The sequence below is a fragment of the Meleagris gallopavo genome, chromosome 13 (assembly GCF_905368555.1).
Source record: "Meleagris gallopavo chromosome 13, MGAL_WU_HG_1.1, whole genome shotgun sequence".
NCBI lineage: Eukaryota > Metazoa > Chordata > Aves > Galliformes > Phasianidae > Meleagris > Meleagris gallopavo.
In genome coordinates, this window is record NC_139416.1 from 16755226 (window position 1) to 16824398 (window position 69173).

General features: G+C 47.8%; 4 protein-coding genes across 14 annotated transcripts; 1 reads left to right on the forward strand and 3 right to left on the reverse strand.

The window, feature by feature from the left end:
* Positions 1-12727: 12727 nt before the first annotated feature.
* On the reverse strand, positions 12728-14728 carry FOXL1 (forkhead box L1). Its single transcript, XM_010727232.2, has one exon. The coding sequence runs from the start codon at positions 14726-14728 to the stop codon at positions 13817-13819; it is 912 nt and encodes a 303-aa protein (XP_010725534.2). The 3' UTR covers positions 12728-13816.
* FOXC2 (forkhead box C2) lies at positions 14701-23500 on the reverse strand. 2 transcript variants are annotated; one of them, XM_085234996.1, is made up of 2 exons: positions 21507-23500; positions 14701-14857 (listed from the first exon to the last, which is right to left on the reverse strand). In XM_085234996.1, exons 1-2 carry the CDS (start codon positions 22848-22850, stop codon positions 14828-14830), a joined length of 1374 nt encoding a protein of 457 aa, XP_085091122.1. In that variant the 5' UTR covers positions 22851-23500; the 3' UTR covers positions 14701-14827. The 2 variants fall into 2 exon arrangements, with proteins under 2 accessions (XP_085091122.1, XP_003209925.3); XM_003209877.5 differs by lacking the exon at positions 14701-14857 and having other exon boundaries at positions 20333-23494.
* A 5459-nt stretch (positions 23501-28959) lies between these two features.
* MTHFSD (methenyltetrahydrofolate synthetase domain containing) lies at positions 28960-53680 on the forward strand. Of its 9 annotated transcripts, none has more exons than XM_085234809.1 (10): positions 28960-29035; positions 29181-29284; positions 30876-30989; positions 31579-31692; positions 33928-34018; positions 34302-34414; positions 34714-34839; positions 42545-45335; positions 48121-48322; positions 51622-53680. In XM_085234809.1, exons 1-8 carry the CDS (start codon positions 29008-29010, stop codon positions 43058-43060), a joined length of 1206 nt encoding a protein of 401 aa, XP_085090935.1. In that variant the 5' UTR covers positions 28960-29007; the 3' UTR covers positions 43061-45335; positions 48121-48322; positions 51622-53680. The 9 variants fall into 9 exon arrangements, with proteins under 9 accessions (XP_085090935.1, XP_010716526.1, XP_085090939.1 ...); XM_010718224.4 differs by having other exon boundaries at positions 42545-42744; positions 45186-48322; XM_085234813.1 differs by having other exon boundaries at positions 42545-42744.
* On the reverse strand, positions 53248-57991 carry FOXF1 (forkhead box F1). Of its 2 annotated transcripts, XM_085234808.1 has the most exons (3): positions 57746-57991; positions 56279-57279; positions 53248-54784 (listed from the first exon to the last, which is right to left on the reverse strand). In XM_085234808.1, exons 2-3 carry the CDS (start codon positions 57267-57269, stop codon positions 54624-54626), a joined length of 1152 nt encoding a protein of 383 aa, XP_085090934.1. In that variant the 5' UTR covers positions 57270-57279; positions 57746-57991; the 3' UTR covers positions 53248-54623. The 2 variants fall into 2 exon arrangements, with proteins under 2 accessions (XP_085090934.1, XP_085090933.1); XM_085234807.1 differs by lacking the exon at positions 57746-57991 and having other exon boundaries at positions 56279-57460.
* Positions 57992-69173: the final 11182 nt, after the last annotated feature.

The window sequence follows — 69173 nt, forward strand, 5'->3', positions numbered from 1 at the left end:
CTCCAAGTAGAGCCCAGAGCACCAACAGTTCACCCTTCACCAGGAACAGATGCAGAAGATAATGGGAACATACCTTCAAACCAGATAAACCAGTTCTCAATATTTATCTTCTGTGATGTGCCAGTTTCATTTTTGCTCAGTGAATGGCTTGTTCTCCCTGCAAAACCCACTCACCAGTGAGAAGATTGATTAGATGTAGGAAAAGAGAACATCCCCAGAGCTGGTATCTCATTAGCAGCTGCCCTATCAGAAATGGAAGGAAGTCAGGGGATGATTTCTTGCTGTCAGATCCTTCTCATAGTGCTGAAGAGTGGGAAAAAAAACAGGGAAAGTTTAAGATAGGGTTGATTTGTTTAGGAAAAAGATCAAATGAAAGCAAGTGACTGTGCCTGGGGAGAACTCGCTTTGACAATCCATATATTTTTTCCTCTCTGAGAACTGTGTGAAAATAAAAGCTTTCCCCCCAACACCATTCTCAGCACAATCTGCACCTTTTGAAGAACAGACCAAAAACTTCTCCAGTAGTGGGTAATCTGTTTTCCATGGCAGATCTTGCCACATCTGAAAGCAGAACTGGGGGTCCCGTGATCTGAGCTGTGCTATGCATGAATGCTGAGATGCGTTCACATAAAAGTTTATGGCTGCACCATCGTGCTCTGCCCATGGGAGAGTTTATCTGTGCAGAGTGAGGTTACAGCTACACCAGGAAGTAAATCCTCCAACGCAGGCACTGCTGGTATGCCATGAGATAGCAGCTGGGGGAATTCATTGCCCACCTCTGATTTCCTCTCTGGTGTACTGCTTTCCTGGAAGCAGAGCGTTTTGTAGCATTTTATGTCCTGCTGCATGAAGGCAGGGAGGAGGAGAGGTGGCCACTGTCCCTTCTGCTTCTGATGGAACATCCTGAGCCCGAAGACCAAAGATCCAAGGGACCAAAGGGATCCGAAGCTGATTTATCTGCTCTCACTTTTGCAGGCAGCAGATCAGCCGGGACCCGGGCAGCCCAGTGCTGACTCTGTGTTACCTCTTGTCGCCAAGAGAGGGATCCTTTCGCCTGTCCCTGGAGGCTGGATGACATTTCTTTCAAAATTAAGCAAACAAAGCCGTGTGAGTTGAGTGAAAGTGCAATTACGCAACGCTTTGAAGCGTCTCGCTAATCCCCCCTGATCCCTCGGGACGTGGGGTGAGGGTTTGCAGTGCGATGGCCTCATCCCCACACAGAGGGATGGGGGTACTTCTCCTACATATTTCTGCTGGCTGGTGGGCAAGCACAGTGTGGGAATGGAACCTTGGCACAGTGCTGTGCATGTGGGCAAAAAGCAGCCCAGAATCCTCACCCGAACAGAGAGCCCTTCGCTTCTGCCAGGAGAAACTCCAACAGAGATAACCCTGATGATGTAGAAGCAAACAGTGTGGTATTTGTCGTGGAGCAATCTGACCTCCTGGGGATGAAACTAGAGAGAACTATAAGGTGAGAATTAGAGAATCATATGATCATTAAATCACCAAGGTTGGAAAAGACCTCCGAGATCATTCAGAGAACTAATGGCTGTTATGTTGTGCCAGGGAAGGATCGGGTTGGATATTAGGAAATAAATGATTCTCAGAATGATCAGTGTTGGCACAGCTGCCCAGGGATGTGGAGGAGTCACCATCTCTGGAGGTGTTCCAGAACCATGGAGATGTGTCACAGAGGGACATGCTCAGTGGGCATGGTGGGGTGGACTGGGATTGGACTTGGGGATCTGAGAGACCTTTTCCAGCACTAATGATTCTGTAAGATAGTCTCTGTACTGCTTTAATGTTCCCACCCTGCCTCCAGCACCTTGGCAGAGCGCTTGGCCCCCAGTCTATTTACACAGTGCTTAATGCTGTTGATGTCAACGTGGAGATGTGTTAATAACCCAATTAAACCATTCACCCAGCTATGTCAAATCCAACTGTTTGAGGAAGGCTTGTGTGTTTTGCTTTGTAATTCTTGCATCACGTTACAGCATGCAGAAATGAGTCTTTGCGGCTGACACCTCACCCCAGCCATCAGCAGCAGGACCTCATGCAATACAAAGCAGCAAAGTGCTAACATAAGAGCTGTCTTCCAAGGAACCCTGACAGAGCCAGAAACACCTCCCACATTTGCTGACTGCTTCTTCCCCATCACCAGGATAGACAAAAGGGCACAAGAACATCCTTCCATCATCAGCCATCACCACCAGGATGTAAGTGAGGACATCTGTATGTGTCCAGGTATATCCATGTACGTGACAGATCTATGCCCATATATCAGCGTCTGAATCAACCAGTATTTGAATATAGTGCTTTATGTTTCCTTTAGATCTAACTTGCTTCCTTCTCTACTGATCAAAATCTGCAAGCTCTGAGCGTCCTCAGTGTTTTCCCCTTTACTTTCAATTTAATGAAATCTTTTCCTAGGGCAAAGAAAATGAAAACTGTGTTACACGGTCCCAACAGAGGAAGACATCTCCCTGCCAGACAGTTCTTAAGCATGGTCTTAATTCCAGGCATGCTTAACTACAACTGATATCCACGGAGCTGAAAAACACATCAATAAGGCTGAACAATTCACTTAAGGGCCATCCTGAACAGGGACTGACTTAAGCATGTGCTTAAATATTTTCTTGAATCTAAGCCTATATTAGTGGAAAAGTCATTGTTCTGTACCAGATTTTTATATGTCTGTGACTTTAGGATAGTTTTAGTATTCTCCATAGATCGCTCCTTTGGATGGATTCCTCCACTCATCATTAATATTTGGCGTCAACTGTCTTTCTTTCTCATCCATTCCCAGAGACAAGGAAAAATTTTCCCTTCTTTCCACAGATGCATTTATGCTCCCCATGGAAATTCTTCTTCGTGATATATGAACTATTTTCAGAGAAGTTTAGCAAAGCCTAAATCACAAAGGGGAAGAAAACCTCCTCGGCTTGAGTTCATAAGGGGAAAAGTTGGGATTGCAATGACCTGTGGTGTGAATTTTTTCTCGAGTTTAATTGTTATTTCCATCCAAATCCCTTACATCCTCAGCCATAAATAAGGCTCCTGAAAAAAAATCCTTAATTTTTGTCCCCGTATCTGCCTCCCCTAAAATTAGGAGGGAATATTTAGGATCTGTCAAGATAACAGAGCGTCCTTTCTGGTGGCCGAATGAAAGAAAGGATATAACTTTGGGAGAAAGCAACATGCTTTTCTTCAACGTAGGATTTCCTCCACAGAGACATCATCACAGGCTGTCAGAAGCTGGGCAACTCTCCAAAGGTTAGAGACGGGGCCAAAACTTATAATTTCTGCTTTACAGAGGGCCATTTCTGTCTCTGAGATTTTAAATACTGTCTCACCGCAGCTGTGAAATTCAGAGTTTGCAGATTGTAGCAAGCACAAGTTAGCTCACCAGCCTGGAATATTTCATATCTGGGGTTGTGGAGACTATTTCTAGTAAACTAATTGGAAATGAGTTTTAAAGCCTGGACGTCAGGATGTACACAGTCATATCCCATGTGATGACTTGCGAGTGCCATGGGAAAGCTCAGCCCCACCGCCCTCCACGTGGACCTCCCCATGGAGCACCCACACCAAACCACCTCCATCCCTCTTCCCAAATAACCTCCCCATGCCCTCTCCCTGAGTGTGGTCCTCCCCACCAGGGCTGCACCTCCATGTCGGAGGAGCTGAGTCACCTAATTGTCATTGGACTGGACACTGGAGCCTTTGTGCAAGGGGATGTGCAGGAAGACGTGTGGTCTTGGTAGGTCTCATGTGACGTTTCTGTGGTGCAGAAGGTCACCTCCCGACTGTTCCCTTGGGGCCCAACTCCTCTGCCTGCTGTGGTGCTGAAGCTGGATGAAGAGGAGCCAGGCTACCCTTGGGCCACCCAGGAGACCCACACGATCTGGTTGTTGGCATGGGGACAAGGTTTGGTGACTTCAGCTTTAATGCCAGGGCAAGCACATGTCATAGAATCACAGAATCATTTGAGTTGAAAGGGCCCTTAAAGGCCATATAGTCAACTTCCCCCTGTTGAACAGAGACACCTACAGCTCCATCAGGTGTTCCAAGTCCTGTCCAGCCTGACCTTGAATGTCTCCAGGGATGAACATCAATCACATCTTTGGGCAACTTCAGTCCCTCTTTAGATACTGAAAGGCCACTGTTAGGTCTTCCTGGAGTCTTCTCCAGGTTGAACAGCCCAAATGCCCTAAGAGCAGAGGGCACTGTCAGAAAGTACAACCCTTGCCATACATATTTCACACCATTGGAGAGCCTTATACACAACTGTGACCTTCCTTTCACAATCCCAGCACTTTTTAATCAATGCAATGCTACATTAGGACTGGGAAAAGTCTGTGCAGGCCAACCTGGCTCCCCACAGCCATCCTTTGGGCCAATAACGAGCTGCTGGTCTTACCCTTGCTGAGGCAACATGAGTTGGAATTTATGGGATGACAAATGCTGCTGTAAGTGCCGCACACACACACAAATGCACACACGGAAATCCCCAGTCCATCGGCTCACAGATCCTTCCCAACCTTAGGAAATAAGTGGGGATGGATTTTTCCCTTAGATATCGTTACGGGGAGAGAGTGTGGGAGGCGAATGCAGAACCTTGGCGCTAATCCAACAAAGTAAGTGTCGGGATAAGTTTTCTTTCAGGGATTTCAACCCATTCGTGTAGTTTCTTAATGATCCAAAATCTTCAAGGAGTTGCCTTTTAGCCCCAGCTCCCTTTCAATATTTGTCAAGTGTGTCAAAGTTGGTACTTCATGTTTCCTGTGTACCTTAATGCTCTCAAGGAGAAACTTTGGTTTTAGATGCTTGAAAGCTATCTTTTCCCTGTTGATTTATTTTATTACTGGAAGGAAAGATGATCATTTTTAAAGCAAGCAGCAAGAATCTATGAGTGTGAGAGTGGAAGCAGCCTGTCTCTTTTGGAGACTCAGTGCTCACGTCCTAGCATGGAAATCCTAATGAATAACTGGAGAAGAGCATGGAGTTGCTGTTAGTTGTCATTATAGCCAGATGGACAAGCAAGTTTTGGTGCAGAAGCGTTTCTCCAAGGTTCAACAATGGAAATCATATATGGATGTGAAAGGAGTCGGCCTAGGGGATTTTATAGGTACAGCTCGGGTCCTGCTCTGGCCATGAGCTCTCTGTTCAGACACAAACCTTATCACACAGAGGTATTTCCGAATGCTTTGCCACGTCATTGTTTTTCATACTCCAAACAAAATTATTTTCTTTATTTTATCTAAACTGCAGCTACAGTTTGGTCCAGCTCTGTTTTCCTAACATCTGACCTGCTGTTTCCTACTGATGCTCGAGGCAGAAGTATCCCTGTAATAAACCACAAGAGAACTGTTTAATCAAGTGTTTCAAGAGACCTATCATGCTGCAAAGGAGTGCAGAGCACCTAGGTGCCTGTTTTAAGCTTTAACTTTGCCTGCTGCTATTGGCTCCCATTAAATCCAGAGTCATCTGGCTTAATTTGGTTTGCCAGGAATTTACTTTAGGATAATTTAGAGTAGAATCAGAGTCACCAGGCTTTTTTTTTTCCCCCTTTTAAGATAGAGGATAATAACAATAATAATAAAGGATCTTTTTTTTTCCATGAAAGCATTTGCAATTTCCTCTATAGCTATCCAAAACAAATAATCAGGAGATTTCCCCATGTTTACAGTGGGGCTTTCTACTGACCTTCCTTGCAAAGCACTTTAGGAGAAATCAATGAAAAATACTCCATAAGAAGCGGACCACAATTGTTATTGTTACTTGGAGTTTATGTAGAGTCTAATCTGAAACCAGACACAACAATTAAGGGCCCCTCTCTGCCCTTTTCATAACAAAGCAATTATATTTAACAGTAGGTACAGTTAAATTGGAATAAATCTGGTTTGTATACAGAGACATTTCATGTTTATTAATGATCATTGTGTCCACATGATTTAGACCAATTCAAATATAAGCTGCAGCAACATATAAAAACTTTTCTTGTTGGCATAACCGGGATGTCAGCATGACTGACATGGCCCTCCAACTTCTTGCATTGCAAATCGTGTCAGCGAAAAGCTGGAAACCTCCATTCAATTTGCAGCAAAGCATATGCTGGACAAAAAGCAAAGGTAACGCTTTCCAATGTTCATAAGAAAAGAGATTTATTGGGGCCATCATCTGATGAACCCATTACGAGTCTTTGCAAATTTCTGATTTTTGGGTGGTCCTGTGTGGATCCAGGAGTTAGATTCAATGATTCTTATGGGTCCATTCCAACTCGGCATATTCTTAGATTCCTTTTCTGTGTTTGGGAAGGAAACTGCTGGGCTATTTCTAACTCGTATCACTTGTGATCCACTTGAGACTCTTTGGACTAAGTCCTCAGAAGAAGGAAAATCATGATATCTTACCTCCTCTGCAACACAACCCAAACAAGAATGACTTATAAGAAAAATAGGAGGAGCTTTGTGGGCAAGCTTAGATAATATTCCATTTAGGCTATAGGGTTATAGGTGTCTGCCAAGCAAGCTGATAGCTGATCTGAAAGAAGAAATCTGCTCCGAATGGATTTCACCTCTCTTAATTCTGTAATGCACAGACCAGGTCTCAGCTGGTCATCCAGCTCCTCCACGTATAATCAAAGGGCGATCCCTCCTACCCTTCATCTTGGCTTATGGTGGTTGGAAGATGTTCTCTGAAGGGGTTTTTCTCTTCTGGAAAATCACTGTGACATTTCTAGGTCAGGTGCTGAGTGGGCTGATGGTTCGTGTTGGCTGTGATGAAATCCATGCTGTTTCAGGGGTCTGTGAGTAAAGACAGATATCTAAAGAGGTCTCTGCAAAGCAGAATCCCAATCTCTATGCTGTGGTGTTTGAGGATGCTGTTATCATGGAAGGATCTGGCTGATCATTGATCCCCAGCAGGATCTCACTCACGGAGCTCTGAGTGAAGCAGGAACAGAATGGAGAAGGATTTCTTTTCCAAACAACGGGAAAAAGCTATGATAGAAATGAAAAATGCTGAAATCTGATGTGGCTTCAAACATGTTCAAAAACAGCTCTGAGTGGTTCTGCAATGACCGGTGTTGGAACAAGGAAGCACATAAAAGCACATAACCTTATACATTCTGCATAACTTCCTTTATCACTATTGCTGAAGGCAACGCTGCACGGCTTAAACACGCAGAACGAGGCACAACAAGGAAGAACAAGGATGTCAAAATCTAACCTCTCACTACTCTGTGTATCCACCTTTAGGGAGGCAGACGTCACCAGCTGCCTACTCAGCTCCTTGCCCAATTGCCTACTCAGCTTCTTGCCATGCTGATGGATGGCTGTAGAGCAGCCAGGACAAGTGGAAGGACAGCCCTATTTCACAGGACGTGAAGAGCTCCTTACAAACTGCAAGATCACAAATCCATCACATGAAGTCTAATAAGGGGGCCGAGCCAGCACAAATACAACAGTTTAACAGTTTATTTTAACCATCCAATGAGAACGAAGCAACTTAAAAGGATTCATGTTGCCAACAGTCCTTTTTGTTTTGTTTTGTTTTGTTTTGCTTTTTTTCTTCCCTTCCTTGCACGGTATTTGTTAGAAATCAGGATTTTCCTTAACTAAATGTCTTGTGGTCTCTTTAGCTTTGTTTCCTAACAGGGTTGTCTTTATGTTAGTTTTCTTTGGCTTCCCAATAGAAGAGTAACAGATTTCTTTTGAAGTTTTTATTGATGAATGAGCTCCTATAAATAACTCTCTGTGGCAGCAGCTTGATCTCAGAGTTTACTCTGGAATAATAGTAGCAATGGGAATGGAGAAAATTTATGGCAGCATGACATGAAATACTTTAATGGGCTTCATACTGTTTAACTTAATCTTTACAGATGTAAAAACAGAAACACAATTATTTTAACAACTATTATTACATATTGCTTTTGTAATGAAAACAGCAACTTAGTAAGCAGTTGAAGATAGGTAATGAAGAATTGAGGGCTCCACCCCTCTGCAGCTTTCATATGTGGAGTTGAGGGAGCCCTTAGGTAGTTGTGAGGATGGATTTGCACGTGGGACTTGATGCTGAGTCAAAACACAAAACCTGAGTTGGGACATTTTGCATCACAGTGTAGGTGATTCAGGTTGGCTAAAGACAGAGAGGTGAAACCCTGTTTTGGGGGGAAAAGATTGGTTTTCTTCTGTTATTTCACCACTAGTAATTTCCTCCTACCTTATGAGAGACAGGTATTCTTTGGGGAATAAGATGGAGAAGAAAGATGGAAATCAGATGGAGCTGTAGATGTCCCCATTCATTGCAGGGGAATTGGACCACATGGCCTTTAAAGATCACTTCCAACTCAAACCATTCTATGGTTCTATGAAATAATGCTCCCAACCCTCTGATACTGACCCCTCAAAAAAAGACAATTTTACTCCTGTCATCTGAAGTCTGTTCACCTGCCCTGTTTATTCATTTCTCTAAGCTGATGTCACATAACTCAAAGATGGCTCAGAAGTGCCTCTTTGCCCCAGGTAAACTCAGGAAGGAGCTGTTGGAAAAAAAGGAAAGGAAAAGCTTAAAATGTCTTCTGTCTAATGGACTGAAGGCTGTGTTTCCCCACATTAGTCTGCTTTGTCTCCTACCTCAAATCCCTCACAGCTCAATTAAATCACAGCAACATAAATTACCCCATCAGACAACTCCTGGTGCTCTGTTTTGCTGTCACAGGATTGCAGACAAGAGCTCACGTGAATTAATATGCTTCTGGTCCCGTGCACCATGCTCAGGTGAACACCCAACAAAGCTGAGCTGCCACCATGGGCAGGTTGGCATCAAAACCAACCAGGATGTCACCAGAGTAGATGTCCACATTCATTGCAGGGCAATTGAACCAGATGACCTCTGTAAGTCCCTTCCAACTCGAATGATTCTACGTTTCTACTCTGTTAATTACTGGACCCTGTTCAAGCACATGGTTTCCTTTGCAGAGGACTGAGATGGCTGAGAGCCAACTGCAGCTCCACTGAGATTTTGGTGCTTTGTAAAGAGCTTGAGTAAATAGTGATTCACGTTAATTCCCTGTGTAATTTTAATAACAAAAGCTGACTGCTGTCAGGGTTGTTTCCTCCTTGAGGGAGCCTGGCTTGAAGTTAAATTACAATGAAAATTATTGTCATTGTATTTTATAAACCATTTTAAGCAGGAAATTTGCATTAGTCATAACGTTTTCCAATCCATGGAAATTACCCATGCAAGAAATAACTTGCAAATTTCTTACTCGATTTCCAAAAATGTGGGAAAGTTTATTTATTTCTCCGTGCATTCCTGATTTGCAATGTGCTCTCTAAAAATGTCGCTAAGATTTAGGCTAACCAAGCTCATGCTAAATTTAGCAACTATATTTTAAATAAACATTCTTTACGCTTTACCGAACTGCCTTTTGAAGTTGGCTTAAAACAAATGGCGTTCACATGAACGTTAACTGTGTTCTACTTTGGACTCAGCGAACATCTGAATAAGTAATAAGGTGTTATTCAGGGTAATCTGAAAATGAGGTTTTAAGAGGTGTAATTCATCCAATTTGGGAAAGATTCCTGTAAGGAATACCGGATCAGATCAGTATTTATTTTTGGAAGAGTCGGTTCTCTTCTCCTTGACCACACAAAACTTTCTTCTGAAGTCTTATGAGACACTGTGAAATCAGCTGTGATTTAGCACGCATCGCATTTGAGGAATCCGGCTCGTTTTAAAGCACTTAATGATTTGTCTGGATAAAGCACTAAAAATATACTGCAGGGAGCAATTATGCAATGTCCAGACTGATGGATTGCATAACCTCTTAGACCTTTTCCATCTGTAACTTCTCTCATTCTGTGATCTTGTCTTCGTAGTCTTGCACTGAAAATCAAATATGCGATCTGTTTAGTGTCCCAGATCCCATCTTCCAGGAGAGCTGGGCTTTGGGGTGTGTGGGGCAATGAACCAACTTAGCACATACCCTTGTTTCTGAGATCAATAACTCGGCACAGTGGACTTAAGAGCAATTAGCTGGAGGGCTGTGGGTTTTTGTTTTTGTTTTTTTTTTTTGCATGAAAGTGGGTTCTCTCTCCTTGGGAAAGGATGAAAGGGGGAGGGATTGGAGAAAAAAAAAAGAAATAGGAATGGTCACCAAGTCTCTTTGGGTTATGGCACCTCGATATCAGCCACTGATGGTCATGTGCTTTGAGTGATGAGTCTCCAACATGGTTTCTGTATGTGTATACATGTTAAATTTATTTTATATATATATGTATATCTGCAATGGAACAAACTTAAGAGAGCCCACACAGAGTGAGTTTACAGACTGGAAGCCCCACTTATGAGAAATGAACTTCCTAATGTGTCTTAATAGACTGCTACACAGAACTGTCAGTTCCCATTGTAAGAAAGCCTCATTCAGAGGCTGTGAGCCCCAATGGGTTAACATGGGCAACACGAAACCTCTCTCAGTTGGGAGAGGTCAATCCTCCCCAGCAGAACGGAAAGGCACATCCATCGCCCACACAAGTACTGTGCTGTTTGTGCTTCATCATGGGCTATTTTCTACTTTTTCTTCACCGTGTCTCAGCCTTGTGTTCGTAGCCAAACCCGAGAGGCTGGGAAAGCAGGAGGGGAAGATTCCAGGGATGAGTTAAGTGCTGGGTGGCAGCTCTGTGTTTGGCAGCCGGGTTTTATTTTTTTGGTTATGGAACAGGTGTGAAACCATTAACACTGAAAACACTGAGTATTTGCAGCTTGTCAAGCCCTCTGTATTTGTATAATGGATTGTTTTGTACTGTGCAGCAGCAAGGCGAGTGTGGCATGCAGAGAAACCAAGGATGCTCACTCCACAAAAATCCCAGGTACTTCTGTATCGATGCACACCCTTACATCTCAGCACCAAAGCACGGCTGTTTTTCATGTAGCATTGCTTCTGTTCTTCTGTATATAAACAGATGACGTGTTGAAGCCTTATGTGGTTAGTCATTCTGCCTGCTGGCAACGTGAGCCTTTCTCTGGTTGTCCATCCCCTGCAAGTTACCCCCATGGCCTGATCCCAACTGATTCCAAGTTGCCACTGAGAAGTATTTATGGGGTGCTGAGTTCATCTGAGTTTGTGTCACCCTTGTCCAGACATTAATTCTGTTAATTTTACAGTCTCCTGATTGATTGAAAACAAAACCAAGCCTTAGCTGCTGCAGCTGGGCTTGGTCCTACACCACTCCAACAAAAGAGACATAAAACCAAATGTCACCAAGAGCAAAGCTTCACAGAAGACAAACTCCTATTGCAAAGATTAAATCTCCAAAAATCACATTTGTGGGGAAAAAAAAAAAAAAGAAAAAAGGGAAAAAAAAGGCATACAAGTCAAGCTGCATTCTGATTTGAGTCTTATTCCTTCAGATTTTACTTTTTTTTTTGTAATAAAGGGCATCGGTGTGGAGACGGTTGGATGGTCGCAATGGCTGCTGATGGTTCCCTCTGTGCACCTGGATCATAGAATGGTTTGAGTTGGAAGGGACCCCTAAAGGCCAGCTGGTCCAACTGTTTTGCAGTGAACAGAAACACCGACAGCTCCATCAGGTGCTCAGAGCCACTTGCAGCCTGACCTTGGGTGTCTCCAAGGATGGAGCACCCACAACACAGCATCTCTGCTCACTTTGGGGCGTGAAGGAGACAGGATTCACCTCCTTACCACCAAACTATGAGCAAATCCTGCAAGCCTGTGGGGCAGAGAGATGGACAGAGGTCTCAAGTCACTGTGGGCAAGAACCAACCCAGCTCTCCTCTTGCCCGTGGTGATGCTCCCACCCAGCCTCCGGAACAACACGATGTCAACCCCAAACATTGCATGGCTGCCATTTATTTATCTTGCTCCTGTATCTCTATTACACGGGAGAGGCACTGCAGGGACAAGGGGATTCGAGGCAATAATCCCCCAGCACCTTCCCAGCCCCATGTATTATCCCACAAGTGGCACTGAGTGGGCAGCGACACTTGACTTTCCTGATTCAGAAAGATTCCTGATTAAGAAATGGACTCCATCAATAACTAAACATGAATTGTCAGGAATAGGAAGCACAGCACGTAAGGGATTTTGTTTAAAGTCTTGCAAATCTACATAAAAATTCCTCTTCTCCTTTTCTTATTGTCTTTTTTTCTTTTTCTTTTTCTTTTTTTTTTTCCCCATGGGAGGAATTGGTAAACCCATAGCTGCTTCTGCTCCTGGATCCATGTGTGAGCATCTTTCTTTTGGGAAACTCCACAAGGGTTTTCTGCACTCCTCCACCCAAGAGCTTTTTGCTTCATGTTGAATGGATCCCCTGAGCTCCCAGTGCAGAAGACAGGGCAGGATGATGAGGTGCACAGTGCAGCCATCCTCTATGAAAGCTGAATCACAGCTCACCTGAGGACCCCAGATTTCCAACAATCCAGGGGTTAATTTAAGGGGAGGCTTCTGTAAGAAGAAGGGATAGGATAGAGGTAGGAGACAGAAGGAGGAGAACAAAATCTTTTTGGGAAATGTCACCTCAGTCGCAACAAATGGATCATTTCCCCTGTTTCCTTTTTTTTTTTTTTTTTTTTTTTGCTTTTATCCCCTTTTACCTCCTGGCTCTGCAGTGCTTCGTGATCTCATCAGGATATTGGCACTGGGATGATGGCAGCAGTGCATCAAGGCCTGGCATGGGGTCCAGCCTCACTCCTCAGCCCACTGCTGCACAATGCAAGGTGACTTTGACCACACACAGCCACAGTCCTGGACAAAATACTTTTATTGGGTATTTTCATAATGAAAAAAATGAGAATATAGATTTTATTTTTTTTTTCCAAAGGGGCATTTATCCATTAATATACAAAAAGCCTCTATTATGGGAAAAATAAAAATAAAAATAGAAAGAAATATTCCTGCTTGCTTCTAAGGAGTCTTGATTATTCCCTCTTTAAGAAAAATATATATATGAAAACTTTGAGAAACACAGCTGAAGTCTTTTGTTTTCTGGGGTTTTTTTCTGTTCTCTGTTTCATTTCCAGGTTGTTAACACTCCAAAATGCCAAAATCAGCCTCGGCAGCCCAGTCTTTTTTCGGTCAGAAGCAACTGATCCCAGCAACCGTGGAAACCACTTCTTGTTCCAGACATGTTTGCTCAGCCATCCCTCTCTCCACAGTCACAACAGTGAGGCAGAAGCGCTGTGGCAGTACTCGAGAAGGACATGGTGGGCAGGGAACCAGCTTGAATTCTGTACAGTGCTGAGTCAAAGCAAGCAGAGCTGTGAAGGATGAGCCTGAGTTCTTTTGTTTGCCCCTGTTCCAGCTCTGGTTCCCCTTTTTGGAGGACTGGGCCTATCTCAGGCAGAATATGAACAGCAAAACAAATCTCAGCCTCTTTTCCGAGAGAGAAGAGGGACAGGTTTTGGTTTCCAAAAGGAAAAATTAAAAATAAAGAAAACTGGAGAGCGGAAGGATTTGGCAGAAAGCGGAGCTGAGGATCTTGCTGGATGCAAAGGTTAAAGCTGCAGAGGAAACCTAGCAGGGCATAGAGGCCAGCATGCCCCCCTCCCCCCCCAGCTGTGATATGAGAAAAATCCGGTTTACCTTTCAGTCGATCTGGCAGAGGATGAGGCAATGGCAAAAGAAAGCTTTGCAGCGAGAGGTGCCTTGAGAATGCCCTGAAATCCTGAGTCACCTTTAGCATTGCTTTTAGGTCCCTACCCACGTGGTGAGGTCCGAGTCCGGGTTCTCCCTTCTCAGCGAGCAGAATGGGGTGGGGGGTGGGGGAGGGGGCACATAGCATAATGGGGGCAACTACTGGAAATTAAATACAGCCTCAGAGAAGTGGAAAGGGAAGCAGGAGAGGAAGGGGATGCCGATGTGGTAGAGCCTCCCGTGCACCTGGGAGTCTAGCATGAGGGAAGCATTGAGGGCCGAACCGAAGCCTCCGCTGGCCATCAGCGAACCGACGGGGCTCTCCCGGGCCTTGGGGGCGGCCCCGTGGGGGTTCTGCCGGAGCCCCTGGGCTAGGATGCTCTCGATGCTGAAGCTCCGGCCCCTCTTGTGCCCAGCACCGGCGGCGGGCGGCCCCCCCGAGACGTCGGGGGGTCGGGGAGCGGCGGCACCGCCTCGATCCAGGCACCCGGGGACAGCATCTCCACCTCCCCGCCCCGCTGCCGGCCTCGCAACCCCCTCATCGGCCGAATCCCCCGCCGGACTCTGCTCCGCCTCGCTCCCTTTGGCCCGCTTGGGTTCGTCGGGGCGGACGCCGTCGGGGGGAGCCGAACCGCTGCGAACCTCCGGCGGCCCCGAAGCTTTGGGCTTCCTCTTCCTCCGGCGATAGTTACCGTTCTCGAACATGTCCAAGCAGCGCGGATCCAGGGTCCAGTAACTGCCTTTCCCCGGCCGACCCTTCTCCCGGGGCACTTTGACGAAGCAATCGTTGAGGGAGAGGTTGTGGCGGATGCTGTTCTGCCAGCCCTGCTTGTTGTCGTGGTAAAAAGGGAAGCGGTCCATGATGAACTGATAGATACCGCTGAGGGTCACCTTCTGCTCCGGAGCCTCTTTGATGGCCATGGCGATGAGGGCGATGTAGCTGTAGGGGGGTTTCTGAGGAGGGTCCTGCCGGGTGATTGCGCTGCTGGGGGCAAAGCCCAGCGCGGCAGGGAGGTACAGCATGGACGGAGAGCCCATAGGGGAGAGGTGGGGGCTGTAGAGGTGACTCATGGCCGGCGGGCTCGGGGCTCCGACTCTTCCCCCCAGGAGGGATGAGTCTGCCGGGGAGAGGTTTGTGCGAGCTCAGATCCCAGCCCAGCCCGAACGAGCTCACTCTGCCTCTGTCCCCGCTTCATAGCTCTTAAAAAAAAAAAAAAAAAAAAAAAAAAGAAAAAAAAAAAGAAAAAAAAAGGAGGGGAAAAAAAAAAAGTTAAATAATTGTTGTAAGTTTGCTATTATATGTTGACTTAGCACTGGAAAATAAATTGTCTCTGATAAACAGTCGTTTGTGTTCTCAGCCCACCCACATTAATTAAAATTTCATTGCTACAAAACTCCGAGCTCACTCCACGTGTCTCGCTGGTACCAGCCAATGGTCTCCGGGTTATTCCTTCATTTGTTTATAGAATTAGTCTGTTGATAAGTCTGCCCACCCAAGTCGAATCAAGCTGTGTTTATTTGGAAAAATTTCCGGGCACCCAATATATAAACGCACTGATCTGATGTTTGAAATATCACGTCCACCCTTTGACGCTGTAAGCACACACAGCAGAGCAGGATGTGCACTGCTGGAGCTCGGGGAGGAGAGGGAGAGGATCCTCGGAGGAAAACGGGGCTGCGAAACAACAAAAAAATAAATAAAAGGAGAAATAAACGGAAGGGGAGAAAGGGAGGAAAAGGGATCGAGGAGGGGAGAAAACAGAGCTGCTGATGGGGAGGGAGGAAAAAAGGATTCTGCGGTCGTTGTTTGCGGGGGGGGCAGGTGCGTAAGGCTGAGCCCCACAGTTCCCAATGGCTGCAGAAGGCTGGGGGGGGGAGGGAGAGAGAGGAGCTCAGCAGGAGGGGGAGGAGGGTCAGTATTTGTGAATGCGGGCCTGTTGCTTTATATTATGTACTTTCCTGTTTATAACAAGGAGGGGGATTATAACAACTTTACAAGTGCACACAGCTGGCCGGTGCTTACATTAGGAATTTGTGATGCTCTTTTTCTGTATAAATGTCCAGGTTCGGGTCTGTGTTTTCTGTTGTTGGCTTATTATTATTATTATTATTATTATTATTATTATTATTTAATTTGCTGATGTAACGGCTTTAATCTGAGGCCCTGAGGGATTCTGATGCAATTGGAGGTGTCGGCTGTTTTCCTAGGCTCCTGTGTTAATTAAAGCATCATTCCTTTGGGGGAGGGAAGAGGAAGACAGAGACAGGGATGAGGGTGGGAATGGGATGGGGATGGGATGGGGATGGGGATGGGGATGGGGATGGGGATGGGATGGGGATGGGAATGGGGATGGGGATGGGGATGGGGATGGGATGGGATGGGGATGGGGATGGGGATGGGGATGGGGATGGGGATGGGGATGGGATGGGATGGGAATGGGAATGGGGATGGGGATGGGATGGGGATGGGATGGGGATGGGGATGGGGATGGGGATGGGGATGGGGATGGGGATGGGATGGGATAGGGATGGGGATACAATAAGGATGGGATAGAGATGGGATGGGATAGAGATGGGATATGAGGATGTCCCCCGTTAGAAGGCCATAGAAATGAAGCAAAAGGTGAACAGGAGATGCTCGATAGAAGCAGCTTGACAGATGCCCGTTCCCTGGTTGTTCAAGGAGAGAAGCAAAACCTGAATCAGGAAACATCCCTTCCTTGGGAATGGCTTCAAAGAGAAATAAACCCCCACACGCAGCTCCTCACCCGCTTATAGCGGCCATGGTGGGACTTTTCCATGGTGGGCGAGGAAGTAAAAGCAGAGCTCAGCCAACCCTCCCTCCGGCCCTCCATGCAGGATCTCTCAGCCCGTCAGGTTTCCCATCTGTTTATGTCATTTCCCGAGAAATGGAGCAGGCAAAGGGGTTTAAACCACAGGCAAAAGCTAGCGGGATTCATATGGAGTCACAGATGATTGATTAACGACACCTCCCTTTCATTTATTATTTTCTTAAGAGCTGTGAAGCACGGACGGAGGCTGAGACGCTGCAAGCAGTGGACAGCGAGCCTGAGAAACACAGGGCTGGAGGAGGAGGTGGCTCCTTGATAAGGGGATGGGGACCGTCCCCGTTCACTGACTCGTCCCAGGACAGGATAGGGAGGGACAAACCGACTCTGCTCACTCCGCCTTTGCCGGTAACACACACCATCAGGCGTGCCATCCATGCAAACCCCAAATAAATCAAAGCAGAAGGAGGGACTGGAGTGGGGAGAGCCCTTTGTCTGAACGTTGGGGGTCGGCATTCCTGGGCAGCCCCGCCTCCCATTAGCATCTTCATTGGGGAGGGATGGGGCAGAGCCCGGCTGCTCTCACCTTCTCGATGCATTCACAGGGCAGCACGATCCCTCCGCACAGCCCCACTTCGGGGACACCCCGCTCCTGGGACACTCCAAAGGCAGATTATTAAAACAGTGCATGCGGCAGGAGACTGACACAAGGGCTTCCCCGAGCTCCCTCCCCCAGTAAAATTGTTGCTTCCTCCTTTTCTTCCTCCCCCCCCTCACCCCCCCTTCTCCCCTTCTTTGCGGTAGGAAATCCTTGGAGGCGGGGATGAGGCTTTTCTGTCTTCTCCTTCTTCACAACCCATGCGTGTCTGTCTCCTGCCGGCAGCATCTCTGCGTTATGTGCACGGGCATTGGGGTGGCCGGGGAAGGGAGAGGATGAGAGCAAGAGATGAGGCCGGGGGGGATGTTGTAGTCGTTGTTGTTGTTGTTGTTGCTGTTGTTGTAGCTCTTTCTATGAACGTAAGAAATGCAGATCTTGCAACAGAGGCACTCCTGGATGTTTTTCCCCACCTCTCCAGCTGACAGTCCTCTTTTAAAGCAGCAGAGAGGAGCAATCCCACCCGGGGATCCCAGGAGGAGAGAGGGGTAAATCAATGCTCCCCACTCCCTCCGTAACTCAACCCGTTGTGAAGCAGGGGTGTAAATCAGCACTTCCCTCTGCAGCCACAGCCCTCCCCACCGCAGTGTCTGGGCCCTTGGAGGAGCTGCTTCAAAAGGGGCTTCCTCATCCCCAGCTGACCATTGCGAATGACCCCAAGCCACTTGGAAATGCCCACCCCTCACCCTGAGCCGCTGTGCACAGTGCTTTACAATCACAAGATCGCTCAATGCTGGCAAAGGGCTGGGAGTATTTTTAGTTCTCCCCTGGCTCCTCAATGCTTGGTATGAATTTTCTGCAAAATCCTCTCCGAAGTGACAGAAAAGCAAGCAGCCTTGCCCCAAAATCTCCTTCCCATGGAGCGCTGCTGATCTTTAGGAGGTGTAGGACGGCTCAGAGGGAGCAGACAGCTCTCTGCCCGGGGTTTTCCTAAGGGGAAAAAGTTTTACACGGGTCCTGCAGTACCAGCGATATGTTCCCTGGGACGGTCAATGCAGGGAAATTCCCAGCAGCGGTGCGGGAACGAGCTGTGAACCCGCTGGCCCTTCCCCTCCTGAACCACAGAGCTGTCTGGGCTCTCAGACAGGTTTGCAAAACCATAGTTCGATGGCAATGTAGCAAAAAAAAACCCATCCACCAGCCTCATCCGCTGCCCGGAACCGCGCTGGGCCTCATCCCGGTGCATCCTTCAGCTTCAGGCGGCCCCGCTGGGGCAGAGCTTGGCCCTTCTGACCTGCTAAGGAGGGGTAGGGGGGAGGCATTCAGCTGCAGAAATTGTCCTAAGGGCCGAGAGGGTTGGCTGAGCCTGGAAAAGGGACGCGGTGGGGAGATTATCCAGGGTGGAAATAGACACATCAGGGCTGGCTCGAGGGGACAGGGCTGTTTGTAAGGAGTTGCCCTACGCTTTCCTCCTGGCTTTCTTCCTCCCTCTCTGCCCCAGCCGTCACCTGTCGCGACAAAAGCCTATCGCATTATCGAACCCTGCGTCACAGCTTCGAAATCGGGCTCAAAATTGTCCCTGCAGCATGCACTCATCTCTCACCTCTCCTGCAGAACGGGCCTCCAAAAGAATTCCTTACAAAGGCTCGATGAGAAGGAGCGAGTGGGATGTATCCATGAGGTCTGAGCCCATTTGGGACAGATGGACGGACACAGCCAAGGGAGCTCTGCACCTTCAGTGGGGAAGGCTGCGAGGCCATCCTGTCCCGGATGCTGTTCCTGGATTTAGGATGAGAGAACGGCCTGATCCTGCAGGAGGAAAGTTCCCGGCCCTATGCTGCTCTCAGCACCTCACAGAGGGCTTTTCTTTTTGTGCCAAGCGGCTGAAACCCGGCCATCCCCGGATGGCAGCAGAGCGGAGCGAGGAGAGGCTTTGGGAACAGCTCAGACCCCACCAAGCAGCACTTTGTCCCCTTCTTTACATCTATCCCAAGCTCTCCTTGTCGGGTACTGCTGATATTAGGAGAAACACCACCCCAACCCCCCCACTTCCCCCCAGCCCTTCTGTATTCCCTAGGACAAGGGGGGTGGAAAGGGGTGGCAGAGACACCGGCCAGGAATTCCCCAGCCCTGGGGAGGGAGAAAGGAGTTGGAATTGGGGCAATGAGTGCTCTTACCCCTTTTAGTATATTTCAAACAGCGTTTTGGATTTTGTTGGGGGAAGAAAAAATAAAAATGTTGGGGAAAAAGAAAGAAGAAAAAAGAAAAAAAAATAAATCATCCTCTCAGAGCCAGGAAAGAAAAAAAAAAATGGCAAGAGATTTACAAGAATGTTCCTTAAATACAGATCAAGTGAGTGTCGGGCATTTTTTTCCCTCACTTAAACCGAGAGTTTCAGTGCTTTTTGCCAGATTTCTAGCGCGTGCCAAACGTCAGCGATCAAAAGCAATTCATGTCATCGATTTCTAAAGGCCAACGCGAACGGAACGGTTCCTTTAGCCCCGGTACAGCGACAGAGGGGATGGGACTGTGGAATGGATACGGCCGGGAGGTGCCCCCGGGTCACGTCGGGGCTGAGCCGCGGAGCCCCTTCGCTGTGCCGGCAGCGAGGAAAAGAGCCGGGCATGGAAATCTCTTGAATAAGAGGAGCTTTTCCCTCCTCCAGGCTCCCCCGGCACCTTCAGCCTTAACGTTGCTGCGTCCCTGCGTTTTAGGAGCGGGGGAGAAAGCAGCTTTAACAGGTTCACGTCGGTTTGGGGAAACGTCTGTCAGTGAACGCAGCAGCTCAACGGGATGGAGGGGAGGCTGAAAGCAGGCAGATATCCACGCGGGAGGGGATTAAAAAGCTGTTAAACGGCCTCTACGTGTGGGCTTTCCGAGTTATTTTGAGATTCGGAGGTTTAAGAGATAGCTCCCAGCTCTCGCTTCGGGCTGCTTTTAAAACGGGGTTTTACTTTCGCTTGGAAAAACTCTCAGTGCGGGCGCCGCAGCGAAGCAGAGCTTGCAAGGATAGGGCAGAAGGGAAGGCGGCCGCAGAACCCCCCCCTCTCCCCTCCCACCCCCCTTTTGCTCCCTTCTCCCCTTTGGAGGCCAAGGGCAGAGATTTGGGATAGAGCGGCCGCAGAGCATCAGCCTCAAGCCTGAATTAAACCTTTATCCGAGAAATAAATCCTAATCAACCTTTCGGCTGCAGGAAAAACGACTTGGTTTTAAAAACAACGAGCGTCGCACGAAGGAAAGGTGGAGGGAAATGGTTGCATAAAGCACGGACGTACACACAGAGCGCCAGACTTGGAGCAGAACAAAACAGCACGGGTTTATTTTAAGGTAAGTACAACAATGAAGACCACATAAGACAAACGAACTTCGAAGCAGATTAAAGCAAAACAGTCCTTAGGAACGGTCAAGGTGAGATCTATTATACAAAAACAACACGCGTCGTAAATAATAATAATAATAATTAAAAAGAAAGAAAGTATCAGATACTTTGGTGTTTGTTTTTTTTTTTTTCCTTTCAAAAATCCACTAGCAAAATAATAATAATAATAATAATAAATTATTTCCTCGTCTTGCTCAAAGAACAGCTCTAAAACGAAAGAAACTCTATGGCATAATTGTACACGGAAGGAGAAGAAGAAAAACTCACTCGTCATCAATTTGGAAGTCAGAAATCATCGGGCGAGACAAAAAAAATAATCCAGTGAACTCAACTTTAAATATTATATTAATGGCTCTGAAAAAATCAGCCTGATTAGAAATCCACACATTTTTTACAGCACAACAGAGAACTTTAAAAAATACCCAGGACATATATTTATATATATATATATTTATATACTTCTTTAAAAAAAAAAAAATTGTATAAATGGTCGTTGTGATATTGGTCCATAACTTATTTTTTCCGACACCCCCCTATACTTTAGCATATAAAATTTGCCACTTTGTTTACATAGACATATATATATATAAAATTTTTTTAATTATTCTTTTTCTTTTTTTTTTTTTTTTTTTCTTTTAGGAGACATCCCCTTTTCAAGTAGGATTTACTTGCCCAGAATTTCAGGAGGCCCGAAATGGGGAGGGGGGGATGGGACACACAACTTCGGATCTGCACCCCTGTGTCCCACAGCTCCACAGAGAGGCTTTACGTTTTATGTTTTTATTATTTTTTTCCCCTCGGTCTGAAGGGTTTGATGCGGTTTTTATTCCACCTGATTGCTACTTTTTTTTTTTTTTTTAGTTATTGATTTTTTTTCCTTTTAATTTTTTTATTGCTTTTTTATTATTTTTTAATTTTTTTTTAATTATTATTATTTTTTGGCGGATGGCTCTAGGAGAAGGCTGGGGGGTTTGGGGAGAGGGGAGCTACTCAGTACTTAGTGCAGTCGTAAGAATAGGGGGCGGCGTGGCGATATAGGGAAGGCGCGGACCTGTAGGGAATCTGACAGGCGGAGTTGCTGCTCACCTGATGTTCGCTCTCCATCCCCAACCGATGCGACGTGAACATTTCCCGCACGTTAGGGAAAGTCTGCTGCTGAGACCCGAACGTGTGACCGGGCAGGTGGCTCAGCTCGGCTCCGTGATTGAGGTACCACGAGGCTGCGGATTGCCCCGCCGCAGTGCCTCCGTGCGGATGCCCGGCTCCCAAAGCTCCCTCTTGCCCAGACGGCAGGCTGAGGGCCCCGAGGGGCGACGGGGCGCCGGTGGGATGCTCGGCCAAACCTTCCTCCAGCGCCGCGGGGGGCACGCACATGTGGCCCGGCCTCTCGCCGCTGTACAGGCTCATGGCCCGCATGCTGCAGTGGTAGCTCCCACTAGTGTCCAGCGCCTGGCTGCACGCCGCGCTGTAACCCGACGGCTGCCCCGACGTGGGGTAAACCAGCGGCATGCCGGTCCCCGTCCTGCCCGAGGCGGCACTCACCGGGCTCAGGTCCCCCGCGGGGGATGTCCGCAGGGTCATGATGTTCTCCACGCTGAAACCCGGCAGCCCGTTGCCGGCCGGGTGCTGCTCGGGCAGCGAACCTTCGGGGGAGGCGGCGGGAGGCGATGCGGCGCTTCGGGGGCTGTCCCGGAGTCCCCCGCCGCTCCCCGGGCTCAGCGTCTCCACTTTGGTGATCACCGGCAGCTCCGGGGACGCCGTCTCGCTCTTGATCACCACTTTTTTCTCGGAGGCCGAGGAGGAAGAGGACGAGGAGGAAGCTTCCTTGGGAAGGTCGGCGCCGGGCAGCCCGGGAGGTTTGGGCTGCTCCTTCAGCAGCCGCTCCCGGGCCTCCTCCTTCTCCTTGGACACGTCCTTCTTCTTGAAGCGTCTCCGGCGCCGCAGGAAGCTGCCGTTTTCGAACATGTTATAGGAATCGGGGTCCAGGGTCCAGTAGCTGCCCTTGCCCGGCTTCTTGTCGTCGCGGGGCACCTTGACGAAGCACTCGTTGAGAGACAGGTTGTGACGGATGCTGTTCTGCCAGCCCTGCTTGTTCTCGCGGTAGAAGGGGAAACGGTCCATGATGAACTGGTAAATCCCATTGAGCGTGATCTTCTTATCGGGGGCGTTCTGGATGGCCATAGTGATGAGGGCGATGTAGCTGTAGGGCGGCTTCACCAAGTCCTTGGGGGCGGCGGGTTGGTGCGGGTGGTAGGGGCCGTAGGATCGCCCCATGCCCGCCGCGTACTGCTCGGCATGGCCTGAATACACGCTCATGGGGTTGCCCATGCCGCCGTACGTCCCCGCCGTCCGGTAGTAGTTCTGCTCGCTTAAATAGGGCACCACTCCCAAAGCGTTGGGGTCCGAGACGGAATAGCGAGCCTGCATCATGGAGAGGAGGAGGAGGAGGAAGAGTGCGAGAGGAAGGGCCTCACCCTCTGCGGGGAAGGAAGAGGGGAGAGAGACAGAGCGAGCCTCGGCTGCGATCTCAGTCCCAGCGGCACCGCAGCAGCATCCTTGGGGCAGCCGGGGGCAGGCGGGTCGCTCCCTCCCTCGTTATGACTGTGATTCTGACGGGCACACCTAGAGGGAGGGAGGAGGGGGCGGGGGAAGGAGGAGGCTGCTCTAGCAAGAAAAGAGAATTAAAAAAAAAAACAAAACTAAACTAAAAAGTAGGGGAAAACGAAAAGGGAAAAAATAAGGGGGAAAAAAATAAGAAAAAGAGAGGGAGAAAAAAAAATAAAAATAGCAGCCCTGCGGAAACCCTGGTCACAAGCACCGGGCGAAATCTTCCGGCGCACAGCGGCGCCCCGCCGGCTCCCGGCAGCGGCGAGGGGTGCGCGGAGCCGCCGAGCTCCTCGGCCGCGCTGCCGCCGTTCAAACCGCTGCCCGCCGCCCGCCCGCTTTTACTCCCCGCTCGCCCCGCCCCTCGCGGCCACCGCCAGCCAATAGCAGGCAGCGCCGCCGCCGCTCCGACCAATGGGGTTGAGGCGGCGGGATGCGGTGGCGATGCGAGCATCACACGCGGACACACGCACACAAGCACACACACACACACGCACACACATACACACAAGGGCAGCGTCGCCCTGCTTTAATCGATATAGCCAACGATATATATGCATCTCCCACCTTTAATCGAGATATCCCGTAATCTGCATCTCTTCTCCCACCTTTAACCTACACATCCAGCCACAGATAGATTTTTTTCCCACCGTTTTCGCCCCCAAAGAGCCAACCATTCCCCCTCACTTGACTAAAAGAAAACGGATTTTGAAGCCCATTTGGAGCTGTGAAGGCACCAGGTCGCTCCCCACGGGCGCAGGCACTGAGCCGAAATCCCGACCGTGCACAGCTCCGTGCTCAGGTTTTCCCCCTTTTCAAATATAATTATTTTAAATGAGAAAGCCTAGATCTTTTCTTTTTTCTTTTCTTTCTTTTCTTTTCTTTTCTTTTCTTTTTCTTTTCTTTTCTTTTCTTTTCTTTTCTTTTCTTTTCTTTTCTTTTCTTTTCTTTTCTTTTCTTTTCTTTTCTTTTCTTCTCTTTCTTTTCTTTTCTTTTCTCTTCTCTTTCTTTCTCTTTCTCCTTCTTCCTCTCCTCTCCTCTCTCTCTCCTCTCCTCTCTCCTCTCCCCTCCTCTCCTCTCCTCTCCTTTCCCCTCCTCTCTCTCCTCTCCTCCTCCTCCTCTCTTCCTTCTTCTTTCTTTCCAATGCAGTGCGCTTAGGTGGCTTTTTTTTTCCGTCTCCACTCCGGCCATTGAGGAGTTTTTTTGTATGTGTGTGTGTTTTGTTTTGTTTTGTTTTTTTCTTCTCGTGGCTGTGAAATCCGCCCCTCTACCTTTCTCTAATGGTTTCATTAGAGGCAATCAGAGAGGGACAATTAGGGACGCGAGGTGGCCATGTGTAAAGTCGGCTATTCGGGAGAGCTGCGGCGATGCGCTCTGCGCTGCCCGAGGGTTGAGCGGCTCTGCCCGGCACGGAAATCTAAGTGAGAAGCAGTGATTTCCCCCCTCACTCTGAAAAAAAAAAAAAAAAAAAAAAAAAAAAAAAAAAAAAAAAAAAAGAAAGAAGAAGAAGAAGAAAGAAAAAAACCAAAACCCATTCATTCTTACTACAAAATCGATTCGAGCCCGAAGGGAGCAGATAAGGAATGAGCTGTCACCTCGGCGGGGCTTCTTTCCCCAGCCAGGCTGCTCCCCGTCTGATTTCTAAGCCGCGATTTTTTGGTTTCTCGCACTGTAATTTCTCCCTTCCCTCCTTGCAATTTGTGGGGCACCGTCAGGCTTTCAACAAAACTATTTTGCCCAAATTCCGATCGGGATTTTGTGGTCGAAATGCCCTCTTTCTCTGCTCGCAGCCGCGGACCGCAGCGGGTTGCGGCCGTGGGAACCCGGCGGGGCCGGGAATTGCCGGAGATTTTCTTCATAGGAAAGGAAACGATTCTACTTTTTTTTTATATACATGTGCGATAGGCAGAAAAAAAAAATAAAAAAATAAGAGGCAGCTCCTCCGCGAGGAGGTACAGCCACAGATGATCTGCAGTGGAAAATCGATTGCGAAGTTTCTCCAGACGTCTCCAAATCGCTATTGAATTTTGACGGAGATCAATGGAAAAGTTCTCGGAGGGATTCGTCGTCAGTGTCAGCGTCCAGGAGAATTGTTGGTGGAAATAAAGAGTGAATTCTGCGAGGTCTGCTGATGCGTTTCGTGGAAATCTACGGCCACCGAGACGGCTTTCTTTATATTATTATTATTTATTATTCTGGAATAATTCGAGAACGACTCCCCCCTTTTTTTTTTTTTCTCAACAGATTTCACATTCTGCTTTCAAATAAATCGTCTTTCAAATAGAATCACTAAGCCCACGTAGTTTTCTAAGCAGAGAGGATTTATTTGTAAAGTTGTATTTATGTATATATTGAAAGCCAGGAATTTTTAAGTGCATAAAGCTGAGCCATGCAACCCCTGAGGTTTGCCAGAGCTGTCCCTTCCTAAAAGCTTGGGACGCCTCGAGAAATAACCCTCGTTGAATCTTACCTCTCCTCAGCTGAAAACATTACCGAGACGAATTTCTATAGAGTAAAATAAAGCAACCAAGAAGCAGCGAGAGGACTTTGCGTGTTGCATACAGAACTTAAGAAAAAAAAAAAAACAACAAAGCCCCAGAACTTCAATTGGAGAACAAATAAAACAAACTCATCAAATTGAAAAATAATGCGTACGAAACGGAGGAGTGCAGACAGAGGAATCCTCGCGGACAGCAGAGCCCCAGATCGGGGCAAACGCTCCCTATTCCCAAACACGGCGGCTTTCTCTCCCCGTTCCTCCGGGACTTCGGGAGCGCCGTTTGCCCGAATTTCCCCACCACCGACGGGGCGGCGGCCGTTTTCTTTCGCAGCTTTGATTTTCTTTCTCGAGGAGCCGAGAGACGCAGCTCTCAGATCTTTCATCCCCCGGTGCTTTTCCCAGCCCGGTTCCACGCTCCGGGCTCTGCCCGGTTCCGCTGCTCGGTGCCGCCGATCCCCGCTCCGGTCCCGGTGCTCACCTGCCCGGTGGGAGCACTGAGCGGCGTGTGCTGCCCTCCAGGGGGCAACGAGGGCTTTGCACCGCCGCACCGGCACCGGGAGAGGAGGTGGAGGGTAAGAAGAGGGGAGAAAGAAGAGGGATAGGAAGGAAAGGGAGAAATGAAGAAATAGAGGGAGAAGGATAAAGAGGGAGAGGGAAGAGGAAGAGAGAAAGAGGGAGGAGGTATGAAATAGAGACTGGAGAATGAGATCTGTGGGGCAGCGGCAGAGAGGAGAGCGGAGAAAAGGAAGAGGGAAAGAAGGAAAAGGGAAGAAGAAAAAAGAATAAAGGAAGGAAAGGAAGGAAAAGAAGGAAAGGAAGGGAGGGAATGAAGGAAAGGAAGGAAAGGAAGGGAAGGAAAGGAAGGGAGGGAGAAGGAAGGGAAGGAAGGAAAGGAAGGAAGGAGGAAGAGGAAAGGAAGGAAAGGAAGGAAAGGAAGGAAGAAGGAAAGGAAGGAGGAAGGAAGGGAAGGAAAGGAAGGAAGGGAAGGAGGAAGGAGAAGGAAAGGAAAGGAAGGGAGAAGGAAAGGAAGGAGGGAAGGAAGGAAAGGGAAAGGGAAGGAAGGAAGGAAGGGAGGGAAGGAAGGAAAGGAAGGAAGAAGGGAAGGAAGGAAATGAGGAAGGAAAAAGAAAGGAAGGAAGAGAATGGAGAAGGAGGGAGAAAAGAAGGAAAGGAGAAATGAAGAAGGAATGAAGAAGGGAAGGAAGGAAAGAAGGAATGGAAAAGAAGAAGGAGGATAGTAGGGAAAGGAAGAATGGAGGAAAGAAGGAAGGGAAGAAGAAGGAAGAGAAAAATCTGGACATGGAAGGGAAGAGGAGAGGGAAAGAGAGGAAGGAAAGAAGGGAAGGGAAGGGAAGGGAACTGACACAAATCCCACAACTTTTCACAGCAGCAGGTGAGTTGCTGGGCTCGGATGGGTTAGATAGGGACAGTCTTACCAGCCTTAATATGCTTCTTTTTCAGGGTTGCTTAATATGCCCAAAAAAATCCAATCACAAACTGTTTGGGGACACATGGAAATACATTTCACAGTATTCAGAAATATTTGGCCCAGTTAATAACCTGCAACAATGAATATATTGTAAAAACAAGCTGTCTTTAAAATCTGCAGCCGATTTTTAACTTTCAATATTGAAAATCAAGCACTATCCTCTATGTAGGTTAGCATTCACCTTCGAGTGCATTTTGTCTGTTTTTTGTGGCTGCCCTTACATGTCAGCCCGCTCTGCAGGGCATTGATGGCCAGAGCACAAGGAGTTTCTTTCTGCACTGTCCACAGTGCACCCTGGGGTTTGTTCTCCTGGCCTGCGTTACTCAGGCACTCCCTTTTTTCTAGGTGGTTTCACAAACTGTGAGCTCTGCGAGCAAAAGCAACATTTTGTCTTCTGTACGAAATGCTCAGATCCTTTTTTTGACCTCTTTCACTGGAGCGTTTTATTCGGTTCGGTAAAATGGTTATTAGAAATAATTCAGTCCCCTCCAGTAGCCTGACTCCATTTACACAGGATGTTGGTGGCCCTGTCTGATTCCTGCTAAAATGAGACTTTCCAGTGGCATCTGTGCAATGCTAATGTGAAAGGCTGAAGATTGTGTTGAATAAAAGAGACACTGGAAAAGCAATTTGGAGCACGCAGGGTTTCAGACCTGTGGAATCAAAGCAGAGAACTGAATTGGTAAGAAAGACATCAACTGTCTGCAAACTCATTTCACAGCCTAGGGCAAAGTATCCTGAATTCTGTATAGCCAGCTCATGCCTGCCTGTTTGGGAGACAAAACCATGTCAGGAAGTGAACATTTTGTATGGAGGGAGATGGAGGTGGTCTGGTAGGATCTCAGCCCCCCCTTGATTGCTAATGTATTAATTGCCATGACACCATTGCTTTACCTTCCTCAAAGAAGGAGAGTGTAACTGAGACACATCCATTCTGGGAGCTGCAGCACAGTGATTTTGGGTGGCAGCAAGCAGGCAGACGTTGTTAACTCTTGCATACAGACATGAGAAGAGCTGAATGGCAAACGTTGCCCTCCAACACTCATCTCAATGGGGAGACAGTGGCACTGCACCTGCGTGAGGTCTGTAGGAGCTCCCAGGAAGGAAGACGGCATTCTGTGAGCCTCCTCTTCCCCTGGCAGGAGTGTAAATTCAATGCAGAACTACAGAGAGGCTGCCAATTGCTCACCAAAGGCCCAATTCTGTGCTCCCCACCACAATATCAGAGTTTTCCGTGAGTAGGAAGGGAAGAATGAGCTTCAAACGCTCGGGTCCAGCTACACACGGGTGGTCTGTTGTGCCTGGATGGATTCCCACTCTCTGCAGTAGAGCACAGAGGGAGCAAAAGGCTCTTCTCAAATGCACCCCATTGCAGAACCTGAGCTCCACCATCTTTCTTTGTAGGCTTGGGCAGAAAGGGAAAGCCCCAGCCTCTTCACAACGTAATGGTTGAATGCATTAATTTTGTAAATCATAAACTGAGGCAATAAATCACTTAGTATCCCATTCAGTGCAGGCAAGAAGCATGCTTTGTGGGAGCGGCTAAACCTGGGGTTCCACAGAGGCTGGGTATGGGCAATGTTAAACGATATAGTCGCGGATTCAAGACTTTGTTTTATTAAAAGTGGCTTCTTTGTTTGTTTGCTTGTTGTTTGTTTTCCTCAGATTGCAAAAAAAGCTGTGCTCTTCCTGCGCCCTTGCTTTTTACACAGAAATTCCCAATCTGACCTTAGTCCCCTTTGGAACTGAGGGGGTTCAGGGCTATATGTTGAGGGCAGACCATAATGCTTATTGCTGCAGGAGGAGCTGAGCCAGGAGCTTCCTTTTAGGGCGCTCATTCTTCCCTCCTTTCCCTTCCAGCCCTGTCCCACTCGAAGCCCTGAAACCCCATCACCGCGCTTCGCTTTCGCGCCTTTTTGTCCCCTCCACGCCGCCGTAGCCTGGAGCGGAAGTGGGCGGGGCGAAGAGAGGAACCTCCTTTCTGCTGGGCCGCCATGCAGGAGGGCGTGCGGCTGCGCGCGGGTGAGCGGGGAGCGGGCCGAGGGGCGGGGCGCTCTGATGACGTCACTGGGGGGCGACAGTTGGGCGTGAGGGAGGGGGGCGGGAAGGCATGGAGGGGCTCTGCTGCGAGGTGCTCGCTCGCAACGTGAGCTTTGCCCTTCTTCAGGTGCCTCCAAGGGGGACATCCGGGAGAAGGTGTGGGATTACCTGGAGGCCAGCGGTCTGGCTGAGTTCCCACGGCCCGTGCATCACCGCATCCCTAATTTCAAGGTACGGAGGCTCGCAGCGTTGCAGCGGTTCCACCAGGCGCAGTCCTGCGGGCTGCGCGGGTGCGGAGCGACGGTAGGGGGTGGCAGAGAGCTGTAAAGCCGCCTTCAGGGTGAGATAAAGGCGTTTGTGATGGGGAAGGTGTATGAATTTCACGGCCCCAGGCCTTCGGCAGGGTGAGGGAGGCGATCCTGCCCTTCTGCTCTGTGTGCTCAGCTGGAGCACTGCGTCCTGATGTGGAGTCTTCGGTACAGGAGAGACGTGGAGCTGTGTCCAGAGGAAGAGCATGAATGATCTCAGGGTTGGAACGTTTTCACTATGAGGAGAGGCTGGGAGTTGGGGCTGTTCAGCCTGGAGAAGAGAGGGCTCTGGGGATACCTGAGAGCCGTGTATCTAAAGGGGGCTACGAGAAAGAAGGGAACAAGCTCGTTAGCACAGGATCTGTAGTCGTAACACAAGGGTGAGCGGCTTCAGACTAAAACAGCTGAGTTTTAGACTGGATATCAGAAAATCTTTTTTACAATAAGGGTAATGAAGCACTGCAGCAGGTAGCCCAGAGGTGATGGATTCCCCATCCCTGGAGACATTCATCTAGCTGTAGGTGTCCTTGTTCACTGCAGAGGAGTTGAGCTAAGTGACCTATAAAGGTCCCTTCCAACTCAAATCACATTATGAAAGCTGAGGTTGTGTGTGTTCCAGGGTTTTTTCCTGGGAGGATAGAGCATGCTGATGTGGGCTCAAAGCACCCTTGTGTCTGCTGTGGATTCAAGAAAAGGTGACCAAACTAGCACTGTGGGGCTGTGTGCTAGGTGTTTTGGCCTATGAGCAGCACTGGGGCGTTAGCTTCCCTTTTGCTGAAAGGGCAAAATAGATTTAAGGTAGGAAAAAAAAAAACCCCAAACTGATGAAGGTGTAGAGAAGCACCGTGTTAGAATAGGTGCTGAAGTGGGTGGAGGGAGCCTCTATTGCTCTTTAAAGCAAGAAGAAATCAGAGGTAAAAACACTCAGTGGGGAGAGTGTGTGCTTTGCAAGTTCTGGCAGCTCATTTGATTAAGAACTTAATTTTCTGAGTTTGATATAATGAAGAGAGCCTTGTCCAGAAAGTTGTTCATCCAGAAACAGCCTGTGGCTTGTCTTTAGAGAAATTTGTATTCATTGACTAAAATGGACAGTTACACTCCAGCTTTGGGACAGGTACGAATGGGGGTGAAGTTAGACAAAGGGAGTACCCAGATCCCATTTTTTGGCTGCAGCCTGCAGCGTGTAAGTCAAGTCCTCAGCCTTGTTGATATTTGTTATTCTCACAGAGAGTATCACAAAATTAGCAGCATGTCCCTTATATTTAAAATCAGCCTCTGTATGGGATGGAAGAGTAAAAATTTCCCCTCTCTGCTTTGAACTCCTTGGTGATGTGCTGATGTCTTATGAAAACAGGGTGCCCCTCATGCTGCGACAAGGCTTCTGGGTTTAGAGGAGTTCAAAGCAGCCAATACTGTAAAAATAAACCCTGATGCTCCCCAGAAGAACGCTCGCTTTCTAACGCTGGAAGTAAGTGAATGCATCCTCTTTTCTTTTGATTCCTGTCTTCACACAGGGGTCTCATCAGGCTTGCTGCTCTATTAAAGAGCTTGATGTGTTCAACAGAGCAAGTGAGATCAAAGTGGACCCAGACAAACCTTTGGAAGGTGTTCGGCTAGCTGCGCTGCAGGTAACAGCACTTTTGTGCCCCTGAGAAGGAGAGCAGGGCAACAGTGCAGTGCTTGGCAGCACCTCCTGGTCAGCTCCTCCCAGTTTTCCTGCAGGAGTTTTATCCATCCTAAGCTTCACAAGGCTGCTCGTTAAAGCACACCTTTGCCTTTTTGGCAAGTGACCAAGGTGCACGTGTTGTTTTGGTAAATTAGTATGTTTTTGTGGAGCTGTTTCCTCGTCTTTGTGTTCTAATTCCTAAAAACACATCAGTTTAGCCTTGCTGCAAATTGGCTTAGATTTATCCCAGGGACAGATGTGCATCAGATCTGTGTGTTCACTAGCTTCCTATTATGAGTAACATATCTATGAACGTGTACTTTAGACTAAAACTATGTCCCCACCTTTATTTTTTTTTAAATAAAACCATGTCTGAAACTTTGCTGTAGTGAAAAGGATTCATCTACAACCACCACATGGTCACCAATGCTAACTGCTCAGAGCAAACGAGACAATTGGCCACATAGAAATTTCTGGGAGAGTAGCAGTGTTTCTTTGGTGTAAAATGGACCCAGTTCTTTTTAAGGTGGTAAAACTCTTTTGTTCCACAGGCAAGGAAAACTCTGTTGGTTCCGACACCACGCCTGAGGAGTGGGCTGTTCAATAAGATTGTTCCACCTCCAGGTGCAGCTAAGGAGACACTGCGGATATGTGCTACATCTCAGGTAGGAACACAATGTAGGCCAAATCTGAATTAACATCTGGAGGAGTGCTGTGTTACAGTGGTCCAACTACAAGTCGGAATACCAGATGCTACCTGAAATATCGTTCAGCTAATATCTGGTTTTGTGGGTGCATTCACCATCTATTAATTTTTGCCAGTACTTAAATCGCGATGCAGTTGTTTTTATTATTAGTTAATTTGGTTATAAAATGGTTTCTATAGTTTGTGAATACTTCTTGGAAAGTTACTAGCAGCTTTCATAGGTAGTTTGGATCCTTTTGCTTCTGATATGCTCCCATATTTTGCAGTTTTGAGTTAGTAAACTCTATAAGGAATGTTGTTGTTTTTCTAGTTTTTACCTGATCTGGTTAATTAAAATATTCAGTTAATAAGTAGGAGAGATCAATTCTTTTTCAGTCTTAAGTCTAAAGAAATAATTCTGCGTTTTGCCCCAGCTGAAGGACAAGGGGGAATGGTTTTAAACTGAGACAGGGGAGGTTTAGGTTGGATATTAGGAGGAAGTTTTGTCACCCAGAGGGTGGTGATGCACTGGAACAGGTTGCCCAAGGAGGCTGTGGATGCCCCATCCCTGCAGGCATCCAAGGCCAGGCTGGATGTGGCTCTGGGCAGCCTGGTCTGCTGGTTGGCGACCTGCACACAGCAGGGGGTTGGAACTGGATGATCACTGTGGTTCCCTTTCAACCCAGGCCGTTCCATGATTCTATGAAGTACAAAAATAATGTGTACAAAACGGTTTTCTTTGAAATGCAGTATGTTGCTGCCCTCTGCTGTTAAAACGTCATAGTGTACAGCTGAAGTCATTTGGCTGAGAAACCTGGGTTGCTTTGTATGCGTCCTTATTTGATGTGAAAATGTAACAGTCTGCAGTTTATCTCCTGCTAACAGCAGTTCTCGAGTAATCCTCTACTACAGTGGAGGGTTGTAAATGAATGATAATTAGTAGCAACTTTTTGTTGGAAGCTCTGTTAAAGTCATTAACTACTTAAGCTTTTCAGTGTTGAAGAGCACTTTTGACAGAGACCTTTTTGTTGTTTCAGCCTCATATCTGAGCTATAATCTTACCTCCATGAGTGTGTTGTTTTTGTTTTTTTTTCCCCAGTACGAATAAAAGCTGTTAACAGTTTATATTTACAAAGCACACTGCAAACAGTTCTTACCACACTGCTGTGAAGTGGGTCCTGATTGTCATACCAACATTGCCCATCGTTTATTGTTTGGCTCTTTACTGTAAGGATACAAGGTTGAATTGGTCTGAGGAGGGTTCATGTTATGTAGCACGTGTGTGAAAGCTGAAGTACGACACTGTCATTCATTTATGTGACTAGACAGAGTTTTATTAGGATGTCTCCTTTACAGAGGAGCCTGAAGGGATTGAGGAGGCAAGAAGAGTTTAAAAAAGGATGATAGGATTGTGTAAGGTTCAACTAAAGGTCCCTTCCAACTCAAATAATTCTGTGATTCTAGGAAAGCTTTTCTTCTCACTTGGTAGGAATATATTTTTCTGCTCATTGTTAGTGTTTTAGTTAGGAAATTGTTGGTAAGGATAGCTTGACAGTGGTGCATTCTAAATATTGATCACACAGCATAGTGTTGAGGAATGCAGTCTCAGGAAACATGTTGGGAGATTTGGAATGTGCTTCTAAAGATTTGGGTCTGGAGAAATCAGCAGTGCAGCATATATAGTGTGAAATGGAGAGCATCTGTACCTGGTTGTGCTTCAGTAAAGCATTTTAGGTACAGTTTAACATCTTGAGGCTGTGTCTGTCTGTCTAAATTAACCCTGTGACTTGTACATGGGAGCTAATTTAAGAACTTGTGGTGCTCTGGTGCTGCTCATGGACATAAATTTATGTATTGTGACTTCCAGTTAGTAGTAGCAGGGTAGGAAGTTTCATTTGCCCTCATTTTCAGAAACAGATGCTGAATCAAGGGTTTCAGGCACCAGCTTTTGATCCTAAATAAATAACCTTGCTTAGAAAAGAGCTCACCTCTTTTGACTCTCCCTGAAGCGTGCCAAAATGCTTCTCACTGTAGTAGAAAATATATTCTAGGATTCCCTAGAGGATAGCTTTCCAGCCATCTGCAACTTGGCTATACATGGAAGAAACACTTTGGAACATGGGTATTTACTTGCATTTATCAACATGCTCTTGCTTTCAGCCTCCCTGGCTAGAAGTCTGCACTCTGTGAACCTAAAATTATCTTTTTCTTGCAGGGCATAAAAGAGTACAGTGTGCCTGTAGGTCTTGATGGGAAAGCACGAGTGGACTTGGTTGTTGTAGGATCAGTGGCTGTCTCTGAAAAAGGTAAGATAAAGTCTTGTAAGCTCTGCAGGAGGAAGCTGTGAGATTCACAATGTCAGTAGCTTATATCTCCTTTCTGGTGGACCCAAAAATCTCACTGGATGTTAATTATGGTCTTGTTCTGTCTTTTTCTTCCTGATTGGATTGGGTTCAGGGATTTGTCACACAGAGTCAATGTTAACGGACAGCAGCGTGGTTCAGAGCATGCAGGCCACTATTTTGGCCTCCAGTAAAATCAGAAATATGATGTTTTGGTTACTCACACCTTTTGCTTCGTGCACTTTAGGTTGGAGAATTGGAAAAGGAGAAGGTTATGCAGACATGGAATATGCAATGATGGTGTCAATGGGAGCAGTGACGGAGGACACACCTGTAATTACTATCGTGCATGACTGCCAGGTAAGTTAAAATATCCACTCTTAAATGACAGATTGGAACTGTGAGCAACCTGGTCTGGTATTAAATGGGGAGGTTGGTGGCCCTGCACGTGGCAGAGGGGTTGGAGATTCGTGATTCTTGAGGTCCCTTCCAACCCGGGCCATTCTGTGATTCTGTGAATGGTGAAAGAGAGATTTGGAATTATTTTGGTGTAGCACTTACACTCTGTTTCCACTGTCACTAACAGATTTTTGTATGTGAAAAGACAGCAGGATTGTGTGTAATTTTCATTTTTTTAACAAATCTCTTGTTTCTTGTAGGTAGTTGACATAGCAGAAGAGCTCCTTGGTGACCACGATTTAACTGTTGATTATATACTCACACCAACAAGAACTATCAAGACTAATTGCAAACGACCAAAACCACGTGGAATACTATGGCATAAGGCAAGTTACCCTGGCTACCAACATTCTGTTGATAAGTCCCTCATTTTTTTTTAATTCCTTAAGGAAAATTACATGTAAAGACATCTAGTGATTCAGAGATACTTGTAAGAATAGCAAATGCGGTGGTAAGATGAAACAAAAAAAACAGCATACATGTTGAGTGGCTTCTAAGTGGTCATAATGATGAGGAGAAGTGTATTTCTGAAGCTGGAATTACTTTGTCAAATGAGTTACAGGAGGAGAGTCACTGGTGTGATTTTTTTCTTTTTTTTTTTTTTAAGACAGATATCTTATAGTTGTTTGCAGTGTGATAACTTACATAGCTGAGAGACTTCCATCCTTAAGTTCTTGTTCCTCAGTGCTGTGTAAAATTGGCCGTGTTCATTTCTGAGGCAGTACTTCAGAGATAGCTTTATGGCATTAGACAGTGAGGGGAAACAGCAGAATATGTGCTGCTCTGGTTGTAAAAGAAAAGCATGGCTTCCAGTGGTTTACATCATAATGAATGTCTGCAGTTGGCTTCCAAAGGATAGATGAATTTGTGTCTGCTGCTTATTTTCAGGTGAAAGAACAGTGACTTGATACCACTTGAAATCACCTATCAGTATTTACTGATAATCATTGTATTGTGTTGTGTGGGTGGTTTTTTGTTTTTTTTTTTCCCCCCAGAATTTGTCAGAAACTTCAGCAGTTTCACAAATGCTTTCAGAAAAGCATTTCCTAAATTATTCCACTGTTGATTTATGATGGGGAAAACATTTTCTTAGTCATTAGATTATCATTTCTGAAATCATCTGGTTAGGGAACAGACCCAGTCCTTCCTGATTGGGTAAAATGATGAATAGTATGCCCTTATTTTGCAGAAACCACTCAGGAAATGTTAGTGAATGGTTTTAGGGCAATCATTTGTTGGTTAGCAAGCATTTAACGAAGTAAAAGGAGTTAAATTTGTTAAGGTGACATATCTACAACAAGCAATTGCAGCCAGGACTATTTTTATTCCTATGGTGGGAGAGTATTTTACCCTGAGTGTGATTGAGGACTCGAGGTTAAAATCAATTAAATAAACAAATGTAAGCTTCTTCTACACCAATGCATTTTTTCCACTGAATTATTTTTGAATCATAATTTTTTTAGGATATTATTGAATGTAATTGTTTTCAAGGCCTACCCCTTGCGCTCTATCCAACACGGATGGAGTTGCCAACATACTTTTGATTGTAGTCTTTCTTGGTGTCAGAGGAGCCTCAGTAAGTGGCCTTGCTGATTTTATTTTCCCCTATGTTTTTATTTTCCCCTGTCTCCTTCCCTTTGCTAGTGACATTTTCTTAAAGGTCTGGGGATCAGCTTCTTGCAGTGGACCTTGAATCATTGTGTAGTTTTTGCTAGTGGAAAGTCAAGTCAGTCCCCAAGCAATGGATCAAATTCACCACTACTTCAGCATTTCTTCTTCCCTTTGCAGAGAAAACGTCAAGATCAGTGTTACCATATATTACTCAAAAGCTTACAAAATATTTGTTGCAACTCCTTTGGGATTGCATCTGAAGCTTGAGGAGCTGCTTGGCAGAGCTGTGTCTAAAATTAGTGGTGGTGTCTAAAGAATACAGCTCTCTGGATTTGATCCAGCTTTCACTATGAACAACGCACTTTACACGACTGAACTTTAAGGAAGAAAAGAGGATACTGATTGCTAATTTAACACAAAACAGCTTTTGGCTGTTCTTCAGAGCTGGTGTTGATTAGATAAAAAATACTGGAGAATGCTGGAGTGGGGATAATTGTAATGTTTCTGTTCTGGGATGAGAACGGCGTGTCTTGTTTGTGTGAAGAAAGAATCTAGCATTATTCTTGCACAGTGAGCTGAGCAGCTTGCATACATCTTGTTTGTGGTTGTGGAGGTAACCATGAACAGTTCTTGCACAGGGAATCCTGGAGGTGGGAGGTCTAAGCAATTGGGTGTTAAAAATGTAGGATCTGATTGTGGCTATTTTAAGTGTTTGCCCATCAGATTTTCCTGGATGCTTCTACCTCATTTTCTCATCCTTTTCTCTCCATCCTTTTCTCCTTTAAATCCTGGCTTTGCTGTTGTATTCCTGTTTCTCTCAGCAAAACTAGATGAATGTAGAGATAGTGAGCCAAATAAATACCTCACTTCTGAATATGGTGTTTTGTCAACATAAAGTAACTAACGTGCTCTAAGAGGTTGATGTGTAAAATGCCTTGCAAAAACAAACGACTCCTTCACTGGATCAGGCCAAGAGACAGTGACTTAGGAACTGAATTAAAGGTGTTTGCAAACATGGGATTACTGCTAAGCATTGTTGCAAAGAGTGTCCTTTCTGAAGCTGGTAGGATAAATAGCCATTAATAGGTATGCTCTGTTTTCTGTTCACAAAGAGGTAAAAGGGTACTTGCATGGTAAACAAAATGCACATCTCCAGGCTAAATTTCTGTGCTCAGAGATGTGTGTGTTCTCTTGGAGTGCTGTTGCTCATTATATGCTACGTAGGAAGGAAGTAGTGAGTCAAGAATGGAAACAGGTGCAAAAAAACCAACAACACATAGTGTGATTTTTGTCATAGAAATGCTGACTTTTTTCAAAGGAAGTATAAGAGCTGCAATGCTATTACCAAAGAAACATTGCCAAAATAAGTGGTAGAAACACATCTAAATACAAAGGCAACTCTGGAGTGTTTATACAGGTAAGTTTTCTGCACTGGAATTAAGGTTTTTGAAAACTCAGTGCTTTTGGAAGACAATAAGAGCTGCTAAGAGCTGAGAACTCTGGAAAACTTTATTTGGATGCCAGTGGAGAGTTATTTGGCTTCAGCTTTCTTGAAAATCTGACCCATTGTTTCTGGGAACTCTAAATCTGTGAAACTACTTTCTCATTTAGTATTTTGTATGGGGAACTCTGATCTTTATCTGTGATGCTGTCAGTTATGTTTGTCACAATTACGGAGTTATTTGTGCAGTGCTTATTTTAAATTGAAGCTATATAGACCAATTAAAATACTTGGGGTCAGAAGGAGGGAAATGAGAGAAGTTGGTGGAAAAATCACTGCGTTCCAGCAGGCATTTCCTTCTGTTTGTTTTTTTTAATCACATTTTTACTGAGAATTTTATAGAAGGAGGAGAAGGTGTTTCCAAAATGATGTCTCCAAAACTGGGAGAATCCTTGGATCTAATGTTTAGTGTGCAGTAGCAGGGAGACACTGACAACAAACAGCTTTTGATTTGGGTATGTGATAGAATATTTGGAAAGTAAAATAAGCTCTGTCAGAGCTCAGAAACTTGACACATAAGCTGGCAAAGCCTTTAGCAGGGACACCGTTGCCATCTGAAGAAAATTACTGTCAGTTTGGCCAAAGTTGTTTTGTTGTTTCGGTTTTGGCAGTGTTTTTTTGGGGGGGAGGGAGGAGAAAACATGAGCAGGGCGGGCTTCCATGCATGGTTAGACTTCTCAACACCTTTGCAAATCTAACCCCTGCTGCAGAGTCCGTGGAATCAGTTTTTGCTGATGAATTCCAAATGTGGGTTTCATAAGTTTCTCCTGAGGGACACTAGCAGACTTCATGGGCTGCCAGCTCCCAGAAATATGCCCTTGGATTGCGTGCACATATTTGGACATTTTGTGCAAATGAATGATAAAATGTTCAACTGTGTTGGCCCGTCCTAGCTCTCTTGGCTTTGTCCATGCTTTAAACCCCTGTGAGTAGAGTGCTTCTTGAAACAAGCAACTGATTAAGGAGACAACATGAGATTTGGGCTCTATCCTGGAGGCATTTCTGAGGAGCCTAGGGTCAGACCACCCTCAGAGTGGGCAGAGATGAATCTTCCAAATGCCCCTGGCCTTCCAGCCTCAGTACTTGGAAGGGCTCGTGGGTCTCCTCTACTAACGATTGTTTGGTTTTGTTCTCAGCTTTCCGTGGCTGTATCCATTTAGTGCCACATGTTCCTGCATCAGCAGGTGGGTAGCTACATGAAATAGAATCAAACAGCAGACCGAGCACCCTCTCTGGTCTGTAGCTGTCCTTTCCTCATCTGAGGTACATCAGAACTGTGTCGCCTCTGTTGCCAGGGAAATCAAAGTGGTGTTTGGCTTGGCCTGCACTGTATCAGGGGTCAGCATTACTCATTCTGTCAGAGGGCAAATACATCTTTCATTTTTTTCCAGCGAAGAAGTGAAAGTGTCTGCATTCATTCTTCTGGAATAACAGAGGTTGAAGAGAGCCCCGATGTTCCAGCAGGGACATTGCAGAAGCTCTGTTGTTCTGTGACCAAACTAGGTGCCATGAGAGTGGATGCTCAGGGTTAAATGCTGGGAGATTTTTATTGGCAGGCAGCATCCCAGACTCTGTTTTCTTCAGGTTTCTGTCAGAGAGGGGCCACATTTCCCTTCTCAGCTCCTTTCCCATAGCCTGGTAATTGTGTGCCAGAAGAATTCATCTACCCTGCTGTCCTCTTTCCCCAAGGCTCTCTCAGCCATGGCAGGGAGTAGGCAGGATTGTTAAATGATTAATTGCCTTTGGTGGAGTTATTTTTAACCTGAATCACTTCAGTTACAGAGTTTGTGCTGCAGACCCACAAGCATTTCTCTTGTCCAACCCCAGAAGGCTGAAGTGTGGAAGTGGCCTGGGAATTGGTGGTCAAGGGAATAATAGGAAACTTCTTCAGCTGGCTTCATTGCCAAAGCCAATCATTTTACTAACTCCCAACACTCAATACAAAGTTTACAAACATCAATAAATGGTTTGGCCCTGACTTTAGAGGGATGTGGGGAGCAAGGAAAGAGGCTTCAGCCACTGGGGTTGCTAAGTTCCGTATCGTGGGACTAAGATGACTTACTGGAGGCAGAACCCAGTGCCCTTGTAACCTGGCTTAGCCTTAAGTGCTAAAGGAGGCTAGGGAGAAGTGACCAGCCGGCACAGCACCAAGAAACGTGCAGCTTGTTTGAAAGAGAGGAGGAATATCTTTGGACTCTCTCCACTTGGAAATAAATCATTGCAGACCTCCGCATCTCACAAGACAAAAGATACTTTTTGCATGGTGGTAATTAGCAACACATTGTACTACCACAAAGGCGTTCTTTTGTTTGGTGTTTTGCAAGAGAGCAGAACAAGCTTAGTCCCTTCCTGTGCCACCCACTGCCCCCTTTGCCCTTCTGCTTCTCACCCCTTGCACCCCAAAAAGGGTGGTGAGCTGCTTTCTTGAATTGATGCTCCGAGTACCTAAACTGAGTTTCTGCATTTCTTTGATTTAAAAAAAAAAAAAGGGGGGCAAAAAATAGGGAAGTATTTGAGAGCTTTGACCCAGCTGAAAGTTGCTCCTAGATCCTAGCCTAAAGGTAGATACTCTGTCATTCTTCTGTGGCAGAAGGATGTCAGTTGATGATGTCCAGTTGCAAGGATGTCAATTTTTTTTTTTTTTCCCCCAGAATGTTTTCATTGCAAATAAGAACCAAATCAACTGCCTTTATTGCAACAGTATTGTAGAGTTGTCTTAGTGGTATCCCTGCAAAGGGCTGAATTTCAGGTAATGATGAGTTCCACTCATGGTGTTACTTGTGATCAGAGCTTCAGCTTTATAAAAATTAGTTTGTAGTCTTTCTCAAGCCATACATAGTATTGCAACTGCATCTTCTCCAGTTTGCAGGGACCCTGAAACAGGAGCTCCAGTTGGGTGCCAAAAAGTGCTGGCCTCTCCAGTAAGAGCAGAAAATATTCTGACCATTGGATTGTTTAAATCTTCAATCTGTCCTTGAGAGACTGGAAGTTCCAGGCTGATTCTTTGAATGCTCTACTCATCAATTCTCTTAATCTACAGAGTAGTGAGGGTTTGCTCTTGATGGTGTCCATCCTTCTAGCTGAACACCCAGTCTGTGCATGAGGAACTGAATTTAATTTCAGGATGAAAGGAACTGTGCATACACTTGGTAATAGGTGAAGGTTGTGCTTTGGGCCCAGGAGTCATTAGCTACATGAGAATAATGTTTTTCCTGTTAGGTTTAATTAGCATAGAGCTTACATTTCACATAGAAACTTGACAGAGGGGAGCAAATGTTCCTAATTGTTGTCTGGTAAAAACAAAGTAAGATGGCTTCAGCCATGGGTTGTTGTTGTATTGCCCAGGGATGGAGATTTTGCTGTCAAACCCAGCAGCCTGAATTCTTGGGTGAGAAAAACAAATTAGTCCAGAAATCCATAGAGCAGTAGGCCTTCAAAATGTGAAAATGCCATGTACCTTTCAGAGTCATCCAAAGCCCCAGAGGAAGTCCTTGCCTCTCTGTACTGGCTGCCAGGTTTGTACAGAAATTTTCAGTCGTATTTTATGTGTTTAAAGGGCCTGATCCCAAACACCTTGACTCTGGGTCTGCTCTGTGGCCTCTGCCCATGTTTGTTAGCCATGTTCTGCTGTTTGATCTTATATTAACGAGGCTGAAGGTTAGGCTAGGCTGTACGTAAGCTTGGATTTTTATTTCAGCCTGAAGTAAAGTTTGCTTCACGGAATAGGAAACCTGCCTGACTGTATTATAGAAGCAGGAATTCAGGGGCTCTAAGCTGAGATCTGCAGGTATGTTCTAGCTAGGATATGCCAACCCAGGACAGCCTGCTGAGGTCGTGGCTCTAAGCTTTGATGCAGTATCCTGTGAGAGTGGCTTGCTCACACTGTGTGGGCTATTAGCTTGGGTCTCTGCTAGCTCAGGCATCTCTTCCCCAGGCTCTGTTTTGCTCCCTAAATTTAAGAATTGGATCCTGTGTTGATGGATGTTCTGCTTGTCCAGCAGCCAAGTAGGAATTATTGCTACTTCCAACTGCAGTCTGCAAGCCAAGAGCTAGACCACATTAGCTAGGGAACCACTGTGTTTCCTGCCAGTCGCTGAGCACAGCCCGGGGCATCTCATGCCTGAGATGGATAGGGTTCAGCTGTTGAGAGGAAGAGCCCTTCCAGAAAAGCTGCTTATGAACTGGGGCTGGATGAAGGGAGAGAGGGTTCACGGTTTTAAAGCACAGCGTTTGGGCGCTCTTCAGTTCTGTGATCCAGCCCAGCAGACTGCTGTGGGATCTGCTGAGTAGCTGCGGGTGGTGTGTGGTGTCAGATGGTAGAAGGGAGGGCTGTGGTGATGTTCCACAACCAGAGAACGTGCCTCCAGCTGGGCCCACACTCGGAGGAGCCCCACTGCAAGGCACGCTCCCCAGCTGCAAGCTAACACCGTGGTCCCTCCCCATTGTACGACCAAACCTACGGGATATCCTGTTTTCAGGGGTAAAGAAAGCAAGGAGGTCTGCAGAACGAAAGTGCCTCATGGTCTGATGAATTGTAGGCATGTGAGGCTGTGCCAGAGCAGGAGCACAGGGCCTCGGTCAAAGCAAACCTTAAGGGATAACAATGAGAATGCAGATCTGAAAGCGCCTTGATAAATAAATGTCAAAATCAACCAGCTCTGAGTTTGGTTTTGATTTTCCTGCTGGTTGTACTTGCTTAAAGGGTAACTAATGTTTATTTTTGTCCCGCAGTGTGTATTTAGGGAGCAACTTCAGAATCCGGCCAACAATTAGTAACATTTTGAATGCTCTGGCAGTCTGAATGGCAGCAATATAATAAAGTTCCTCTCTTTTTATGGTACGAATGTGTCCTGATGGTCATCTTTTTTTCTGGAAGAAAAAAAATACTCATAATTGTCTCTGTCTTCCTCCATTTTTAGGTCAGCTATGAGATGCTGGGAAAAATCCCCATCCTTAAGAGTCTTCGGTACAAAGAGAAGCAGGCGGGCAAGGATGTTACCCTCCAAGATGAGCAGCCAGCCTTGGCAAACGCCAGCAAGTCAGCAGCGTTAAATGAGAAGGCAATGGCTGGAAAAACAAGACCACAGGCTTCAATGGGCTCAGCTCAAACAGGACAACAGTATGTTGAAAGTGATTCTTTAAGTCCCAGATTAGAGGGATCTGGCATGATTACTACTGTGTATGTGGGGAACATACCTCCCAACCTAAGAGTGAGCGAGCTGAAATGTGCTTTAAGGGAATTCCATGCAGCTCCTTTACGAGTGAATTGGCAGGGAGCACAGCACAGGGCTTTTCTCGATTACAAGGATAAAGCAACCGCAGAGAGTGCTGTATCCTCTTTGAAAGGCTTGAGCCTCGGGGGTAATACTTTGCGAGTTGAGCTGGCCAAGAATCAGAGAAACAAAGGGCAAGTAGAAATCAATAGTCAGAAATGAATATGAATAGAGGAAAGAGAAAGAAACAAAGGCGTGTTTTTATTGTTTTGCAAGAAGCAGACCTAAGTTTTCAAGGTTATTTGCATATGCTGTGATCTCCACAGGCTAGACAACAAAAGGCAAAGCCATATATTCAAATAAATGAGGCATACATCTCATAGATGACTTGCCTGCCTCGTTCCTGCAGTTGTAAGTGCAAAGTGTATTTGTCAAGATAAATGACAGAGGAGCCTTTTCTCTAAATGGTTATCCACAAAGTAACCACGCTCTGTGTATTTGTTTTTCGTTGGCCTTGGGGTGATTTGCTTTTCAGTGTACATCTGTTAGGCCTGGATCAAAAACTTGCCCTTTGGTAGCTGCGTGCAGCCACATGGAGGGAGGTGGTTGTGTTCTGTCATCTGCAGATTGTACCTGCGGATTTGTACTTGTGAGCTTTAAAGCCAGCTGCAAAAAATCTGTCTTAGGGTTTGCACTTAGGTTTACTAAGAAACAGGGTTTGCCTCTTGGGAATTTTCAGTATATTTTTCATTAAAATGGAGAAGGAGGGCTTGGCCTTTTTGTGCTCTTAAAGAACTGCTGTAAAAACACTGCCTCAGCCCCTGAGTTCTTGTTGTAGCTATTAGGATCAGGTGGATGAGTGGGTAGCTTCCACCTCAGGTTTGATCAGTTAATTCAGCCCTGAGTGAAAACATCAATCTGGAAGTGGAAAGAAGATACCAGCTTTCTCCCTAAGCACTTCAGGTGCCTTTTTCATGGATGATTATAAAGCAGGTGCTTTTCCTGATTGTCTTGTTTCTTATAACGTGGTGTGATTCCATTACCTCTGTGAAATAACACTGATAGTCATTTTAGTGGAAATAAAAAGCAGCCAAACGATGGTCAAAACCTGTTGGCTTTTATTATATCTTTTTTTTCCTTCGGTTCCCTATTCCTGAAAAACAAGTTAAATTTTGGCTGAACCATCCTTTCTAAACAGGAGCACTTTTGCCATTGGTGCTGGGCACACAGTCAAAGTAAGCATCCAAATTGATTTTTCTTAAACTTGGAAACTTTTTTTAGCCAGAGGGTACCGTTATGTGTATTTTAAGTATGTTATTATGCCTCAGGGGTCAGACATTTTGTACAGAATTCAACAAATTCTCAGTGTTATCATGTGCTCTGTGCAGATGGTCTCAAGGAGAGCACTGCTCTGACTTCTTGTAAGGTCAGCAAAGGAGAAGTTTCTGAAGAAATAGGCGCTGTGCTCTTAAATGCTCTCTTTTCCTCCAGCTCAAGGTTAATTTTTGTATCACTTAGCCTGAAATCAAATGTAATCACTACAGAGGCCCCTGCATCTCGTTTCAGTAGTCATGTGCTTCAAGGATAAATAAGATTCAGGAGTCCTGTTACTACTTAAAGACACTCATTGCATCATGATCTTAGAAAGCAGAGGGAAGAAAAGCAAAAAATAATCATACATCACAGCCTTCCCCTTCAAAGGATGGCAAATTAAGAAGAGGGATCACATGATGTTCTTTTTTACTCTCATAATACCACTTGTTTTGGTGAGGATGCTGAGATGACCTTAGAGTTAAAAAGTACTATCCCACCAATGCAAACTTCAATCATCTCAAACATCTTCGTGTATATTACAGATTGAACTAGCCTTCCCTGGTCACATTTGTGGGAAATTCATCTTCTGCCTTGTTTCCTCTGATTAATGACCAAAGTTTTGACACAGATAAGATTAAGCACTGTTGACCACTTAGGGTTTTATTAGGAAAAAATGTTTTGTTTTGTTTTTTCTTTTAACTAAGGCAAAGAAATCAAAAGAAATGTGTAAGTGGCAAGTACTTTGTATTCATACTTGGAGACACACAAGAATTCTTTTATGCTAACCTTGGTCATCAGTTTTTTGTTTGCTGGAAGCCACCACAACACAGAGCTCAATGTCAGCTGGCCTCCAAAAATAATGAAACAGTAGAAATCATAATGGTTTTCTCTGTATTTTGATAGTAAAAGCTTACGTGCTGGAGGTGTTGGATGTATTTGCTTTCCTCTTAACCCTGTATGCAGTCAGTGGCCAGTTTTGTCTGGACAAACATACCTAGATAGAGCTTTTCTCAGATGACTTTTCTCTTTGCAGGTTGTGGCTCTGTGTGCAACCTGTAGCATGAGTGTGTAAGACTGCTCTGCATCTAGCTGATTCTCTGTAGTTATCTTCTGGCCTCTCACTTTTTTTGAATGCAGTTCACAATCCAAACCACACTACTGGAAAGGTGTTAACCAGGCAGAGGTATGTGATTGTAATTAGGCTCTGAGGAGAAAAGTAATTGCTATAAGCTTAGGCTAATGAACTGTTCGTTTTGAATGGACTGGAATAATGTTAATGCAATGATAATTTCCAAGTTGAGCAGTCATTTTTTTGATCCAAGTTGTTAATAAATAGCAAGATCATTTGGGCATCAGCAAATCAGTAGTAACTGTGCTGTGAACAAGCTCATTTCTGTCATCTGCTGCAAGAGCAACAACCTGCAGGAAGAAATTAGTACAGGCAGCTGCTGAGAAGAGCCTGAAGCTACAGAAAGTTCACCGAGGTTCAGAGAACCTGCAGAGGTTTATAGTTTGCATGAAGGTAAGCAGTAGTCCTCTCGAATAAGAAGGCTTGGCTTCCCCACATTCCTGCTGTTTTAGGGTGGCCTTCTTACTTTCACAAGGGTTTTCTCCTGGCAAATGTGGCTGAAGAACATAACCTCTCCCCTTTGGAGATGAAAAACCGTGGGGAGTCCTATCTCATCTGTGCATTGCTATTGGATTCACACAGTTGAAAACAAGAAGTGATTTTGTAGGAACTTAAGTATTTATATTCTGCAATGAAAAGGAAAAAAAAAGAAGTAGCATAACTTGCAGGAAAGCTGTTCTATAAGCTTATCTGTAAGAAATTGGGTGTATCTCATGCTTTCTGAAATGTGTTATGTATTAACACAGTTGGTAGGAGTTTGACCTTGTGCATGCTGAAGTCTGCGTGATTTCTGTCTTGAAGCAAGAGAAGCTGTCTTAAGAATGAGGCTCTTACCACTGCTTAGGAAGCTGGTCTTCTTTAGCTAGTGACATTTCAATGCAAGATGCTCAATTGCTGTTTAATTAAGCAATTCAAGACTACCGAAGGCACACGCCTGCATGACTTTCTGGCATCTCCAGCTGTATGATGTGGATTTTTTCTTACAGGCTGACCAAGTTCCTGCTTGGGTAGGCAGCAGATTCTGAAGAAAGAGTGAATGGGGCAGTTTGCATCTCTTAGGTCTATTGTTTCAGGCTCTCTGCATGCTCAGGAAGGCATCAGTTGTACATGAGTCACTTCTGACTTTTTTCTTAATCCACAAAACTCTGAAATGTAATACTTTTCAGTGAATCCTTGGACTCTGATCTCATAATGAAACTCGAGGAACTGAAGTCTGCTTATCTTTTACTTTGGCCCAGATCAAGACTGTGCAAGATATTTTACTAATGATCGAGCCACAGAATCCATGCCCTAAGGGATTTACTGTCTGAATTAACAAGCTTTAAAGATGAGAACCTTTGCTAAAGCAATAATTCTTCATTTTCTGCCGCTTGTAGTTGTAGCCCTGCTGCTAGCACCTGGGATGGCTACATAGATCTGTCACCTCATCTCAGGTGCCTGCCAATGCACACAGCCCTTCCTTATTGCAGTGACTAGTTTGGGACTTCCAAAGCTTCAGTGCTTCAACCCTGTTCTCTGTAAACACCCAGAGCAGTGGTGAAAACGTACATCTTACCAATTAACCCCCATTCTCGTGCTTTACGAAGGGTTGAGGTATCTTCATATTTTAAGACACTCACGCTAAAAACATCCACAATGAGAAAGAAGTGCCTAGATGTTGCATAAAATTCTAAAATGCCTTTGATTAATGGATAGTCTGCATTCAATAGGAAATGAAGTGATCCCTAACGCAGACAGATTTTAGCCCATTTGCAGCAGAAGAGCCTGTGTCTCACTGCTGTGCGATGAGAAGAAAAGTTCAGCAGTACAATGGGAAATACTTTACTGAGCCAACTTTGTTCAGAAGTAATTAAAAATGAGGTCTTTCTATTCTCTCTGCAGCCTGATGTCCTCACTTGTCATGTGGTTCAATGCATTCTTTCCAGTTCCTTTCATGGCACAAAACAAGTTAGGATGTCGTTATTGCATGCCCCCTCTCTTCAAGGGTTCAGTGGGGAAAGATGCTGAACAGCTCCAGAGGCTGCAGTGAGCAAACCCAGCCCAGCTTCTATGGCAGCTGAGAGGGTGCAGAGCCTGGCAGCGACCACCCTAGGTGCTATATGAGCTTCCCAGAGTGCTTCTACCCCCTCCGTTTGTCCTTTTCTATCCTCACTTGCAGGAGAGATGCAAAGAGAGGATGCTATCAGATGGATGGAGCCCCTACCAGATCCATTAGGCTTGAGAACGTGGTCGATTTGGAGGGGATTTTCTTTTGCTGAATGATATTAGTCACAGCGTGGTGTGTGGCACAGAGCACTGAGGCAACATTGTGATCTGCTAACAATAAAAATGAGGTGGCTAACTGCCACTCAGCACTGAAAACTATACAATCATGAGGGTTTTCCTTCAGACAGCTATGTCCATGCATTTCCTGGAACGTAGACAAGGCCACACAGCTTCAATCCACCAAAGACAACAGTGAGTAAACAAGCCATGTTGCTGTGTAGTCTTCTCTAAGTGACAAGAGTCAGAGATTATTTGTTTCCATGGAGAGAACAAGGGAAAAAAAATATATATATATCTCAATGTCGGGGTGGGAAGAGAGCAAAGCCTATGTGACACAGCCAGGTCCCCATCCAGCCCTCCAGCACCCATTCACATCAGGCCCTTGTTCTCTCACAGGAAGCAGGCTTTAAGGACACATGATTTAGCTCATTATCTATCATCAGAGGCCAGTAAAATAAAGGGGGTGGTTAAATACTGGCTTCAAGTCATGTCTTTATTTATTTATTTATTTTCTTTTTAATTTCATCTTCCAGCACTTCAAAGAAAGAAACAAACGTGGTTTTTTTTTTTTTAGGAGAATGCTTTCATTGAAAGTCAGTCAGTGCGTTTTTTCTCTTCAACTCCAGCAAAGGGTGAGGAGGGGAAGGAAAAGCATGTGCTGAGATTTCTCTCATTCCGGTTCCTTAGAAGGAACAGCCCCATGCAGCAGTTCTGGCTTTGGAGGAAACATCTGTGACTGTGGCCATGTCAGCCAGGCAAACATACCCCTTAGTGAGGTAGGTGCTTGTGTATGAATGCCTCTGTTTCCTTGTTGCCATCTATTAAAGATTATCTCTCTACAAGAAGAGTGCACCATTTCCCATGTTTTCATGTGTAATGCTTGTGATGTCTGCTATAAACATCATGAAAAATTTCTCTGCCCCTCCACTTGCATAGGTATATAAAAGCCACTGCTTTTCATCTTTTAAAGCACAGCAGCAATGTTTAGGGCCGTGTATCCTGCCATTGTTCTGGGCTGGGCATCTCACTGAAGTCACTGGGAGAAATGACTTCAGGATACGGACCTATCTAGTGCATCTTTACAGCGGCCCCAGTAACATCCACGTTTTACAGATGGAAAAATGAGGAAGGCAGAGTTGGCTCCTGGTAGGCTGCTAATTCCCAGCGTTTGGGGAAACGGCTGGAAAGACAGGTTAGAGGCCCATCAACTGCTTGCTTTTCAAAACACGTAGCATGGTGACCTTTTTTATGTGATGGATGGCAACCTTGTTTCATCCCAGCGCCTTCTTTCTTCCCAGCAGAGCTGCAGCATTGCCATCTCTGCCTCCACTCAGCTGCTGGAGCCACCAGGCAGCCCTGCTGTGGCTGGGAATGGTGTCATCCCACAGGTCCTCTTGCTACTCGAGAGCCTTCTGGTCAGTCAAAGCACACCTGCAACTCTCTCTCCCTTCCAAGGGTGCAAAACACATCTTTCTTTCCCTGTGAAACCAGACAGGGGACTTAAAATAATGACTTTTTCTAAGACGTGCCTCCTCCTGAAGTCCAGCAAATCATGCGAGCGTGTTGTGGTCCACCCATCTCATGCAGAAACACGTGGAGCTAAAAGTATGGGGGTTTTTTTAAGGAATAAAGCAAACATTTGGAATGGTGAGATGAGAAGGAAAGAAAAAGGTCAGGGAGGGAAGAGAAACATTCATGAAACATTGCAAAAACCTCTACATTTCTCAGCATTAGTGTATCCGTTGCAGCCACTCCTTAGTATTTTTGAGCAATCTGTTAGAGAGAGGTTAATCATTCAGACAAGAGTAATACTTGCAGTTTTTCCAGAGGGATATCATGTTTTCAGAGCATTTCCAAGCACTTGTGCTGCTCGGATTCCAAAGGTTGGCATTTCCATCTCTCTGAAGGAAGCAATTACCCCAGTAGTTGATCTGCAGTATCTTTTCTACCATATAGAAACACAATTGCTGTAGCAAGTCTGGCTCCAAGTGAACTCTTGGTACTTTTAAGTCCCTGCAAAACTTTCCAGGCTCTGACATCTTGCTTTTCCAGGTGTGTTTGCTTATTTTTTCAGTAATTAGCCTGAAGCTGAGCTGAGCCACAGAACTGCACTTTCTGTACCATTCCAGGTCTTTCAACTCCTGCTACCACAAATAAAGAAATAACTATGTTCAGTGTAAGAGATACTGAAGTGTGGAAGCACTGCCAGTGTCCACGCATCTCATTCTGTGATCAAGCAGATTTGATCATGGTTTGGTCTCTAGAATGGACGTTTGCTCTGATACGTGTGCCTGTAGCAGTACGTGAAGTTGATATGTGATATGGAACCTGCAGGTGTCTAAGAAGAGGAGCTTGATGTTTATCCTAATGATGGGGAGTTGGTCTCAAAGAACCTTTTATAAGCATGTGCAAATAGACAGCCATGCATCCCAGAATGTCTCTGATGAGCTTTATTCCTTGTTGTCTTTCCTTAATAATCTTCTGACTTTAGCTGCTGATTGCGCAGGATGGATACTGGCAATGGAATTTACTTAAAACAACTTTGCTGCCTGCCTCTCCTCACTTCCTGGGCCAATCTGATAATTGTATCTATGAAAAGCATCAGCTCATGATTACGGAGTTGCTGGCACTCTGTGCATCTCCTGCTCATTGTGGGGATCTCCTTCAGCCAGTCACCTGCATCAGTTACTATGTCCCTGAATGCGACTCCCACTGACAAAGATTTCTTGGCTTGTATGAACCACCCTAGCACTTTTCCTGCAGAGCCTGGTGGCAGGCAGCAGTTCTGCTACTAAGAATGCGTGGAAAGTGAATAAATGCTGAAATCTGGCCTTCTAAAAGCCTGTGCTCGTACCAAAGAAGTCCAAGTCTCCTTTTCAAAAGCTGTGACTCGGATCCATCAAAGTACAGAGCTTCTTGGATTCAACAAAGAAGTCAAGCACCCGGTTTGAGCCTTCCCCTGCTAAGAAATATGGACCATACTCAGCACTTGGCCTTCTGAATACCCATTAAAGATTCAGAAGATCTGTTTCTACCAGGGAAGTCTCCTGCTGAGTCTGAGTAACCACCCCTGCCCAGGAGCATCGTGTAACTGTACCAGGAGTATCTGTAGTCATGGGATACTCGATGCTGCCCCACAGCACGTGTCCCCATCTTTCCCACCTGGATACAGAACTGTCCTGAGCCAGAAGCATCCCATGAAGGAGATCTGTTGGTGATGGGGCACATCAGACATTCCGACGCTAAATCTGAGACGTAGTAAAAGTCTTTTCACCTTCACACTTCTAGATGGTGGAAAGAAAAATAAGAAGAAGGAAAGGAAAGAAGGAAAGGAAAGAAGGAAAGGAAAGAAGAAAGGAAAGGAAAGGAAAAGGAAGGAAAGAAAGGAAAGAAGGAAAGAAGGAAAGAAGAAGAAGGAAAGAAGGAAAGGAAAGGAAAGAAGGAAAGGAAAGGAAAGAAGGAAAGGAAAGGAAAGAAGGAAAGGGGCAGAAACATCCCGAAGCAGCCGGGTTCGCGGTCACTGTTGGGAAAAACCCCTTGGATTCGGGGCGCGTTGCGCGGTGCGCAGCACCAGATGGCGCTGCCTCCAAGGGAACGGCTCTGCTCCGCCGCCCCCGAGCTGAGCCCCGCATCGCCCCCGGGTCCCTCCTCACCGTCACACGGAGACCCAGCCGTATGCAAGCAACAGGGCTGTAGACGTACACATGCAACTCCACGGCAGCCCTAAGAGGCTGGGTGGAAACACTTGGAGATGAGCGGAGGGAAGTGGAGAGGCTACCAACCAACGCGTCTTGCTGCATGAATGTTCTGCCATGGCACGGCCTGGCCATTGCTGCAGCATGTCTGGGGACTTCTAGGTCCCCTGAGCTGCTGGTATATCTTGTGCCAAATCTGCTGAGAAAAACCAGGCTCTGATTCTTGATGTGCTCCAAAAGTGCAGCGCAGCAGTGAGCAAATTGCCGCTACTGAAGGGAGCCATGTCAGCTAGCCACAGCTCGGATCTGGGCATGGGGAGGTTGTTACGTGAGCAAATCCTGTATTTCTGAGCAAGCCTATTCCTCCTGTCCTCTTTCAGGGCTCTGGCAGCATTTGTGAACAAGCTTATTCCTCCTCACCTCCCAGCAGAGCTCTCCTGCTCACGCAAACACATGCACAGAGCTTGTACAAAGGGTCCGGTTGGGATGACAGCTAGAATTTTCCCATCCCCTGGAACAACAAGGGAAAAAACGGGTTCATCTTGTGCAGAACAAGGGCTGTGAGAAGGAGCCTGCAGGATTTCACCCTCTCCTCCCTGCTGTAGGTGTCGGAGATGGAGAGCTGCCTGTTTAGACTGCGCTCACTGGCTTGAGGAATATGTGGCGTCCACGGTATGCAGTGGTTCTGTTTTTCCAGGTTTGGTGGCTTGGGGTAAGGGGAACCGATGGGACGGAGGAAAATGAATCACACAAACCTTTGTTGGGGACCAGATATTAAACCCTGCTCGGGTGGATTGCGAGGTGTCTGCCTGCCCTTCCCAGCCCCGCAGACAGCAAGCTGTGAGCAGATCGATAAGGTGCCCGAGTCCAAAGCAAATCTGAAGGATGAAAAAGAATCTTAGAAGCGATAGTGAGATTTCAAGGGAGGAAAAACCACTTGGCAGAGACTGAACTCCTAACCCCGAGCCTTTATCTCGGCCACACCTAGCACAGATATGTGCATCAGGAGTCAAACCCCAGCCTTCAGCTCGCACGTGGAGATGGTAACAGCGTGGCTCACCTCCAGCAGGGATGGCCAACACGCAATGGAGAGAAAGATTGGTCCACAAAGGCACAAAGATAGAGGAACTCCAATAAGGATTGCAAGTTGACAGCCGATCCCTTAACCATAACTACCCTTGGGAAAAAAAAAAAAAAAAAAAAAAACACCCCCAAATTAATTAAACTTCCCAGAGAAAGGCTTCCAGTAGCTCATCAAGCCCTTCCCACCTGCCTTAATTAGAAAGCTTGTGTGTGTGTGGCTAACTTTGCTTTTAAGTGAACTCATTACACAACGCTCGGCTAATTAGTGTGCCGTAACTTAATTTGCCTGGATGAAGATGGACATACACAACTGAGTAATCAGAGTAATTTGTATACATCTACACGTTGGTAGTATGCACTGATACGGGTGCATTTGGCCTATGGAGATGGTTGAAGCAGGATGTCTGGAGTTGGGTGCATCCTCCAACAAATAAACCTGAATCCTTTGCAATAAGTTGAGTGCCCAGCACATGGATTTGTCCCTGGGTTTAGGTAAGCGCCAGCCCCCGGTTACCTGCTTTGATTTTATATGTTTTATATCTTCTACGGTGAGGAAAGGCTGCAGAAAGCTGCCTTGGGCTCCATAGGGTCCGGCTGGGAAGAAGAGAGGAAGAGCTGAAGGCTGTGACCCCACTAAGAGGCTCAGAGCCATCAGATACCACCTTTCACTTTTTCCTTGGGCAAAATAATAAAAAGATACAGACGACAAAGACGAAAAAGAAATAAAGTCACCTCCAGCTTTCCTCCCTCCTCGCTCCATCTCCCCGTTTCAAACAGCCCCGCAGCCACCAAAAGGGAAACTCCAGGACCCGCCGAGCGCCGCAGCCAAAACCAAGAGAATCCCTTGCAAGTCTGCACCAAAATGGGACTTTTTTGCCCCAAACACAGGGAGCCCACAGACTCCTCAGATAGAACTCGGCCTCTCACACCGCATTGCTCGTTTATTTGCTGCTCATACAGTCGTGAAGCCCACATACAAAGACCATACATGTTTTATTTCGGTTCAGTTTTTTTTCCTCTCTCTCTCTTTTTTTTTTTTTTTTTCTCCTCTAGGGACAAAACGTACACAAAAGGGCAAGGGCGAAAAAACCAAAATAATAAAATAGAACACAAAACCAACCACATCATTACAGTTTTATACAGTGCAGAAAGGAATTAAAATAGGTGACACGAACTGTACAAAGTCAGGGGAAAAAAAAAAAAAATAGACGGGGAACAGAGGGGGATAATCCTTCATTATATATATATTTCTATAAAAACATATGGAGGATTGTCTTTACACAGAGACCGGGGTCGGTTTAAAATTTACAGAGATTAACTAAAAAAAAAAAAAAAAAAAAAACAACAACAACAAAACCCAACATCTATATGGCAAATATTGCCAACAGAGCTCCACCGCTTTAATACTGATCAACTGAGACTCCTCATGTCTCCATTATTAGCAACAACGACGACGACAATGTAGAATAAATAACAGAAGGAGCGTGGCTGTCTCTTTTCAAAGTGCCTTATTCTCTCTGCATAGGGTCTGGTCCTGCAGTCTTTACGCAGGTAAAAAAGAAAAAAGAAAAAAAAAATCAAATCAATGGCTAAAAAAAAAATAATAATAATAATAAATGTGATCCCTCTGAGAGATTTTTGAAAAAAAAAAAATTAAAGAAAAAAATTATTTTCAGGAGTAAGGGCTCGATGGGAGCGAAGGGCCGGAGCAGCGCTGCTCTGTTGTGCTCGGGGTGCTCACAGCATCCCCTCCGGCTCTGCCCCTGATGGATGGGGCTGTGGCATCGCTCTCATTTAGAGAATTGATTTAGAACGCTTCGTTTGCAATTTCTTTTCTCTTTTCAAGGATATAACCCAAAAAAGCTCACGTAGCAAACCTTTCAACCCAAACTCGCAGTCGGAGATTTCAAGATAAGGGGCAGCGGAGAGTTTCGGGGAGCTGCTTTTTTTCCCCCCCCCCTCCTCCCCCCCTTCCCCTCTCTCTTCCAGCCTACCCCGACCCAAGAGAAGAAGAAGCAGAAGGCAGAGAGCGTCTTTGATTAAAGACACGTGGTGGAGCCCGGCCCGGCCGATGCTCAGCTGCGGGGCGCGCTCAGCCCCGGGGCCGCCCGCATTCGGCCTCGCCGCGCTCAGCTGTCCGCTCCCCGGGGGTCCCATCCATGGGGACAAACTCAGTCTGCAGAACCCCCCCCTCACTCCTCTTTCCTCCTCCCACAGGGTCCTGGGTGGGAATGGGGGTCGTTCCCCGGGTCAGACCTCGGCGGCCTCCGGGAGGTGATGGTGGCTTTTCCGCCCCGTCTCACATAACGCACGGCTTGATGTCCTGGTATGTCACTTGTTGGTGGTAATAGGAGCCGCTGCCCGCTGAATGCATGGAGGAGGAGGCCATAGCGTTGAAAGAGAAGACGAATTCCTTTCTGTCGCACATGCTCGGAGACTGGGAGTGATACCGCGGGATGCCTGCGGGACGGAGAGAGAAAACGGTCAGCCATCATCATTATATTTACACCCCACCAAAAAAAAAAAGAAAAAAAAAAAAAAAAGAAAAAAAAATCGAGCGCTGGGGAGAAGGAGATATCGGGAGGGGAACACCCGGCCGCCCGCGAATCGAGGTTTTGTTGCGCTCCCATCGCTCCTAGAAAATGCGGGCAGGTGCCGGAGAAAAGCCCGTAGCTCCGACCCCTCTCGGCCTAAGGACATTTCGTTTTGGTTTTCTTTTTCATTTGTATTTGTATTTGCTGCGCCTGCGCGCAATCCCCGCAGGGTGCGGAGCGGAGTTATTCGGCAGCTCCCGAGCGGACCCGGCGGCACAGATTGGGCGGAGGGGCCGAAGCAGCCCATGGAAACCCCCCCCGCTATTTCCGCAGCCACTTCGGGACGGGAAAAAGGCCCCGAAAAATCGAGACTGAGTTCGGGAGGAGCCGCGCAAATCCGCTCCGGGCTCAGGAAGAGCCCCGTTCATTTTTGGGTGTTGATCTGAGACTTTTCGGGCAGGCCTGGGAGTTCCTTTAGGACTGATTTTTTGCTTCATTTCTCAGCGAAATTAGTGTGCTGATCTGCGGTTTATTGGCGGATTAGGGCCGAGGTGGAGGCAGCGGGTTCCGGCTGCATTCCGCTGCCTTTGGCCCGGTTCGGCCCTGCGCTGAGCTGCGCCTTTCCGCCCTGAATTCGTGCTTCTTCCCCACCACCGCTCCGCTCTACATCGTTTCTGCAGTTTTTTCTCTCTTTTAGAAAACCGGGGGCCAAACGCAGCGAGCCCAAACTCTTCCCTTCCACGGCCCCGAAGCGATGCGGAGCGCTCCCCTCATCCCGAGAGCCTCCCCGGGCCCCGAAGTGAACTCGGGCCGTGGTATCAATCCCAGCTCCGAGCTCCCCGTCCCTCCACAGGCTCAGAGCCCGGCGGTCCGACGGCGGCCCGGACACCGCCGTCCCCCCGAGCAGCGGCACAGAAGATCCGTAGGGAGCGGGGACACCCCGCCACCGAGTTCGTATAGGCGGAGGGAGGAGAAGGGCCTGGAAAACACCAGCCTGAGAGGAGCGGATTGCTGCGGTGTGAGGCTGGAGGGACGGGGGCGGATGGTTAAGGACACGGGAAGCAGCCGCTCCCGTAAGGAAAACCCCCGCTTCGCTGGGAGCCTCCTCGAGGAGCCCTGCGGTAGCCTCTATCGATACCCTTTCCTCGTTGTTCCGCCACCTCCTATTTGCTCTGAACCCCCAGGATCCGTCCCCGGCCTCCCCTTCCCGCATCCACGCGGGACGCGGCAGCTCCCAACCCCGCAACAACGACGGTGCGAAACCCGACGGAGCGAACCGCCGCATCCTCCGGTAAAGAGTGAGAGGACCGCTGCTTCCCCTCGGGGGGAGCTGCTGTTAAACCAATCCCCGGTGCCGTGGCCGCGGTTTCCCCCCCGCTTCCATCCCCGCAGGGTTCTCTCTCACCCGTCCGCGCCTCACCTTGAAGCTCGGCGGTGTTGTGGCTGTTCTGATGCAAGTAGGGCTGATCGAGGGAATGCGTGGAAAGGCTGGAGGACAGCGGGTTGGCCGCGGGGTTGCAAGGCGACAGCGGCTGCTGCTTGATGTAGGAAGCTCCCGTGTTTAAGGCGGCCGAGGCGGAGGGAGCCCACGCAGAGGCCGAGCTGGAATAAACCGAGTGCGGTTCCATCACCCCTCCGCCGGGCAGCAGCGGGGAGGCGGGCACGGAGCTCTCGTGGTGCGGGTAATCCCCCGCCGAGGAGCCGCTGCAGCTGCCCATGTAGGAGTGCCCGCCGTTGGAGGGCAGGTGGGGCACGGAGTGTCCCGCAAGGCCCATCCCGTCCACGTTGCCGGCTAAGTGGCCGTTCATCATGCCCAAACCTCCTTCGAGGGAGAGGCTGTTGGGAGGGCAGGAGAGCCCTCCGGCCGAGCCCTGGAAGCTGTAGCTGTCGGGGAGGTGGTTGAAGCTGAGCCCGTTCATCATGCTGTACATGGGCTTCAGCGCTTGGCATTTCCTCCTGAAGCCGCGGGGCCGGCGGCGGAACGAGCCCTCCTCGAACATGAACTCGCTGGCCGGGTCGATGGTCCAGTAGTGGCCCTTACCCGGGCGGCCCAACCCCTTGGGCAGCTTAATGAAGCACTCGTTGAGCGAGAGGTTGTGGCGAACGGAGTTTTTCCAGCCCTGGTAAGAACCGCGGAAGAAAGGGAAGCGGCTCTGTAAGAACTGATAGATCTCGCTGAGGGTCAGCCGTTTGGAGGGCGAGCTCTGGATGGCCATGACGATGAGAGCGATGTAGGAATAGGGCGGTTTCTCCGGCCGCCGGATTCCCGCGTTGGTTTTCTTCGCTTTAGGGCCGCCGCTGCCCGGAGCTCCGCCGCTGCCCGGAGCGCTGTTGCCTCCCGGCCCGGAGGGAGCGGCGGAGGCGGCGTCCATGGCCGAGTTTTGCGGCTGCTTCTCGGCCACGGAGGACATGGGGCCGTAGCTGCTGTGCACAGCGGGAGGAGGGGGCTGAGAGGACAGAGCCTGCTGCGCTTCTGCAGTCATCTACGGGCAGCTCCGCGGCGGCCAGCCCCGGCCCTCCTCCGCCACCCCCCCCCACGCGCCCCCCCAAAAGGCCACCGCGCTGCTGGGGGCTCGCCGCGATCCCCCCCGACCCTCCTCCTCCTCTTCCTCCTCCTCCTCCTCCTCTCGGCCCCCGGCAGGGTTTGTTTCCACCGGGAGCCTTCACCCCTCAGAGGATAAACAAATGGCTGCGACCCCCCCCCCCCACCCCTTTTCCTCCTTCTCCTCCTCCTCCTCCTCCCACTTTATCCCTAAATCCGAGCCCGGCTGCAGAAGGGGGGCCGCGGGGGGGAAAGCTGCCCTCGGCTGCCGCGAGGAAAAGCGGGCCGCCTCCTTCCGTCCCGCTCCGTGCTCCGGGACCGTCCGCGTCCCGCCGGGCCCCCCACCTCTAATAGGGCCGGCGCTGCGAGGAGCTGCTTCCCATCGCGGTGGCTGTCGAGTCTGCCCCCGGCCCTCCGCTCGCCTTTTGCTTTATCTCTCTCCGCGGCGTCTGCCGCTCCTTTGACAGACGTAAGAACGGAGAGGAACTCCCCGCCCCGAGCGGCTCCCCCACGCCCTCCCGGGCGGCCCCCTCGGCCCTCCTGTCCCGGCCCCTCTCCGCAGCTCCTCAGCTTTTAAAGAGCCCTTTCCACGCAACGCTCCGCATCCTTGCCCACCTCCGGATGGGGGGGCCACGCGTGACCGCGACCGAGCGTGGGGTCCCGGCACCAACCCACCTCCTGCCCCCTCCTCCCCCACCGTTCCCCGCACTGCTTCTGTTGGAAACCACCGGGATGGGGAGGGACCCACGCGGAGGAGCCTCCGGGCAGCGCGGAACATCCGCGGCCGCGCAGTGGAGAGGAGGCGCAGCCCCGGTTTCGGTGTCCGCTCAGTTTGGAGCTTCACCCACTTAAACCCCCTCTTGGTGCGCTCTTTTAAGCTCGGCGGGCCCGGGCAGGATGTTTATACTGAGCAATGTAAACACGGGCTCGGGGGTGCTTTAATAAAAAGAAATCGGCGAAAACTCCCTCTGCCTCTCGAAATGCCCTTTTCTGCCTCTGCCGTCGGTCCGGGAACGGGAACTTCGGTCCCTTCTCCTGCTCCGAGGTTTTTCCTTTCTCTCCTTTTTTTTGCTCCTCTTCCTTTTTTTTTTTTTTTTTACTTTAGGGGGGAGGTTGTTTATAAATCTGCTCTTCACAAACGGCTGAATGCCGACAGCCCCGTGCTCGGCTCGCTCGGATGCCGCACGCACATACATCGGGTGAGGGAGGGAGGGGGGGGGGACGGGAAGGAGAACGGGAAGGAATAGTCCTCACCGCCCCCCCTTTCCTCTCAACCCTTCAAAAAAAGAAAAAAAAAAAAAAAAAAAAGCCCTTTTCGAGCATCTTCCCATCGGGAGGGCTGTCGCTCGCTCGAGGTAAGTCGCTTTAAAGCTTTGTCACCTTCTTCCGCGTTTAAATCCACGCTCCTGATGGGGGATATTAGAGTGATGGGGGGGGGGGAGGGCACGGCGGCAGCAATCCGGGCTTTGGCTGCTGTAGGGTGCGAGCGGGGCAACGTGCGGCTGCCCCACAGTCTGGGTTCGGGGAAAGGAAGAGAGAAAGGAAAGGGAAAATAAAAAGAAATTACCCCCCTTCCACCACCACCCCCCCTCCCAACCCCTCCGGTCAATGCAGGCCGCTACGGGTCTGCCCTGCAACTACAGAGAGCATCCCCAAAGCCCCCCTCTTTCAGGTTCGCTTTTAAATGATATATATACATTTGTTGTTGTTATTATTATTATTATTATTATTATCTTAAGTGACATTTGAAGCCTATTTAAAAAGAGGGGCAGCGGATACCGATCTGGTTTCCGAACTCCCTCCGCATTATTGGCGAGCAGTTGTGAGCAGCCTGCAGGGCGCCTGTCTCAACTGCCTGCACCGGCGGGGATTTCTCACGGGGGGTTCCTTTTCTTCTTCATTTTTTTTTCTTTTTTCTTTTCCCCTTTTTTTCTTTTTTAAACCCTCCCTTCCTTCCCCTCCCCATCGTTTTCTCCCACTCCGCAAAAAGAAAAAGAAAAAAATAAATCCCCGTGGGAAAGGGGAGGTGGAGGGGAACCTTTGGGGATGGGAGAACCCCCAGAGCAGGGTGGGCACGGAGGCAAACCTTAACCCCAAAATGACATTGTTAGGAAGTCACCCCTCTCCCGTCTGTTCGCAGATTTCGGGCGGACAGTGCAGATAAACCCTCTGCTTAGCGATGCTTTCTATTTATGTCCCTCCCAGCCCCCCCCCACATACACCCCGAGTCACGAAATGGGTATTTTTCAGTGCTCTGAGACAGAATTCCTCCATTCTCCCCCCCAAAAAAACCCACCCGGGATGGAGGTCTGGAAGCAGCACAAAGAAACGGTGCAAAACCCACCTTCAGAACCAACCCCCCCCCATGGGTAAATGAATCTGGGCGCTGAAATCAAAGCGTTCCACTCCCGATAGAATCTCTTAAAGAGCTCTTTTCCTCCTTCGGAATTTAGTTTTTTTTTAGGGGGGGTGGGGGGAGGAGGAGGGAGGTGAAGGTTCGATTTCCAATGGATTTATCCCGTCCGGAGGATGCTGACGTGGAAATAGATGGCTCCGATTTTTATAGGCCTCGCAGTGGGAACAGGAGGAAAGCTGGAAGGTTTTCTGTACGGCACAGAGAAACGGGGAGCTGAGTGCAGGACACGGGGGTTGGGGGGGGTCGTTGGGTTTTTATTGCTCTCCCCAGAAATAGAATCTTAGGGTCATTTATAAGGGAAAGAAGAGCCGTCTGGGCCGGGCGGAGGAGCGAGGCTCGCTGTTTGCTGTTGTTTGCCGTTGGTTTGGGTGTTTGCATCGGGTCCGCCCCCAGCGAAGGGGAAGGGGGGATGGAAGGGGTATGGGGGGAGCAGAAAAAAATAAGAAGGATTGAAAAAAGGAAAAGGATGATCGGGAGCAACGGAGCAATTAGTCCCGTTAATCCCAGCCCGTTCTGTCCCGTTTTGCCGGACCCCTCATCCCGCACTGCTCCTTCCCTCCCTCCCCCCCTCCCCTTCCCTGAAAGCCGGCCGTGTTTTGTGTAAAAATAGACAAATCCGAGCTTTCTTCCTTTTCCTGCTCCGAAGGTATTTTTCCTCTCTAATTGCTTAAGTGAAGTCAACCCCGCGAGCAGGCCGCGTGTAACCCGAGGATGGAAATGGATCTAGGTGGGACCGGCGGGCGCTGCTCGGGGTGTTCCTGCCGCCCGGACCACCCAAAGAGAGGGGAGGGACCGCCGCATGTCCCCCTCCCCCCCCCCACCCCTCCATCCCCATCCCCTCCTCCGCTGCTTCGCATTAACGCCGCCCGCAGACCCCCCCAGCAACCCCCCCCCAACCGGCGCTGCCCCCGCTCTGCGCTGCTCTCCCAGTCCCGGCCGCCTCGGATCCGTTGCGAATTGATCCCTAAACGTTTATTTAGGGCCGAGGGGTGCGTTCTGCCGAAAGGCTTTAAGATTTTATTCGACACACGTGCTGAGATCTCCCTTAGAACCAAGCGAGGTGCCTCTCTGTTCCAGCGTCGTCCTTTCCCCCCCCTCCTCCGCTTCCCATCGCCTTCAGTGTAAAATTCCTCCCCCGCTCCCCAAAATCCACGGAAAAGCTTTGCCCCACGAGTGTCCGTATGTGCAGGAGGAATTTTGGGGACGGAACACAGCGAAATTGGGGCTGCAGAGTTCTGCCAAGCAGAACTTCAGGCGTTGATCAGACGGGAGAAGAAAAAGGACAACCGTACGGATTTTCCCTCTCTTTGTCCCTCTTATCCCCCAACCCCCTCTTCCTCCCACCTCCCATAAAGCAAACACCCCCCCCCCCCCAAAAAAAAACAAAAAAAACAAAAAAACACCCATATTTTCCATGACGTCCTCCGGTGAAACGTTGCAGCGCAGGAATGCGCAGCCCTCATCAGCGCAGGATTTGTTCGGAGCTCTTTGGCGGAGCCGCTCCCCGCGGCACACGGCCGTCCCAGCGCCCAGCAGCCCCCACCTCTGCCCATTTACACCCCAGAGATCTTTTCTATATCTGCCGGTGTTTATTTCCCTGCTGGGGGACGGGGAGCTGAGATGCTTTTCCCGAAGGGATGCTGTGGGAGAGGGACTACAGGGAGAAGCAATGGAGCTGAGCCGGAGCGCAATGAGCGATGCTTTCGGCTGTCTCCGATAAAAGAGTTGATCCGAAAGGCGAAGCGCAGATCCGGGTTGAAATGGATTTGGGGCGTCGGGGCTTTCTCTGACACGGTTTCCCTGCGGGATTTCCCTTCAGCGATCCCGATAGGAGCAGAATTGGGGCTCAGGAGAGGAGATGGGAGCTTAATGTGGGTCTTTAAGGAAGAGAGATGGGGATTTCCCTCTCCGTTCCTGCGCTTCCCCAGCTCGGCCCGAGTCCCGGGGCAGATTCGGGTCGGTACTCCCGGTACCGTGGCTTAAGAAGATCCGAATCCCCGAAAAGGCACCCAGCTTCTCCCAGCTCCTTCTCAGAGTTCTGCCCCACGCATTAAAACAAAATAAAATTTAAAAAAATCACTATTCCCAACGTTTTTTAGCCTCACATTCCGGTTGGTGAGAGCTAACACGGGAACTTCGGTGCCTGCAAAACATTTCGCTCCTCCGAGCCTTTTGAGGGCTGGGAATCACCTCCGTTACCCCGACGTGCCCTGAAGCGAAACGGGGACAGCGAGGGGCTTCCCTGCTTTCGCACCCCGCCTGGATCCCTGCATTACTGATCTCCATTCGTTGGGTTTTGTTTTTTTCCCCCCCCTCCCCCCCCCCAACCCAAAACTAAAATCCCCGTCGAAATTCGCCCTTCGAACCGCAGCGTGGCACTCGGAACGAGGGTCATCGGGCACCGTCGGTTCGGGGTTGTGTACAAAATCGGTACGGGGAGCTGCGGGAAGTTACAACGGAACGAATACGAAGGGGGGAAGGTATGGGGCTGCTGTCCCCTGCCAGCACCCGAGACTTCGGGATTCCTATAGGGAAAATGGCATGGAGCCCGGGAGGACCCTACGGTGCCCTCCCTGGTGTGGGATCCCAGGAGAGAGAAAGGTGTTTTGCGAAGCATCACCCGGCCCTGAGGGTACAGGAGGTGACAGCCTCACACCGAACGTCCCCGGGCTCCCCAGCATCGGGATGTGAAATGAAATCCACGTTGAACCCCGTCTGTAAATCGCTGCCTCTCACCTGCAGCGGGGGTGAAGGGTTGGGGCTGCCAACCCTATTCTGCAGTGTCACCTGTTGTGCACGGCGGGGCAAGGGGCACGAAAGGGGCACGAAAGGGGCACGAAAGGGGCACGGGGGTCCGCGGGGACACACGGCAAAGCGACACACGAGGGACGAGGCCGATTCCCGTAGGGAGACGGAGAGCAGAGCGGCTCCCAGCAAAAGATGCTGAGGGCAGGGAGAGCATTCAGGGTACGCTGGGGAAACCCAAAGCTGCGGCTTTTGGATTGCGAGAAGGTCCCTGAGGCAGCAAAAGGGCTTTGTCCCTTTGTCCCTTTGCTCCCTGTCCGTTCGGTCCTGCCCTTCGCTGCTCAGGGATCCACCTGCAAATTCAGCCCCGCAGCTCGGAGCATCCCTCTGGGTTCCGGGAGATAAAACGACCACTGGGGCCATTTCATTTCAAGCATAGGACGCAGAGCTCCGTGCAAAGGACAGCACGCTTGGGGTGCGCTGGGCAGAGAAAGGCCGGCGGGGCTGCGTCCGAGGGGAACCTCCTGCGTTCTTAACCTCGCCTCCATAATAAATCTCAGCCCCGCTGCAAACCTCCCCCTCCAGAGCCCAAAGAGAAAAGTTTCAGGACTGGTGTTCATAAACAACGAGAAGAATCCCCGTTGCAAACAGCCGCGGCTCCCCGCTCGCTTCTCCCCTCTTTGCAGAGAGGTGGGTTAGGCTTTCCGTGGAAAACCTCCCGGCAAAAATGATTTCCCAGCATTTTCCTTAATGAGCGAATTCCCAATTAACGGCGTATCCCTCATCGGGGGGACCCGACGGCTCCGTAATGCACCACAACGCGAGCTCTGGGGCCAGATTGTGGGATGCTGGGGGTTTATGGGACCCCTTTGCTTTCCATTTCCCAGCACGGAATTATATATACATACATACATACATATATATATATATATAAACGCTAAAAAAATTGGTTAATTGCGTTTCCTATCCCCTTAGGAAAAAAACAAAAAAAAAAAAAAAAAAAAAAACCAAACCAAACCAAATGACTGAGTAGTAAATTTATACTTTTTGGTCGCTAAGCTCAATATTATCAACGATATATATACGAAGGCATATATGCATATATGTGCTTTCCAAAGTGAATTGCAGGGAATAGAGTCGGTGTTCTGAGGAAGGTGTTGGTTGAGTGCATGAAATACCCGACCCGAAGTGGGGAGGATTGATATCGTGCCCCGGAGTTATGCGGTTTGTGCAGCAAAATCACTGCATTTTGGTGAGCATCGTGAGAACGGTGCAACCATTTCCCCCGGGTTTCTTGGGGAAGGGGGTGTGAAGGTGCGGGAACAGGGGGAGAAAAGGGGAAGAAAGCTGACAGGGAAGAAATACTGGAGCAGAATTGGCTAAAAGTCCGAATAACGAAGCTAGAAATGATGCGGTTCCTCCCGATTTCTTGCTGAACCGTGAAACGTCGCAGCGCGTTTTGCCGAACACCTTCAGCCCCGCGCTCTGACTCCCTTCAATCTCATTCCTAAAACCACCGCAAACCCGTTTTGCAAAGAATCCCGTTTAAAACGCTGTGCACGGGACCGTTTGCCCTTTCCCGTAGCGGATTTGGGGGCTGCCTACCAGCAAAGACACCGCGTTGCCGTATAGCAATATCTCCCCCTCCCAGAATCGTTCGTTTTCCCCTATGGGAACGATCCCACCCGCAGATCCGAGTGGGACGGGGCCGTTTGCGTCCCTCCCCACGCATGTGGGACGGGGCAGCCGTCGGGTGATGATGGTAAAAAGCATCGAAATGGTCTGCAGAGCTCCGGTGGGCGGGGGGGACCCACGGGAAGGCAGGGGATACCGGCTGCGTGCAGCCTTAGGGATGGAAGGAGATACGGAAAGGCTGCACTTCGGCAAGGGGAGATTTCGTTCCGTCGGTGGGAGATGGAGGATAGAGGGTTCGGGCTGCTCTGAGCTCGGTCACTGAGAGGAGGAGGATGGGGAGGTGTGGAATGGAGAGGGGTGTAGTGCTGGGAGTGAGGGGAGAGAGGGAGTGGGGAAGGAGAAAGGTCGGGGAAAAAAGAACGATGCACAGAAACAAGGCAGAAAATAGAGAGAGGGGGACAGAGGGAGGAAAAGCGAAGAAAAATACAGAGAAGAGTGAAAGGGAGAGAGAGAAAAATAAAGAAAAGGGAAAGAGAGAGAAAAAGAAAGAAAGAAAAGAGGAAAAGAAAGGAGAAAGGAGGGAATGAAAGAAGGAAAGAAATATCTGGAGAAAAGGGGGAAGGAAAGACGGAAGGAAGGAAAGAAAGAATGAGTGGAAAAAAGACAGATGAAAGAAAGAAGGAAGGAAAGAAAGGGAAACAGAAGAAGGCAAAATAAAGGAAAAAAAAGAAAACAAAACAGAAAACAAGAAAAAAAGGAAAAAGAAAGAGGAAAAAGGAAAGAGAAGGAAAGAGAAGGAAAGAAGAGAAGAGAAGAGAAGAGAAGAGAAGAGAAGAGAAGAGAAGAGAAGAGAAGAGAAGAGAAGAGAAGAGAAGAAAAAAAAGAAAAGGAAAGAAAAAAGAAAGGAAAAGAAGAGAAAAGAAAAGAAAGGAAAGAGAAAGAAAAGAAAAGAAAAGAAAAGAAAAGAAAGAAAAAGAAAAGAAAAGAAAAGAAAAGAAAAGAAAAGAAAAGAAAAGAAAAGAAAAGAAAAGAAAAAAGAAAAGAAAAGAAAAGAAAAGAAAAGAAAAGAAAAGAAAAGAAAGGAAGAGAAATGGGAAAAGGAGAAGAAAAAGAAAAAGGAGAAAAAAAAAGAAAAGAAAAAGGAAAAAAAGAGAAGAAAAGGAAAAAGAAAAAGGAAAGGAGAAAGAAAAGAAAAAGAAAAAAAAGAAAAAGAAAAAGAAAAAGAAAAAAAGAAAAAGAAAAAGAAAAAGAAAAAGAAAAAGAAAAAGAAAAAAGGAAAAAGAAAGAAAAGAAAAAGAAAAAGGAAAAGAAAAAGGAAAAGAAAAAGGAAAAGAAAAAGGAAATAAGGAAAAGAAAAAGGAAAAAGAAATAAGGAAAAGAAAAAGAAAAGGAGAAGGAATGGAAAAGAAAATGAGAAGAAAAAGAAAGGAAAAAGGGAAAGAAATAAGGAGATGGAAATTAGAATGTGAAAGAAATAGTGAACATTAAAATCATAAGAGTGCATAAGCAAATGAAATAAAAAAAAGAGGGAATGTAAAACAAGTAAACAAGTAAAACAGAGATGAAGAGAATGAGAAAGTAAGAAAGTGAAAGAAAGAGAAAGAAAAACGGAGAAGTAGAAAGTGAGAAAAGAGGGGAAAAAAAACCAAGAAAATGAAGAGAATGAGAAATAAAGAGGAGGGGAAGAAAGAAAGAAAGAAAGAAAAAAGAGGTAGAAATTGAAAAAAATGAAGAAAGAAAAAGAAAGGGGGAAAGGGAGAGAAGGAGAAAAGAAAGGTGGAAAGAGAAAGGAGAGAGGGAAAAGAGAAGGAAGGAAGGAAGGAAGGAAGGAAGGAAGGAAGGAAGGAAGGAAGGAAGGAAGGAAGGAAGGAAGGAAGGAAGGAAGGAAGGAAGGAAATGAGAAAAGAAGGAAAGAAAAAGAAAAAAGAGAGGAAGAAAGAAAGAGAAAAGGCAAATGAACGCCCGCAAAGCCAATCTCAGGGCACTCAGTGCGGTTTCCCAGGCAGGCAGCGCGGCCCCATCCCGTCCCATCGGAGGTTGCCGTTCTCAGCATCCCTCCTCACCGCCAACGGGGGCAGAAAAACCCCGAACCCCGCGTTCCGTTTTTCTGTGTCCTTTCGGGGGGGGTTGAAATTTCGGTTTGATGTTTTATTGCCTCGTTCGCCTTTTCCTAAAAAGAGAGGAGCGGGCGCTGTGTGAGCACCCCCTCATCTCCCCTTACCCCCGGGCAGGGCCACAAACGAGAACTGCCATTTCACACCGATTTCACACCGATTTCACACCCATTTCACACCGATTTCACACCCATTTCCCCGGCGTTGCCGCTCCGCTGCTGCCCCGCGGCTCCGCGCAAATTGCGCCTCCGCTCCGCGCATCCTCCGCCCGCGGTCGGCCCCGCATTCACTCGACCGGCTCCGTAGGTGGCCGTGTATATTTTTGTTGAAGTAGTGTTTATGTTAATGAAAAAGGCTGAGATTACAAACAGACCACTGAACGCCCGGGATGTTGCTGCCGGATTGGTCTACGTTGTGTATTTTAAACCTAATCAGAAGCAAATATGATTTTTTTTTCCCCCTGTGTGTGTGTGTGTGTGTGTGTGTACGTGCATTATTTCTAGCAGAAAGAAAGTATGGGATGTTTGGGGAGCCCCGTGCCACCCCTGTCCCTTTACCCCGTGATTTCAGAGCGGTGTTTTTCCCTGCACGGTTGGGGAGGGAGTGGGGGTGAAGGGAGAGGTGTCAGAGCAGCTATCCGAGAATTACCCCCAAAACAACGAAAACGATCCCACTGCTCCTAGAAAGGGAAAGGAAGGGCTCAGCTCATCCCCTCCGAACTCCCACCGACCCCATAGAGGGGTTTCCACGCTGGTGGCAAACGGGTGTGCATCCCTAAAGCCTCGGCTATGGGGTGGGGTGTGTTTGGGTTTTTTCTTTGCCGGGTGTCGCTGAAATCTGCATCAAAAATCCCCTCTAATTCGGCAGTGAAAAACGCCGTTTATAATTTGCCACATTAAAAAATAGACAAATAGGTAGATAGGTAGATAGGTAGATCATATATTTAGAATTTCAGCCCTTGTAAACGCAAAGTGAGCAGGAATCAGTCCATTCATCGCTTAAAAGAGGAGATCCTGAGGGCTGTTTGATTTTTCTTTCAGGGGTGAGCTGTGATTTTCTTTGATTTCAGTGCCTTTCAGGGTCTCTTTGATTCTGGTTTCCTTAACAAAAAATCACCCCTGAGACCCGTTCCTATCTCTGCTGGTGAAGGTTCAAAGAAAATAATCCAATTTTTGGAGACGTTCCTCTGCTGATCGATCACCCCCAGCACAGAGGGATGCATTTGGGGTCCCAGCAAAAGGGTTTCTCCCCCCCTCGACAGCTTTGCAAGCAAACGTGCGGCGGCTTTGGCATCGCCTTCCTTCCCAATATTTGCCTTTTGTGGGCAAAAGCTGTCGGTGGAGCACAGCTCTCCGGCACGGCCAGTCGGAGGATTTGTGTGCTCCGATGTTTTACTACTGTTACGATTCCTCATTGACTGAAAGTACAAAGAAAATTGCCGTGTAAACAAGTCGCCGTCTGAAGGGGATGTGGGAGAAATTCGGGGCAAGCAAAACCTTAGCAGGGATTTAAAGGAAGAAGGGAAACAAGGGGGAAAACATGACAGTCCTGTGCAAGGTTTTCTCTATGCAATGGCAGAATCACTTCGGAGCTGTGCAGGGTTTTTTTTTCCCCATGTTACCTGGGGCAGAAGAGAGCCCTAAAATGGCTTTTTCTCCCTTAGAATATCTGGATGGCATCAATCTGTCCCCCCACAGAAAGAGGTAGGTTCCAGCATGAGCCTTAGGGGGTTTCGTGGTTCTCCCACCTGGAACTAGCAATTTTTTTTTTTCCCCATCAAACTGTATATTTTGCATTCTTTCTTTTGGGGGGGCAACCCCTTTTTTTTTTTTTTTATTTTCCTAGCAACATTAAGCAATGCTGCAGAGGGATTGTCAACACCACAGCATTTGGCTTTGGGGAAAACATCACCGCTGTCAGAGCCAGGCAGGCCCTACAGAGGTGAGGGGCAGCAGTGTGGGGGTTGGTGGGCAGCCCCCATGGGGTGACCCACTGAAGGATGGGGACAGAGGACTGTCCCCACCTTGGCACACACATGCAGGCATGTGCACACGCATGTGCACACGTGTTCACACGCACACCCTCCTCTAACCCCGCATCCGACCGCTCCGCTCCCGAGCAGCACTAATGATGCCGCAGCACCAACGATGCGGTGCGAGGCAAAAAGCAGATGAAAGTGATGTCACATTAATGTCAGCTCACAACTCGAGCCCACACAGCCTTGATTGCTCTTATTAATCTTGCCAATTTGTCTGTCAGCACTCAGCTAATCCCTAAATAGCCTCCCAACAGGTGCTTTATGCTTCCGCCACATCGCTGCTCCCCGGCATCCCCCCTCCTTCATCCCCCCCGAGCCACGGAGCCCTCCTCAGTGACACCGACTCTCTCCTGTCCATCTGGGAGCAGCTCCTTCCCCGGGAGGGCTGGAGGGGAGAGAGGCAGCTTTGCAGATGTTGTTTAGTCTGTGCACAGAGGGCGCGGACCTGGGGGCTTCCAAATGGAAGCGATGGGCGGCGGGGAGAAAATCGTGATGATGGGATGCTGGAGAAAATCACCTGGTGTTGGGTGGGGGTAAATGGGGGATGAGTAACACCCTCCCCAACCTGGGGTTTGCTCACATAACTGCATTTATGGCTAGCACGATGGTTGCATTGCTTTTATGTATCGCTGGCTTGTTGGTTTTATTGAGATGGGAGGAAAGCGTAGCACAAAACTGAAGCTGCAGTGGAAAAGCCACATTACACCCTGAGCAGCTTTATCCTGCAATTAAGCCGAGGGTCAAACATTTCCTTTGCTGTGCTATCAGAAAATCCACTGGCTTATTGCAGTGTATATTTAGCTGTGAAGTTCCCGCTGAGCTCAG

Excerpts from the sequence above, each read along its gene's own strand:
- FOXL1 (XM_010727232.2), bottom strand. The coding sequence starts at position 14,728 with ATGAGTCACCTCTACAGCCCCCACCTCTCCCCTATGGGCTCTCCGTCC.
- FOXC2 (XM_003209877.5), bottom strand. The coding sequence starts at position 22,850 with ATGATGCAGGCTCGCTATTCCGTCTCGGACCCCAACGCTTTGGGAGTG.
- MTHFSD (XM_085234810.1), top strand. The coding sequence starts at position 29,008 with ATGCAGGAGGGCGTGCGGCTGCGCGCGG. Across the intron at positions 29,036-29,180 it reads GGGCGTGCGGCTGCGCGCGG|GTGCCTCCAAGGGGGACATC; the intron begins GTGAGCGGGGAG and ends GCCCTTCTTCAG. Across the intron at positions 30,830-31,578 it reads CTCGCTTTCTAACGCTGGAA|GCAAGGAAAACTCTGTTGGT; the intron begins GTAAGTGAATGC and ends TTTGTTCCACAG.
- FOXF1 (XM_085234807.1), bottom strand. The coding sequence starts at position 57,341 with ATGACTGCAGAAGCGCAGCAGGCTCTGTCCTCTCAGCCCCCTCCTCCC. Across the intron at positions 54,785-56,278 it reads CAACACCGCCGAGCTTCAAG|GCATCCCGCGGTATCACTCC; the intron begins GTGAGGCGCGGA and ends TCCGTCCCGCAG.